Source organism: Hibiscus syriacus, unplaced genomic scaffold (genome assembly GCF_006381635.1).
Source record: "Hibiscus syriacus cultivar Baekdansim isolate YM2019G1 unplaced genomic scaffold, ASM638163v2 tig00013386_pilon, whole genome shotgun sequence".
Classification (NCBI taxonomy): Eukaryota; Viridiplantae; Streptophyta; class Magnoliopsida; order Malvales; family Malvaceae; genus Hibiscus; species Hibiscus syriacus.
The window spans coordinates 558,608-630,696 of record NW_024062302.1 but is presented as its reverse complement, the minus strand read 5'-3'; the positions used below and the strand labels follow the sequence as shown (position 1 = coordinate 630,696).

At 35.9% G+C, this 72,089-nt stretch overlaps 5 protein-coding genes and 1 pseudogene across 5 annotated transcripts; 2 read left to right on the top strand and 4 right to left on the bottom strand.

Moving 5' to 3' along the window:
• The first annotated feature begins 29,703 nt into the window (after window positions 1-29,703).
• Window positions 29,704-36,215, top strand: LOC120206226 (tubby-like F-box protein 3). Its single transcript, XM_039205944.1, has 7 exons — window positions 29,704-29,785; window positions 29,943-30,707; window positions 34,372-34,459; window positions 34,582-34,711; window positions 34,798-34,977; window positions 35,087-35,569; window positions 35,947-36,215. Exons 2-6 carry the CDS (start codon window positions 30,360-30,362, stop codon window positions 35,556-35,558), a joined length of 1,218 nt encoding a protein of 405 aa, XP_039061875.1. The 5' UTR covers window positions 29,704-29,785; window positions 29,943-30,359; the 3' UTR covers window positions 35,559-35,569; window positions 35,947-36,215.
• Window positions 36,216-36,407: 192 nt separating this feature from the next.
• LOC120206227 (putative polyketide hydroxylase) lies at window positions 36,408-37,110 on the bottom strand. The gene is made up of 2 exons (XM_039205945.1): window positions 36,723-37,110; window positions 36,408-36,636 (listed from the first exon to the last, which is right to left on the bottom strand). Exons 1-2 carry the CDS (start codon window positions 36,947-36,949, stop codon window positions 36,558-36,560), a joined length of 306 nt encoding a protein of 101 aa, XP_039061876.1. The 5' UTR covers window positions 36,950-37,110; the 3' UTR covers window positions 36,408-36,557.
• A 4,454-nt stretch (window positions 37,111-41,564) lies between these two features.
• Window positions 41,565-43,197, bottom strand: LOC120206225 (rRNA-processing protein FYV7-like). Its single transcript, XM_039205943.1, has 3 exons — window positions 42,891-43,197; window positions 42,682-42,794; window positions 41,565-41,996 (listed from the first exon to the last, which is right to left on the bottom strand). The coding sequence occupies exons 1-3, from the start codon at window positions 43,072-43,074 to the stop codon at window positions 41,682-41,684; spliced, it is 612 nt and encodes a 203-aa protein (XP_039061874.1). The 5' UTR covers window positions 43,075-43,197; the 3' UTR covers window positions 41,565-41,681.
• A 1,667-nt stretch (window positions 43,198-44,864) lies between these two features.
• LOC120206157 lies at window positions 44,865-50,003 on the top strand (annotated as a pseudogene).
• Window positions 50,004-50,156: 153 nt separating this feature from the next.
• LOC120206156 (membrane-anchored ubiquitin-fold protein 3-like) lies at window positions 50,157-56,315 on the bottom strand. The gene is made up of 3 exons (XM_039205883.1): window positions 56,129-56,315; window positions 50,773-50,943; window positions 50,157-50,521 (listed from the first exon to the last, which is right to left on the bottom strand). The coding sequence occupies exons 1-3, from the start codon at window positions 56,313-56,315 to the stop codon at window positions 50,466-50,468; spliced, it is 414 nt and encodes a 137-aa protein (XP_039061814.1). The 3' UTR covers window positions 50,157-50,465.
• Window positions 56,316-60,333: 4,018 nt separating this feature from the next.
• LOC120206173 (glutaredoxin-C13-like) lies at window positions 60,334-61,042 on the bottom strand. Its single transcript, XM_039205895.1, has one exon. It carries the CDS (start codon window positions 60,832-60,834, stop codon window positions 60,526-60,528), a length of 309 nt encoding a protein of 102 aa, XP_039061826.1. The 5' UTR covers window positions 60,835-61,042; the 3' UTR covers window positions 60,334-60,525.
• Between the last annotated feature and the right edge of the window lie 11,047 nt (window positions 61,043-72,089).

Here is a 72,089-nt window from a genome sequence, read left to right as displayed (position 1 = left end):
TTCTAACCCCATTTTTACTCACAAGCATTTCATTGAACATCAATGCTTCACCTGAGATGACCTGTATCTAACATTACACCTTGAATCGTTGATGGTCCTGATAGTCCCTTGATCGGGTCTTCTCTCAATGGACCCTTATTCAAGTCAACACCTCCACATAATTCAAATTTAGAATAGAATTTCCCATGCTTCCCCGACTGAAGAGTTACGCTAAAAATGAGAAGAGAGAAGCGAAAAAGGAAATTCGAGATCGAAAAGGAATTTTGAGATCGAAAAGGAATTTTGAGATCGAAAAGGAATTTTGAGATCGAAAAGGAATTTGGGGTTTAAAATGAAATTAAGGACTATGTTGTAAGTTTTAAAAGTTGGGGACCTAAATACAAGAGCTTGAAAAGTTCAGTGATCATATTGCGAATATACTAACGGTAATGTAACGGCGGGGACCATATTACAAACTGACTAAATGTTGGAGGACTGTATTGTAAGTTTTAAAAGTTGGGGGACCTAAATGAAAGCTTTAGAAAAGTTCAGTGACCATTACTATACTTTACCCTTAAAAATATTAGTTTAAATATATTTGATGTCTGAACCTATTAAGTAATTTTGGTGGTTAAATAAAATCTTGTTATTTCTAGAAATTTTAAGTTCGAACAGTTATATCTACAATATATATGCATTATCAATGATTAAAAATTTATAAACAAATATTATTTTATAATCATCACATATTATTAAAAAAATATTCGATTGTATTAACTTTCTATTAATCAAATTTGATAGTAAGTGGAACATTGATGTGATTCACCTAGAACAATGTAGATATGGAAACTACATTTTTCCTCAAGAAAAAAGAATGCATTTGTGGTTGAAAATACCGAGGTTTATAACATGGGTGAAAGATTAACATCTAAGAATCTTAGGAGTGCTCAAACGGTTAAAATTGACAGGAAATTATAAAAGTAGTTGATGTAATCTAACTATGGAAGTTTGATAGAGAAAGAGAGAAGTAAGAAAGAAGAGGATAAACGATGTTTACTAAAATCAACAGAATTCAGAATTTCTGGAAAATACAAGTATTATCATGGATCATGAATAGTAGATAGCCCCACTATATATAACACCGTATTTCGCCCTTATTATATAATGCATATATTATATAATATGTATATATTATTTACATTTTTTCTTCCTTCTTTTTACAGGCCTAGACATGGTCGTTTTCCTCTTCAGCAAGGACTCCCCACGGTCGCACGCTTCTCCTCCGCTTTTCACGCAACACACCACCATTCGCGGATCCTCCGACGCAAGGAAAGCAAACAAACAACCCAAATCTATTTGAGTTCTATTAGGAGTCTAACTCGACTAAAAATAGGGATTGTTTCAGATTATATATATGCACATATCAACCAAACAAATGGGGAGGACGGAGAAATTTCATACGAAACACACAAGAGAAAACAAAGCAAGTGAGTGAAGAGGGGTCGGTTTGGTTACCTTAGTGGTCTTCTCTTCATGTCGGGGAAGAGATCGTCGTTCGTTGGGGTAACCGGTCGGAGTTGAGTGTTGCCACCATAGCAGTGGTCGGCGTTTGAAAGGTCGTGGAGACTGTTGTATAGTGGTCGGCCATCCGTGTTGAAAGGAGAGAGTATATGATTGCTTAGGTGACTTGCGAAGATTCCAGATTTGAGCTTATTAAATGGCAATTTGGCAGCCTCCTCTTATCCAGAACATGCTAAGGTCTTTTACAAATTTAATAAGAAAAATTGCCTCTCAATATGTTTAATCTTTAATTTTCACCACGTTTTTATGAGGACCTCTGATTGGTATGATTGCTTTTAGAGAAAATCGCCTCAGTGACCAAAAATGCCTTATAATATACGATTTTAACCAACTTTTTTTGGATTTGCCAAAATGACCAACAAAATCGCAACGCGAAATAAAAATCGCAACGCGATCCCCAGAATCGCAAATCAGTTTCCAAAATCGCAACGCGATTCTTGAAAATTGCAATGCGATAGTACAAATTCGCATTGCGATTTTCAAGAATCGCAACGCGAATATGAAAATCGCAACGCGAACACATAAATCGCAACGCGTATCCGTAAACCGCAACGTGTATCCGTAAATAGCAACGCGTATCCGTAAATCGCAATGCGTATCCGTATATCGCAACGTGTATCCGTAAATCGCAACGATAATCCGTAAATCGCAACGAGAATCTGTAAATCGCAACGATAATCCGTAAATCGCAACGAGAATCTGTAAATCACAACACTGAAATTTTGGGTATATAACTACGCAACAGCAGCAAATCATAAACTAAATCCCTAAATCGCAACTCATTCCATCTCTATCTATCACTCTCTCCGGCGACATCCGTTCCTATATCCAACGACATCCTTCCCAATCCGGCAACAGGTTTTAGTTTCGCAGCTCGTCTGTTTAGTAAATTAATTTACAACCATGAAATCATCTAATGTTGATCATGTTTGGATAGATTTGTGTTTTGGAGGGTCATGGGATAATGTTCATGGTGTTTTACAATATATGCCTTTACCCATGAATCTTCAACTAAAATTGTCTTTAAAAAAGTTAACTTATGAAACTCTAATGCTACGTGTTTCAAATAAATTGAATTTAGAGCCCCTAAGTGGATTTAGGCTATCTTATCAGAGAAATGGTAAAGTTTATTTGTTAACCGACAATGAAGATGTTGAACGATTCATTGCTTACATTAGTGTTTCACAAGATGATGTTACATTGTATGTTGTTGAACCTAGAAGTAGTATTGTTGGGTCAGTAGCGGGTAGTAATCAACTAAGTTTTTCTCAAAACCCACAACCTTTCTCTAATCCAAATCCCAATCAACTTTCAGCACCAAATTCCGGTTTTCGTATTGACCAGTTAGACGATGATGAGCCAACAGAAAAAATTGTGAGTACTAGTCAGTATTCGAAATTTGGTCTTGGTCAATATCCGAACTTTGATATTGGTCAATACACGGATTTTGATGATGTTTTAGAAGAAGAAACAGACCCTGCGTGTAATGATTTTGATATTGGTCAATACCCGAATTTTGATGATGAAACAGCCGTTGCCGAAGAATGGATTGTTGATGATAATGAGGAGGAAGTTACGACTGTGAATGAACATGTTGAACATCCATTCTGTAATTCATATAATCCTGAAGAAGAAAAAGAAGAAGAAAAAGTCCCCGAAGAAAAGAAAATGCCACGGGCGTATAACTGGAATATGCCAGAATTACTTCAGATACCGGAAGAAGAGTTGGTAAAGAAAGCAGTTGATTGTTACACAAAAGTTATTCGTATCAAGAAAGATGATTGTTTTGATACAAAGGAAGACTTGAAGATAGCTTTGTATACGAAATGTGTGGAAGATGGCTATCAACTAAAAGTTAACAAATCAAGCAAAGATCGTTTCGAAACAAGGTGTATGATTGACAAAAACTGTACGTGGCGTATGATTGCAAAGAGAATAAAAGATTGCGAAATGTTTCAAGTTAGGACTTTTATTGATAAACATACATGTTCAAGAACCCAAGTTTTTCCTCACCATAGACAGGCAAACAAAAAGGTGTTGGGTGGTTTTCTGGCTGAGTTAATGTTTTTGAATGGCAGGGTATATCGGGGACATGAAATTATGACTGACATGAATGCTCGGTTCAAGATTAGTATATCATATTCTCAAGCTTGGAGAGCCAAATGTTATGCCTTGGAATTGTTGAGGGGGTCGCCAGAAGCATCGTTTGCCCAACTGCCGGCTTATTGTCACAATTTAAAGCTGAAAAATCCTGGGTCGGTAACTCATATCAAAATAGATAGAGATGGACACTTTGAGTTGCTGTTTATCGCCATTGGTGCTACGGTTAGTAAATCAATAATTTTGTTGACTCATTTTTGTTAGTTACATGCATTTCACATTTAAATGATTATATTTCTTGTGTATATTATTTTATAGATTCGTTCGTTTATTACTTGCATGCGCCCAGTTATTATAGTTGACGGAGCACATTTGAAAGGTCGATACCTTGGAGTAAACTTATTAGCAGTAGCCATGGATGCTAACAATAGGATATTGCCAATAGCTTACGGGGTTGGCAAATCTGAAACCTCTGATTCATGGACATGGTTTATGGGGCATCTTAGGGATTGCATAGGTCCTATTAGCAATCTGACAATCATATCTGATAGGGCAAACTCAATTGACAACGCTGTTAGAAGGTGTTTCCCAGATGCTTTTCATGGACTTTGCGGTGTTCATTTGTATAGAAATCTAAAATCAAGGTCTGCTGGTATAAAAAAGCACAAATGGACATACTGGAAGGCTGTAAAAGCTTATCGGGAAGTGGATTTCAATAAGCATAAATTGTTTAAGACGTGTTTTGCCTCAGTGTGCTCAAACACTAGAAGATGTCGGGTTTGAAAGATGGTCAAGAGTACATCAACTTGGAGCAAGATATGGTTTCATGACGTCTAATAGTGCAGAATCAATCAACGCTCTATGTCGTCATTCTCGGAAATTACCCATTACTATGTTAATGGAGTTTTTTCGAGCCTCTATTCAACAGTGGTACTACAAGAAAAGAAACCATGCAGGTATTATTTCTTTGAATTCGTAACTTATCATATTTATATATTTTACTAAGTATTGTTTATTTAAATTTACAGGAACATTGGAACATCGTGTTACACCATGGACTGAAAAAAAGATAACGAAACGTGTTGTGAAGTCAACATCATGGAGAGTTGAACCATGTTCAAACACTTTTGTTTCAAGTACTGGATAATAACTTAAATGGGCTAGTCGATCTAAATGCAAAGACGTGTAGTTGTATGAAATGGCAAACATCTGGTTATCCGTGTGACCATGTTATAAAAGTTGCTCTTCATTTAAACCAAGATGATTCAAGCGCATACGCTATGGATTGCTACACTACAGAAGTTTATCGACAGACTTATGCCGAGATTGTCTACCCTATTCCACATCCTTCTGAGTGGGACATACCAGATGACTTACAAACAGTTTTGCCACCAGCCATGGACAGAAGGCTACCTGGCCGACCAAAAAGTCACGATCGTATACCGTCTAAGGGTGAAGAGAAGAAGAGATCGACATGTAGTCGGTGCAAGGAAAGTGGTCATACAAGGTTGACATGTGGATCACCAGTGCCATCAAAATCATCTTTTCCTCTACCAAAATATGGATCCTCATCAAAATCCAAAGCTCATATGGTGTCAAGCAAAAGGCAATCATCTTTAAAATCCCAATCACAATTGGCTTCACCTTTTGGGACTGTTAACTTAGGTGATTTTTAAATGCAAACATTGTATTATGTGGATTTTATGTGTGAACTTTTAACATTTTCAGTTGAATTAATGACTCAGGCCAACCATTTTGACTTAACCAACTCTTGTTATTCAGTTGTTATCACTTATTAGGCATGCATTTGACTATCGCAACACGGAAATTACAATCGCAACGAGAGAATCGCAATGCGAAATGAAAATCCCAACATGAAAATCGCAATGCGGAAATGAAAATCGCAATGCGAAATGAAAATCGCAATGCGAAATGAAAATCGCAACGAGAGAATCGCAATGCGGAAATGAAAATCGCAATGCGAAATGAAAATCGCAACGATAGAATCGCAATGCGAAATGAAAATCGCAATGCGAAATGAAAATCGCAATGCGAAATGAAAATCGCAACGAGAGAATCGCAATGCGGAAATGAAAATCGCAATGCGAAATGAAAATCGCATTGCGATTCTCTCGTTGCGATTTTCATTTCCGCATTGCGATTTTCATTTCCGCATTGCGATTCTCTCGTTGCGATTTTCATTTCGCATTGTGATTTTCATTTCGCATTGCGATAGTCATTTTTGCCTTCAACATAATGCAGATTGAAATCAACAAAATCAACCATTACATTTCAATCAATTAAACAAGCACAAATAAGAATTATGTTCGCATCAATTACACAAATCAACTTTTACAAATCATCTTTTACAAATCAATTAAACAATAAAAAAATAAGCAATAATTCTTATTTCCAATCATCTACTATTGAATCAACTTTTACAAATCAATTAAACAATCAAAAAACAATCAATTAAACTATTGAATCAACTTTTGCAGCCATACATCATTTTCACGCAGTTCACTTCTGAGATTAACCTGCAGAAACCAAACATTTTCTCAAACAACACTTTCTACACATCTAAAACCTACAAACAGCAAATTATTGAATTCTAGGTACTTAACCAAACATTTTCAAACCAAAAGTCTATAAACTTACCAATTGTTTATGGACATTTTTATAACGCGGATGCAGGTAGGCAGCGTCTCGTATATATCGATTTAGCCATATAATGCCGAAACCACAAGCCTACTGCAGCTCTATCTCTATCGGTGGGAGGTAGATACTTGGTGCTTCCCGTTGTCAAACGCTCCAACGCCAAGCATACGAGAGGACCACAATCTCCTCTGGCTCCTCCCGTTTGTTGTGGCGCGGTCTCGTCTCTAATAACTGTAATATTGAGCTTCTTTGGCTTCTTGTTTCCAGAACGAGTCCAATAATTGATCGCATCCAAGAATTTAGCCAAATGAGAGCTCCATCCCTTAATAATATCTCTTAAATCAACCAATGATATGTAATTTATCATGCTGTCATACACTATTGTCTTAAGGGATGGGAGCTGAAGCTCGACGAGAATCCAATGTTTACGTTCCAAAACAGGGATAAACACCTGCAATCATAAGTAATAATTCATTCATTTGTGCACTTATTTCATAAAACATTTAAACTCAATCTAAAATAAATACTAACCTTATCGACCTCCCACCATGCAGGATAAAGTTTAGGTTGTCCATTACCCAAATCAAATGATTCATCTCGTGCATTCTTCAAGTGAACGGCGTTAAAAGACGTCGGCATAATTGTATATCGTATATTTTTATTTTTCTTAAGTTTTCTTATTATTAGAAGACGTGTCACCCACGCATCGATATGCTGTTTTACAAAAAAAGACATATATTAGTGACTTACATAAATTTAAAAAAAAATTAATCAAATTGAAATATAAGAAAAATATAAGACTTACCCCCCATCGAAATAGCCATTGTCTTCGACCCCTAATAATACGCCCCACCAAGACCGATCAAGCAACAAATAGATATCATCGGTGAGCTTGCATATGTCAGTGAAACACCCCTGGCTCCGCTCATGTAGATAAAAATCAACTGCGGTCTTAGCCCAAAGGGTGTTATCCAGAATTGTGTCCGGTAGTTGTTTCCTCTCCTCTTCAGATACCGGTATGGTACTGGCCGGTAACTCATACGAGAGCCAACTTGAATCCATCATGTCCGGCACGTCAGAGGGTTTCTCAAGAAGCCTACATATGACGCCATGTGAATCGGGCTCTTGAATGGTGGGAGGGACCTCTTCAATGATGACAGTGGCCTCTTGAACGGTGGGAGGGGACTCTCGAGGAATGATAGGGGGGCCTCTTCAACGATAGGAGTGGACTCTTGAGGGATGACAGGCGAGTCGGGCTTCTTCTTGCGGTGTCTTCACACTATTGGGGTGTACGGAGACTTAATAGCACGTGCACGCTGTCTGATGCGTGAACTCCGTCGTGCAAGCATAACCCGACGTAAAGCATCCACTCTATCGGGCCGCTAAATAATTAAATACAAAAATCAGTAAATAAACAGACATGATATTTAAACAGTGAAAACAAAGACAAATATGTTTCAAACTTGCATTGTATTCACCCAAGTCATTATTCTATCATAGTTCACAAAATGCATCAGATAACAAAGAAAAATATGTTTCAAACTAATACCCTGAAGTTAGTATTTGTCTTTGTTTTGTCTATTGGTTGAAGTAATGCAATCCATTCAAGTTTCAATTTGCAGAAGAAAATAGTTTACTTTCGCAACACGAAACTTAAAATCGCAACGCGAAATGAGAATCGCAACGAGAAACCAAAATCGCAACGCGAAATGAAAATCGCAACGACAGAATCTCAATGCGAAATGAAAATCGCAACGCGAAATTAAAATCGCAATGCGATTTTGGTTTCGCGTTGCGATTTTGTCGTTGCGATTTTTGTTTCGCGTTGCGATTCTGTCGTTGCGATTTTCATTTCGCGTTGCGATTCTCTCGTTGCGATTTTAAGTTTCGTGTTGCGAAAGTAAACTATTTCTTCTTCTGCAAATTGAAACTTGAATGGATTGCATTACTTCAACCAATAGACAAAACAAAGACAAATACTGACTTTAGGGTATTAGTTTAGCAGAATTGGTAGCAACCGAACAAATTTACTTTCAACCAAAAGACAAAACAAAGACAAATACTATTTCACAGTGTTAAAGAATACACAGTTTAGCAGAATTGGCAGCAACCGAACAAATTTACTTTCAACCAAAAGACAAAACAAAGACAAATACTATTTCACAGTGTTAAAGAATACACAGTTTAGCAGAATTGGCAGCAACCGAACAAATTTACTTTCAACCAAAAGACAAAACAAAGACAAATACTATTTCACAGTGTTAAAGAATACACAGTTTAGCAGAATTGGCAGCAACCGAATAAATTTACTAAGCAATCTAAGTGAAATGGCTAATCTAAGTGAAATTACGAGTAAATTTATCATTAAGTTAAATATGGAAAATCTTAAACTTACCTCGTTGCGTAGAGTATGAACCTCATTCTGCAACGATACTATCATCTCACGTAGAGCGGCAACCTCACCACGTAAAGTTGACACCTCCACACGCCATGCACCATCGTTATCGCGTAGAGTACCGATCTCCTCACGCAAGGCATTGACCTCATCACGTAACTCATCCCGTGGAGGTGGAGAACAAGGAGATAAATGTCGTGGCCTCTTTACCGGTCGCCTATCATGAGGTGATGGTGGAGAAGAGGCTCGATGATGTGACGGGATAGGTGATGGCTCTCGTTCTAGAGGTGTATAGTCGGGTCGATCGGGTGATGGCTCTGGGTGAGGTGATGGCTCTCGAATTGGAGGAAGTGGATGCTGCTCATCATCCGTGCCATCAAAAAAACTCTGACTAGCTTGCCACCAATCAGTGGCAAGCTCTTTCTCCGTGGGTGTCAGTCTTTGTAATGGAATGTTGGCCTCCTAACAATATAAAAACTCAAACAAAGTTAAACGTCTACTATTAATAACTTGTTTATATATTATATGAAAGTATTTGTGTTAACTTACATTATTTATTGTCGCATATGGTATTAAGTCTTCCCAATCCAACAGATTTTTCCTCTTCCAGGAAATAGCCCTGGGAATATCATTTGACGTTTTTATTGCATATGTACGCATGCTGGGGAAAGCCTCGAATATCCAAATCTACAAACAATATAATAACAAAATTAGTAATTGTTAAATAATTAATTATAATTTTAGAAACATTATATAGAAATTCTTACCTTAAAGGCCCAAACAAAGCCTGACAAAGTGTATTTCGACCCATCGCCACGCAAACTTTTGCGGTCATCAAAGGCAGTAGACAACTTAGTCCAGGTAGCTTTACATATATACGAACCCCACGGAAACAGATTCCATGCATTCAGGTCCTCTACCAATATTATTAGCTCCCGAGGAATAGGTTGTCTGGCCTCTCTGCCTAAAAAGCCGGCATACACAAGTAGTAGAAGGCATACTCGGACAACATCGACGTCATCCATCCGAGTGAAACCAGCTTTCTTATTAAACAATTTCTTCAGGTCGTCGACGTGTAGGTTCGGCTTCTCCATTTACTCATCCGGAAAAACCCGGGATAACCATGATGGGCGGGCGATATGACGAGTGTACCGGCCTACATCATCGTGTCCGAATCGTAGACCAGTGATTAAGCAGAACTCCTTCCGCCCAAAACAAGTATACGCTGGTGGAAAATGAAACCATATCTCTTCCTCACCACGTTGTATACTGTCGGGTAGATTTGATGTCATGGTCTGAAGCCACAAATGGGTCAAATTAGTATCTCCACCCGGATGCTGTACTCTCAGCCATGGCCCGAAGCAGGTTTCCTCAAACAATTGTCTTTGTGCAGGTGAAAGCTTCGAAGCAATTGTAGTGGCTAGGCTAACTTTATTCCTTAATGTCAATGAAGCCGAAAAAAATTTCTACAAAAACAATAAACATACCAAGTTAGATATACCAAAAACTACACTGTGAAGATATACCAAAAACAATAAAAATAAAAAGTAGTAGTTTATTCTTGAAACTAAAATTTGCAACACTGTTTTGTCTTTTGGTTGAAATGAAAATCGCAACGAGAGAATGACTGTCGCAACGAGAGAAATGAAAATCGCAACGAGAGAATCGCAACGCGAAATGAAAATCGCAACGAGAGAATCGCAATGCGAAATGAAAATCGCAATGCGATTTTGGTTTTGCGTTGCGATTCTCTCGTTGCGATTTTCATTTCGCGTTGCGATTCTCTCGTTGCGATTTTCATTTTTCTCGTTGCAGATAGTCATTTTCACGTTGCGATTTTCATTTATCTCGTTGCGACTCTTCTGCAAATTGAAACTTGAATGGATTGCATTACTTCAACCAAAAGACAGAACAAAGACAAAGACAAATACTAACTTGAAAATCGCAACGATAGAATAGCAACGCGAAATGAAAATCGCAACGAGAGAATCGTAACGCGAAATGAAATCTAAGTTAAATGGTTAATCTATTATTGAAATGACCAGTAAACTTATCATCAGTTTCAATATGAAAAACCTACAATAATGCAAAAATTTCAAAATAAAAATAATTAAAAAAACTAACCCTCGGAGGTTGATTTTCCATTTCTGAATATTGTGAGGGATTTCTGACCGTGAATGGTTGTGAGGGATTTCGCCGGAGATGGGGACGGAAATCTTCGGAGATGGGGACGGATTTCGCCGTAGAGAGTGAGAGATGGAGATGGGACTGAGTTGTGATTTTAGGTTTTAGGTTATGAGTTGCAATTACGGGATTTTGTCTTATTATTCGTTTTTGTAATTTGAAAATAAAATACGCGTAGCGATTATAATGGCGCTTTAAAAATCGCGTTGCGATTTACGGATACGCGTTGCGATTTTACGTATTGTCGTTGCGATTTACGGATACGCGTTGCGATATACGGATACGCATTGCGATTTACGGATACGCGTTGCGATTTACGGATACACGTTGCGATTTACGGATACGCGTTGCGATTTATGTGTTCGCGTTGCGATTTTCATATTCGCGTTGCGATTCTGGAAAATCGCAATGCGAATTTGTACTATCGCATTGCGATTGTCAAGAATCGCGTTGCGATTTTGGAAACTGATTTGCGATTCTGGGGATCGCGTTGCGATTTTTATTTCGCGTTGCGATTTTGTTGGTCATTTTGGCAAATCCAAAAAAAGTTGGTTAAAATCGTATATTATAAGGCATTTTTGGTCACTGAGGCGATTTTCTCTTGCTTTTATTCATTTTTTTATTTCATGTTTTTCTTAATAATATATTACTACTGATATTGAATTTTTATTACTAAATATGGAAATGTTTTATTTAGTCACTGCTTTATATATGATTTAATTATTCTCCCGATCTTTTGTTTTTGCAGCTCATTTTTGGTTCTGATTTAATCCATTAATTTTGATTCGTTTTAATTTGATCCTTTAAAATACTTATTTATTGATTTTTTATCTAACATATTTTACCCATTTTTTTTGGAAAAATTCCAACCAATCTAAGGTAAGTAATTTGAATCGGGTTTTTAAATTTCAATTTATTTTTTTAATTTTCGCAATTAAAGACAACCGACAAATTAATTGGTACCGAAAGGGCTGTTTAAGGGTGTTAATCATTCCTTTACTGTAACCGACTCCTGAACTCGACATAACTCTGGTAAAACGCAGATCAGGTAAGATGGTGTCCGACCCACCTAAATTCATTTTAAAATGCTGGTGGCGACTCTAACCCAATCAATCCAAGTCGAAGCCCAATTCCGGGCCCAACCGAAAGACGGTTCCGACCGCTTGGCGACCCTGCTGTGGACAGGTAAGTGAGTCAGGCCGAAATTAATCTGACTCATACATGAATTTCTAAACAGAAGAGACTATCTTTAGATTTCATTCCGCCAGTAGGATTAATCTTTATTTGCAGAAAGTTTTTTAAAATCTTTAATGCATGATAGAGAAAAATAACAAAGGGGGTTCAAGACGTAAATTCTGAATGACGTCTTGAAACCAAAGGTGGATTCGAGTTGAAAATCTGAAAAGGCGGCTCGAATATAAAAATTGTGCAACTGAGGCAATCGCACAAATTAATTGATAAGGCATCGCACAATTCGACCGTGACCATGAAAGGTGGGAGTCGGAGAACACTTCCAGTAAAGGAGCATATAAGCTACCCCATCAAACCTTTGAGCATCAAATAAAAAAATGTCAAACCTTTGACCAAACACAATAACTTGAGACTTTTTTTTTACTAATTTTCCAAAGATAGCTTTGATCTTGGCACTTGTCAAATAGCTATAATTTATTGAAGGATTAACAATGCAATTAATTCTTTGATGTCCAATGAACTCTAGTTTTATGATTCTTCTCAATTATAAAACCATGAAATGGGTAATATTTTCAAAACTTTTGATTAAACAGTTTTTTTGATTAAACATTTTTCGAAACTCTTTTAATTGATATTTTCAGAACTTTGAAAATAAAAGAGAAAGAAAAACATTTTTTCAAACAAGACAATCTCTCTAGAGTGGATCTTGATAAATGAAAAGTGGCTCTCAAACACAAAGCTCATGCTTAGAATCAATGCTGAAGCAAAAATGAGGAACAATAGAGGCATCTTTGAAAATTCAACACCATATGTTGGTGCATTTTTTGGAGATTCAACATCTAATATTGGGGCATCTTCAGGGATTCAAAATCCTGATGCGAACGAGCAGATCTTCCGAAGGCTTTTCCTCCACATGCAGGAACCAACAGACAAAAATGAGATTATGTCTGAGGAATAACACAATAACTAGTTCATTATGCATACATTTTAGAGCATCATATTTGTCATTTTTTCACATACATACTTTTTGCAGCTTTAGAGTCAAGTTTCAACTTCAATGTGAAAGATACCTGATTCAAAAGAGTTTGTAAAAAACTGATGGTAGTTGCTTAACTCAGCAACGAGGAGCTACACCTCAACTAATTTAACGTATTGAAAGATCGACAGATCTTATAATAAACTTCGCACGAGTTCGAGAGCTAATTCAGAACCGATCCAGTTCACATTTTCAAGTCAGATTTCAACTCCACAACGGAGGATATACGGCTGATAAAATTTGGCGAAAGGGACCATCATTCATTTACAGGAAATTTACAGTACAACTTAAGTCAAGAAAAGCTGTATGTCAACAAACAACTTTCCAATTTCATTCAGAGTCTATTTCAACTTCGCAACGAAGGAAATTGGACTCGAAATGACACAATTTGCTCAAGAGTAGATTTCACCTTCACGACGAAGGATATCTAGCTCGAAACCAAACTTCACAATAAAGGGGTCATACACGGTTTCAACTTCACAGCGAAGGGAATCATGTCCACCCGCAACATACAATACTTGGATTTCAACTTCACGGCGAATGATATTCAAGTCAAGGCTCAACTTCACGATGGAGGGGCTATCTACGATTTTCAACTCCACGATGGAGGATATCGTGTCATTTGAGGCTCAACTTCACGACGAATGGCCTTTTCAGTTTCAAAGCCAATTTTAACTTCACAGCGAAAGATATTGGACTCAAGACAACACAAGCTCAACTTCACAACGAAGGGGCGACTGGTTGTCAGCAAACAACTTTTCAGTTTCATTCAGAGTCAATTTCAACTTCATAGCGAAGGATATTGAACTTGAGACAACACAAGCTCAACTTCACTACGAAGGGGCGACTGGCTGTCAACAAACAATTTCCCAGTTCCAGAGCCAATTTCAACTTTACGGCGGAGGATATTGGACTCGGAGCAATACAACTTACATGGATTTCAACTTCACGACAAAGGATATCCAATTTCAAGGCTCAACTTCACAACGAAGGGGCCATCCATGGTTTCAACTTCACGACGAAGGGAATCGTGCTCACTATTGTCTCTCTTGAGACAATTTCCCTTGAAATAAATTTTGTCTCCCTTGAGACACCTTCTCTTGAAACATAAACATTGAAAACATTTTCCTTGAAATGAATTTTGTCTCTTTTGAGATAGTTTCCCTTGGAACAAATTTTGTCTCCCTTGAGACGATTTCTCTTGAAACATAAAACTTTGAAAACGTTTCCCTTGAAACACAAGAACAAATTTTGTCTCCATTGAGACGATTTCTCTTGAAACATAAAACTTTGAAAACGTTTCCCTTGAAACAAATTTTGTCTCTTTCGAGACAATTTCTCTTGAAGCATTATCTGAACTGTGTCATTCAGATCGAGGGCCTTTCAATCACATGTTGGAGTCAAAGAACTACTTTCCAGTCAAATCTTTATACCAAGGTCTTTAAATCAAGAAGAAGATCGAAGTGGACTACAGTTTGGCAATAAGAAGTCACATTCTGATTCTGAATTGTGGCTTCAATTCCATTTCAAGATGGACCCAACTTCACGACGAAAAATTTATCTGCAACATAGCAACACTGAAGTCTTCAGGACAAGTTCCACCTTCATGACAAAGTATCTTGGGCTAGAAGACAATCCAGGAGTTACTTTCTCTGAGTTCAATTTCAACTTCACGATGAAGAATTTCATGCTCAGAATTTTCTAGTTTCGACTCAACCTCACGACGAGGGAGTCATTTCATATTTTAGTCCAAATTAACAAACCAATTTCAATATCGGATTTCAACTCTACGACAGAGGACATTCGATATGGGCGAAATTGGTGTCTTTTAATCTTTGCTCTATTTTTGTTACACGATAATGAGCAAAGAGGGGCAGCTGTAGACACCGTATTTCTCCCTTATTATATAATATATAAATTATATAATATGTATATATATTTACATTTTTTTCTTCATTCTTTTTACAGGCCTAGACATGGGGCTCAGAATCATTACACCTAGCCCATTTACAAGACCAAGTGGCCCAGTAAATGAACATGTGAACCCATCCAGCGTCGTTTTCCTCTTCAGCAAGGACTCCCCACGGTCGCACGCTTCTCCTCCGCTTTTCACGCAACACACCACCATTCGCGGATCCTCCGGCGCAAGGAAAGCAAACAAACAACCCAAACCTGTTTGAGTTCTATTAGGAGTCTAACTTGACTAAAAATATAGATTGTTTCAGATTATATATATGCACATATCAACCAAACAAAGGGGGAGGACGGAGAAATTTCATACGAAACACACAAGAGGAAACAAAGCAAGTGAGTGAAGAGGGGTCGGTTTGGTTACCTTAGTGGTATTCTCTTCACGTCGGGGAAGAGATCGTCGTTCGTTGGGGGTAACCGGTCGGAGTTGAGTGTTGCCACCATAGAGGTGGTCGGCGTTTGAAAGGTCGTGGAGACTGTTGTAGATAGGGATGGCAACTCAACCCGAATCCGACCCGACCCGATCGGGTCGGATTTTTTTTTAAAAAATTCGGGTTCGGGTCGGGTCGGGTCGGGTTTTTTTTAAATGTACTGTTCGGGTCGGGTCGGGTTTAGGGTGAAAAAAATCCGACCCGACCCGACCCGAAAAATATATATAATTTTATCCTATATATTTAGGGATAATTACAATAATGTCCCTCCATATATAATTTTTTTCAATTAAGTCATTGTTTTCATTGAATAAATTTTTTTTATTATTATTTCGGGTCGGGTCAGGTCGGGTCGGGTTTCTAAGTCATATATTCGGGTCGGGTCGGGTCGGGTGAAACCTTAATTTCGTCGGGTCGGGTCACGGGTGAAAAACCATTTCTTCTCGGATCGAGTCGGGTGGCCCAAAAACCCGACCCAACCCGGCCCGACCCGGCCCGACCCGGCCCGACCCGACCCGAACCGACCCGGCCCGACCCGACTCTTTGCCATCCCTAGTTGTAGAGTGGTCGGCCATCCGTGTTGAAAGGAGAGAGTATATGATTGCTTGGGTGACTTGCGAAGATTCCAGATTTGAGCTTATTAAATGGCAATTTGGCAGCCTCCTCTTATCCAGAACATGCTAAGGTCTTTTACAAATTTAATAAGAAAAATTGCCTCTCAATATGTTTAATCTTTAATTTTCACCACATTTTTTTGAGGACCTCTGATTGGTATGATTCCTTTTATTCATTTTTTTATTTCATGTTTTTCTTAATAATATATTACTACTAATATTTAATTTTTATTACTAAATATGGAAATGTTTTATTTAGTCACTGCTTTATATATGATTTAATTATTCTCTCGATCTTTTGTTTTTGCAGCTCATTTTTGGTTCTGATTTAATCCATTAATTTTGATTCGTTTTAATTTGATCCTTTAAAATACTTATTTATTGATTTTTTATCTAACATATTTTACCCATTTTTTTTGGAAAAATTCCAACCAATCTAAGGTAAGTAATTTGAATCGGGTTTTTAAATTTCAATTTAATTTTTTAATTTTCGCAATTAAAGACAACCGACAAATTAATTGGTACCGAAAAGGCAGTTCAAGGGTGTTAATCATTCCTTTACCGTAACCGAACTCGACATAACTCTGGTAAAACGCAGATCAGGTAAGATGGTGTCCGACCCACCTAAATTCATTTTAAAATGTCGGTGGCGACTTTAACCCAATCAATCCAAGTCGAAGCCCAATTCCGGGCCCAACCGAAAGACGGTTCCAACACCAACCAAAACGGTTATAACAAACTAACTGTTACGTAATACTCTAATAAAAATTGCTATCGACTGAACTGAATAATCATTAATCAAATTAATCAAAATTTTTCTTTAATCGTTAACTGAATTAAACTTTTTTTAAAAATATTAACCGAACCGAATAAAGTTCGGTTATTTCGGTCAGTTAACCGAAATTAACCGATTTTTTATATTTTTTCTAAATAAATTAACTTTAATGTAATAGAACTAGTTTTTAAAATTTGGGTTAAAGTTTAATTAGGTATTAATAATTTTAACGAGTCTAGTGTGGTTAAAAAATAATTGGATCCTAATTCTTAATGAGTTTGAGCTTATAATATGTATTTAATATATATAATATATTTAATATTTAATAATTTCAGTTAATTCGATTAATTAATCGATTTTGAATCAAATTAACCGTTAACCGAATATAGAAAGATAACATTAATCGTTCCTCGACTGAACCAATTCAGTGGCTGAACGAATTAACCAAACTAATTTGATTTGGTCGATTAATTCGGTTAAAACCAAAAAATAAACACCCTTAATCAACAGCTTGTAGCGGCATTGTTGTTTGGTCCGTGGATCTATCACCAAGAAATCTAAACCCTGACCTTAAGGATTGTCAGAAGCCCAAAAGGCTACTTGGTAAGGATATTTTGTGAGGTGAGATATTACATTTATAAAGTAAGATTATAGTTTTAAATTATGATGTTTAATAGTAGAGTAAATTAAGTTGGGATGATCGTCTTCGTTTGTGCAATATTCAATCTGGATTACTCGATTAATAAATAGGATATTGATAATTATATAAAAAGAAAAACACTTGTAACTTGGACCCTCTCCTATAAAATTTTTATTTATCTGAAATAAATTAAATTATATTTTCATTTTATAATATAAAAATAAATATATTATATCTTAAATAGTGAAAGTAATTTAAAATTATTATATAAGAATTTTTATTTATTATTTTTATTTGAAAAATAATTATTTTAGAAATATTTATAAAAAGACATTGAGATTTTATTAAACAACATTAAAAATTGTTTTATTTTAAATATATAAAAGTTATATAAATTTATAATATTTTACCCATAAAATCATGAGAAATGATATAATCATTTTATTTTTTTCTAAACTAATCATTTTGATAAATTATATAAAAATACATTAAAGACACAAATAAATAAATTGTTAACAAAATTAAACTATAGTATATGAAATAAAGGGTAAAGTATAGTAATGGCCACTAAATTTTTTTAAAGCTTTCATTTAGGTCCCCCAACTTTTAAAACTTGCAATACAGTTCCCCATTATTTAGTCTGTTTGCAATACAGTACCCAACATTTAGTCAGTTTGCAATACAGTCCCCCAACATTTACCGGCCGTTTGACACTGTTACACTGCAGTTAGTACGTTTGCAATATAGTCACTGAACTTTTCAGGCGCTTGCATTTAGATCCCCCAACTTTTAAAACTTACAATACCTTAATTTCATTCTAAACCCCAAATTCCTTTTCGATCTCAAATTTCATTTTTCGCTTATCTCTTCTCATTTCTAACGTAACTTTTCAGTCGGGTTGCATGGGAAATTCTAATCTAACTTTGAATTATGTGGAGGTGTTGACTTGAATAATGGTCTATTGAGAGAAGACTCGACCAAGGGACTATCAGGACCATCAACGATTCAAGGTGTAATGTTAGATCCAGGTCATCTTAGGTGAAGCATAGATGTTCGATGAAATGCTTGTGAGAAAAAAATGGAGTTATAAATGCAGAGTTGACAAATACTACTAAGATGAACTAAGTATCATTGTTGAAAGTCACCAACAAAGCTGGAATTATTTTGTATAAATGGCATATAATAATTTATTCGTTTAATCCTTGTGGTTAATGATTTTCTAATAGATGATCAAATATAATAAAATCCCAAACAACGCATTCAACTCTCAGTTTCTTTCGTAACTCGAAAGGCATCATAACAGGGTCAAGTAGCTGCTCCAAATATACTACCTTGTCATGATGCCTTTCGAGTTGCATGCATGCAAAATTGTCTTCTAAAGCTATAATTCAATACAATTCAACTGTAAAATTTCCAAAACATGCAAAAAAAATCCAGTTCGTTCACGATATATCAGTCTCATAATCAACATGAACTTATTAAAAAGAATACGAGCTAACAGGAAGCCGAAAACCATAGGTCGGATTAATACAATTTCTAGTAAACTAGTATCAGTAGTCTTTCGGATTGAGCCTGACGATTTCACTATGTCGATACTCACAACCAATTCTTTTATTTAAAGAAAAAATAAACTAGAAGATAAAAAAACATTTAGCTTAGGACCTTCTTTCACTTTTATTCTGATGGAATGAATATCTTTCATAGTGAGTACTAAAAGTTTTGATTAAGAAAAAAGAAAGAAAATTAGATGGTTTTGGTTCAAAACTAACACTGAATATCCAGATCATTGACATGTAGTTCCAGAAACATATAAATTTCAACAAAAAACACACAATGTGAGCTGAAAATGGGAAAGTGCGAAAGAGGAAAAACTTACTTCAGAATAGCCCAAAATAGAAAATAAATACCTTTTTGCAAGTGAGGGAAGAGGTTAAGAAATAAATGCAATCGGTGTTGCGTTCCAGCAAATCTTCATCCATTTTTCTTTGCAAATAAAAAGCTGAAAGACAGAGCACTGCTTGGGTTTATAATTTTAAATGGCGGAAAATTGAAGAACAAAAACAAAACGAGAGTGTATGTGAAGGAAAAAGACTGAGAGGTGAATGTGTTGTTTGGGATTTCATTATATTTGATCATATGTTGGGAAATCTTTAACCACAATGATCAAACGAATAAATTATTATATGCCATTTATACAAAATAATTCTAGCTTTGTTGGTGACTTTCAGCAATGATATTTAGTTCATCTTAGTAGTATTTGTCAACTCTGCATTTCTAACACAAACATTTCATCGAACATCTCTGCTTCACCTGAGACGACCTGTATCTAACATTACATATTGAATCGTTGATGGTCCCGATAGTCCCTTGGTCGAGTATTCTCTCAATGGACCCTTATTCAAGTAAACACCTCAACATAATTCAAAGTTATATTAGAATTTTCCATGCATCCCCGACTGAAAAGTTACACTGGAAATGAGAAGAGAGAAGCGAAAAAGGAAATTCGAGATCGAAAAGGAATTTAGGTTTTATAATGAAATTGAATAATGTGTTGCAAGTTTTTAAAGTTTGAGGACCTAAATGCAAGCGCATGAAAAGTTCAGTGACCATATTATAAACGTACTAACGGCAGTGTAACGACGTCAAACGGCCGGTTACGTCGAAGACCATATTATAAACGGACTAAATGTTGGGGGGACTATATTGCAAACGAACTCAATGTTGTGGGAATGTATTGCAAGTTTTAAAAGTTGGGGGACCTACATGAAAGCTTTAGAAAAGTACAGTGACCATTACTATACTTTACCCTTAAATAAAATACGACCTTAAACAAAGTTACATAATAAACTATTTTCAACATATAAAATTTGGTAACAAACAAGGATAGGTAAAATGAAAATATTCGAATAACGATAGAAAGAGGGTTTGATCCTCCAACCTTGTGGCCAACTGAGCCATTCCAGCAATTGACATGAACATGCATTTAGGGGGTGCTTGGTTCAAGTAATCTGGGTTACCAGGTGAATGAAATGTCATTCCCCCATTTGGTTGACAAACATTCCCATTCCCCGATAATCGTTTATTCCCAACAATGGTATTTTGGGGGTATATTACCAAGAATGTGATTACCCATTCCCTTAGGTATTGTTGGATTACCGACGTTTTGGACTAAAATGCCTTTATTTTTTTTCAAAAATATCATTCTTCTGTCATTGAATTTTAAAAATTCTACGAAGGTTAAATTACAAATTTATCCTTAAACTATTTTAGATTTACAAAAGAAGTCTATAATTAGAATTTTATATGAAGTTCAGGGGTTAAAATAAAATTTTACCCTTTCATTAAACCTTTTTGTCTTTTCAATTTTGTAAAAAAAAAATCATATAATTTTTTTGAATTTAAATTTTTTAAAGAAAATATATAAATTAATTATAGTAATATTATAGTAGAACTCAAATTGTTAAAAACAAATATATAATAAGGACAAATTGATAAAATATACATTCCAATAATCTTTTATTCATTTAACCAAAGATTGTAATCTTACATTCCTGTTAAACGAACCAAACACAAAATAAACATTCATAGTAATCTTATTCCTGTCGGTAATCATATTCTCACTGATAATCTTACATTCCGTGAACCATACACACCCTTACAGTTAAATGATTATGACAAAGGATTATGCTTTATTCCAATAAATCAATTTCATATAAAGATCTATATAAACGCATCAATTTTATTATTATGAAATTAATAATAAGGTAGCCTAACATAAATTATTAATAAACATTCGGTACAAAATAGTATCTCACATAGTTTTATTAATTTTTAATAAAATGTAATTTCAATTTTTTCATATTTCATATTAATAAAAATTATTTCAATGTTTGGTTAAATAATTATTTTAGTTTATATATTTTGAAATATTTTTATTTTAAAACTTTTTTATTTTGGATCAACATTACCCATAATTGAATAAAAAAGTTAGTAATTAATGTTCATCGTCAATGTGATACTGTCACGTGTACATAGGTGATAGTGTGTTATATAACAAGTATTTGAAATGATGTAACATATTTATCACATCAACTATATAAGTATTAGTTAAGTAACAATTTTCATCTAATCAAGAGTTATTTTGGTTCAAAATAAAGTGTTTTAAAATAAAATTAGGAACCAAAATCACTATTTAATTATTTACTAGTCTGAGATGATTACAATGTAATATTTATTCGAAAAATTATCAACCATTTGATAATTAACTCATTTGATAATGAACTCTCAAATATTCATGTAGACGACATATTCAAACTTAAGACCTTAACCGATAGCAACTATCTATTTAATCACTGAAATTATTTATTTAATTAATTCGTATAGAGTCAGTATCTAATTAAATATTAGGGCTGAATTTTATCATTATACTAAAAATTCTACCTTTTAAAATCAAATAAAGTTTTTCTTATTCGGAAATACAAATCAGTGAGGTTCATAATTGGACAAGCGCAGATGGGACCCTGGGGTGGCTTTTTTACCGCACTGACACCGTTTATTTTTATTTTTACTTTTCTAACACCGTTCGACCAATATTTCTAAAACTATCACCCTTTCTGCTGAGTTGGCAAAGGCGCGTCCCCGGGGGCGCGCTTTACCCGTGTTTTCGCTGAGTTGGATGCCACGTGTGAAAGGCGCGTCCCCGGGGACGCGCCTTTGCCATATCAGCAGACACGTGTGGAAGGCGCATCCCCGGGGACGCGCCTTCCATTAAATTTCATTAATGCCCCCATCCGTTTTTCCTAACTACCCCTCCTCCTCCCCTATATAAACCCCCTCAACCCTCACTCATTCTTCACACCAAAATCATCTTCTCCTCTCTTATATAACTCAAATTCTCCAACTATTTGAGTTTAAATTTGTTATTAGTGGTAAGAAATTTATTTTTATGTTAGTATTTTTTAAATAGTTATTGTTTTTTATATTAATATATTTATGTAAATATTATTTTATTATTAAAATAATATTTATATAATTATTATTTATTTAGAATTATTAATTTTTTTGCTAATTATATTGTTTTGTCTACAGTTATAATGGAAAACGAAATGCTGTTGCGATTGGATAATGATCATATCTCCAGACATTTTAGCGATATGGTAATATTTTTATAATTAATGTTAATATTTAAATTTATTTTTATTTTAAAGTTATTATGAATTTATATTAATTTTTACTTTTTATAATATATATTATTTAGGATGCTGATCGTATTTTAGAAACTTTTATTAAAAATCCACGTATACCAACACCGGAACGTATTTTGCCATATTTGGCTTCTGCTGGGTTCGGGTATATTGCAACAATTATAGGCGGTTGCAAACTCGAACCTGTCCTAATTTATGCACTGATTGAGAGGTGGAGGCCCGAGACACACACTTTTCACCTTCCATGTGGAGAGGCAACAATTACGTTGGAGGATGTCTCTATGCATCTGGGGCTTCCCGTCGACGGAAATATGATGTGTGGTATGGCGGATGGTGATTGGCAATCAATGTGCATTGATTATCTTGGAGCTGCTCCGCCAGAGTTTAATGGAGGTAGAATAGCTTTATCTTGGTTGAAAGCTAATTTTGAGGTTTTAAATGAAAATGCTTCAGAGGATCAAGCAAAGGCATGTGCTCGGGCATATATTCTACGAATAATTGGAGGAATATTGATGCCCGACAAATCTCGCAACCAGGTGCATTGTATGTGGTTGCGGCATCTGATCGATTTTGATGAAGCTGGAAGATATAGTTGGGGTGCTGCAGTTTTGGCATTTCTCTTTAGAGAAATGTGTCGGGCGACGAATTATAAGAAAACTGCTATCGGTGGATGTCTTCTGCTTCTACAATCATGGGCGTGGTTCCGCATGCCTTTCTTATGCCCGATCGTGAATGAACCATACGTATTCCCCTTATTGTTGAGGTAATTTTCGAACTAAATTTTGATTTAAATATTTTCAATTAAATAGGGTGATATTTAGTTTATATTATATTTCATAGGTGGTCGATGAAAAGAAAGGACCATAAAAGTATACCTACTGTTTTAGAGGAAATTCGTTTACTTATTGATACGAAAGCTGGGTCTGAGGTATGTTTTTAAATTTGTTTAATTATTAATATTTTAATTTAAAATGTTAGATATAATTAGAATATTTTATTTATTTGAATTGTATATTTATATTTCAGTTTCAGTGGATACCTTATGCGAGCGATGAAGTGAAAGCTTGCATCCCACCCCACCTTAGAGGGTCATTAGAGGTATGGATATCGGTTATACCTCTTATATGTTATGCTATTATTGAGTGGCATCCAGTTGATCGCGTGCTCCGTCAGTATGGTTGTACGCAATATTCCTGGAGCTCCTAGAAATTTAGACGACGTGCATAACATAGATAGACGGGGAAAGAAAGATGTTAACTGGGTGGTGAGACACAGAGATTGGATTGCGCTTTGGGAGAACCGATATACACTGTTGGCCCCTCGACAATATTACGCTGAAACTGGTCATATGGTTACGGATAACTATATGGACTGGTTTAATGAAAATGGGAAGCCGTTTCTACTTTCGGCGGAAGCACGAGGGGTTAACATTCCTAGGCGCCGAGAAAGACGTCAACCGTCTCAATATCATCGTCCCCCGACGCGTGGACGGAGAGAAGGCGCTACCGGTTCTGCATCAGTTCCACCACAACATCCTTATTCGTCGATGCCGCAGGGGTACATGCCCAGCCCTCCACTTCATATGCCAAGCCCACCAGTTTATATGCCATCTCCGCAGGGTTACATTCCGAGCCCGCAGGGTTACATTCCTAGCCCGCCAGGTTACATGCCTAGCCCGCCAGGTTACATGCCTAGCCCGCAGGGTTTTATACCATATGGAGGTGCATATATGACTATGTTTAATGATCCAGCATATGCTTCATATGCATCTTATTTGGCTGGTGGTGCTTCTCCGCAGACACCTCAATCTTCATCTGGATCACATACATCGATGCCAATGTTTCCACAGTTTCCACAGTTCCCGGGGAGCGGTGGGATTGTTACTAGCACTCCTCCAGGGTCGTTATTTTATACAGGCCCTTCAGCCCCTTCAGCGTCATCTGCACCAAATGAAGAAAATGCTGCTGATGATGATAGTGAAGATGAGGAGACTGAAGAACAAGTTCCACGAAGAAATCCTCCACGAAATAGGCAACCACCGCCATGTGGAACTCATTCGAGACGACGACATCGGTGATCCAGTTATATTTAATGTTATTTAAATAATTAAATTTCAGAATTTTATGTAATTTGGTTATGTTATTTAAATGTTTCATGGTTGTTACATACATATTTTTTTTATGTTATTTTTTATTCACATTTAACATTAAATGTTTGATAAATTTTTTTTAAAATACAAATTATATTATTCGAAATTTAAAATAAAAATAAAAATAATATTATTCAAATTTAAATTTAAAATATAAATTATAGTATTCGAAATTTAACATTAAATTTCAACTTAATATTCCAATTGTATTCGAAATTAAAAGTTATATTCCAATTATAGTTCACAATACTTAAATTGAAATTAAAGGACTCCATACATATGATTTTATCATTAACATATATATTAAAACGTATACATTAAAATCAACTTATGTTGAGTTCATCGATCGACGTAATCAACCAAGAGGGGGGTGAATTGGCAATTTATTCAATGTCACATTTCAATGCTCATTCCATACAATTTCAATGTCACAATCAACTTATCACTTCACATTTATTCAATTTATCAATAACATTTTATCTAATTTATTCAAACTTCACATAACGTTTTAATTTAAGTTATTCTTAACTTGTTGAACATTCAAAAGAAGTTAAATTTAAGTTATTCCCCGAGGGACATGAGTGACATAATAGGGCAATGATAATATTCTCTGACGAAATAATGGAAGGCGCGTCCCCGGGAACGCGCCTTCACGTGAATAGTGAAATAATAGGTACTGATATATCTAGTGACCCCGAGGGACATGAATGACATAATAGGGCAATGATAATATTCTCTGACGAAATAATGGAAGGCGCGCCCCCGGGAACGCGCCTTCACGTGAATAGTGAAATAGTAGGTACTGATATATCTAGTGTCCCCGAGGGACATGAATGACATAATAGGGCAATGATAATATTCTCTGACGAAATAATGGAAGGCGCGCCCCCGGGAACGCGCCTTCACGTGAATAGTGAAATAGTAGGTACTGATATATCTAGTGTCCCCGAGGGACATGAATGACATAATAGGGCAATGATAATATTCTCTGACGAAATAATGGAAGGCGCGCCCCCGGGAACGCGCCTTCACGTGAATAGTGAAATAGTAGGTACTGATATATCTAGTGTCCCCGAGGTACATGAATGACATAATAGGGCAATGATAATATTCTCTGACGAAATAATGGAAGGCGCGCCCCCGGGAACGCGCCTTCACGTGAATAGTGAACCGATTATAGAAACTATTATATGCAACGTATTATAAACTTTCAAAACAAACTTCAGTTCACAATCTTTCAAATTCTCAAATTCCCAAACTCTAAATTCTCAAATTCTCTGAAAATGAGTCGTCTTTCTGCTGTTGTTTTGTATGATGGAGAAATTAAGGAAGCTGAAGAGGGGGTTGTTTTTGAGTCAGATCATTATATCCCCTTAACCTTGAAGAGAAACATCACAATTGAGGAGTTAATCACAAAAATTTCGTTAAAGATTCGTGTAGCAGGCCAGAGAAGACTATCTTCACTTCAATACAGATTTCCTACTGAACTTTTTCCGCTCACGTATACATCATTTCAGCTTTCAAACGATGATGATGTTTCTATGATGGTTGATGCTCATATGGGGAGTTCACAATCTCTTATTGAAATGTATGCCACTTTTATTGAGGTTCGTGTAACTCGTGGTCTCTCATATTCCTCTCACTTTGGCATTGCATATCAAACTGATCAAGTTGATAGCCCGACACAACTTATCTGTAATGATTTCACATCATTAATGGCGGATCCAACGCCATATACCATGCCATCAAGTTCAATAGGAAGGCATTCATCTGCAACTGCTTATGATCTCAACCCACGTGGCTTCACCAATAATCCATATGGCAACATCTCTTCTACTTCAAGGGGCAGACATTCATCTGCCAATGTTTTCGACTTACATATGGAAATGCCAACGAGACGACAGTCTATTCACATCCCACATGATACAATGGCCTCAAGTTCAAGGGGAGGACACGCAAGCGGGAACTTATTTGACCTCAACATTGGATTATCGGAGGAACCCTCATCTCCACCAGAAGAACCTCTTCGGGAGCCAGGTGCAGATGGTGCTGAAACGGGATTATTCGTTGAACCTGACTCACCACAGTTTAACGTACATTCTGATGATGACGAGGATGACGTTTCGATAAATACAACACCAGCCGAACTTCCTGCACATATGTATGAGGCTGATTATGATGCAATGTATGAGCCTGAATTTCCAGATCTTCCTGATGTTGGAAACTATGGACTTCAATCATCAGTCAATGACGGTAATTTACATATTGGAATGGAGTTCGCATCGAAGGAGGAAGCAATGATGGCAATAAAGAGTTACAATATTCGTAACTCAGTTCAGTCCCGAGTTGATCGATCTAACACGGAGAAATATGTCTGCTACTGCGTCCAACGTCACAACGGATGTCAATGGATGGTCCGTGTATCAAAGAGGAAGAGGAAGAACAACTTATGGGAACTAACCAGATACAACGGTCCTCATACATGTTGTGCAACAGGTATAAACCAGGATCATCCCAACTTGGACTCCAACATTATTTGTCAAGCAATCATGCCCATTGTGAAGCAAAGCTCTCATATAGCTGTTGCAGTGTTGATTTCTGCTATACAGTCCCAATATGGGTACACTGTCTCATATAAAAAAGCGTGGTTGGCAAAACAGAATGCCATTTGCAAACTTCATGGCGAATGGGATTCCTCTTACAACGAGCTGCCCAGTTGGTTTCATGTTGTGCAAAGACTTAATCCCGGGACAATTGTTGAGTTCGAAACTCAACATCATTACGTGAATGATCGAATGGTTCACGATCGCTGCCAATTTTACCGAGTCTTTTGGACTTACCCTCAGTGTATTAATGCAGTCAAGTACTGTAAACCAATTGTCCAAATTGATGGTACTTTCTTGTATGGGAAATACAAGCAAGTTTTATTATTGGCTGTGGTCCAAGATGGAAACCGCAATATTCTTCCTGTTGCGTTTGCCCTCGTTCAAGGAGAAGACACTGAGTCTTGGGCTTTTTTCCTTAAAAATTTACGTTTACATGTTGTCACCAGGGAACGAGTATGCATTATTTCAGACCGAGGAGCCGGGATAAAAGCAGCAATGGACTCTTTGGGTACAATGTATAGACCTCCACATGTTCAACATCGTTATTGTGTCCGTCATATTGCTGCAAACTATTACGGAAAATACAAGAAGAACGATGAACGTCAGTTAGTCGTGCGGATGGGTATGTTACTTTTTCCCAATTTTTCTATCAATTTCTTATTACTTATTTATACTTCATATTAACTATTACATATTCCTAATGACTTAGGTTACGAACTCTTACCTCAAAGGTTTGAGTCGATGCTACAAGAGCTGTTTGGCAAAAATAAGAAGGGGTGCGAGTACATTATGGACATCAGCAAAGAAATGTGGACAAATGCATATGACGGGGGGTATCGCTATGGTCATATGACAACAAACTTGGCTGAAGCAATAAATTCAACCTTAAAGGGGGCGCGTCATTTACCAGTCACGGCGTTGGTCAAAACGACTTATTTTCGTTTGGGTCAACTCTTTGCAAAACTCGGTGGACAAGCTCTTACTTGGATGCAAAACGGACATATTTACCACCCAAGACTAGTAGCCGATTTACAGAAAAAAATGGCTACATCAAATGGGATATTAGTTACAAATTTTTCTCGCACCCGTGAATTGTTTCGTGTAACCGAAATGCCACGTCCGCTGCAAGGGATTGAAGCTAACTCTTTCAGAGTTAATCTGCAAGAGAGGTGGTGCGATTGTGGTTTCTTTCAAGCACTCAAATATCCATGCTCTCATGTCATTGCTGCTTGCTCACATTCGCATTTGGACTACAAAAATTATGTTGATCCCGTATACCAACTTTCACAAGTTTTCAAGGTATATGAATTTGAGTTTCCGCCCATAGGAAACGAAAGAGACCCAAATGAGATTCAAACTTGGCTTACAATTGTCCCAGATCCATTGCTATTGAGGGACTCAGGTCGTCCAAAATCTACTAGAATACATTGTGATATGGATATTCGGGAGAAGTCAACAGAACAAAAACGATGTGGGCATTGTAGAAACATCGGGCACAATAGAAAAAAATGTTCAGCTCTGTTATCATCATATAACCGTTAACTCTTATGTAATTAAAGTTTTTAAATGAATGTTTTTATTTCTAATAATTTAATGTTATTGCATTTATATAATTTGTCAATGTATGTACACCTAAATAATTTTTTTAACTTTTAAATACATAAATATATTTAATATATTTATTTAATATAATATTTAATATTATTAGTTATAATTTTACATTATAATCGAAACATTTTACATAATATAATCGAAACATTTTACATAATATATTATTAATTTATAATAATAATAAAAATAAACTATTTATTATAAAACAAAATACGTGTCTGCTGAGTTGGCAAAGGCGCGTCCCCGGGGACGCGCCTTTCACACGTGGCATCCAACTCAGCGAAAAACCGGGTAAAGCGCGCCCCCGGGGACGCGCCTTTGCCAACTCAGCAGAAAGGGTGCTAGTTTTAGAAATATTGATCGAACGATGTTAGAAAAATAAAAATAAAAACAAACGGTGTCAGTGGGATAAAATCACCCCCTGGGGGTGGGGCAGGCACTCGATCACAGTTCCACAATAACCTAAAAAAAAAGGGGCGCACCAAACCCAACCAACTTTGGCAACTTAGCCCTAACCTTTCCCCCTTCCTGCACCTGCAGGCTTCTCACTGCCCAAGGCCGCCGACCTTAGATTCCATCGACCCCAAAACCTGGTTCGACCCCATGATCCTGATCCTTGTTGACCCGGTTGTTTTTCCATATGCTTTGATCTTTGTTAAGGTTCGATGTTTCCACAATTGTCTTGTTTCTTATTATTTGGTAGCTTGATGGGCCTTGGTTGGACTTAGGATAAGAAGAGAGATCTACAGGTGTCGGTTTGAATATCGTTTCCTTTTAGGCTTGTTGATTTTTTTTCCACGGCTGCCATTTTGTTTAGATTTATTGGCTGAAGGGTAAATTTGGTGCCAAGTGTTGTTTCTTTATGATATTTTTGTTTGCCAGTTATGGTGATCTACATTCTTCTGGAGGAGAACTTGATTAGGAGCGAAACCGTCACTTCGGTGTTTGGAGTCGGCTTTCAATCTTATTAGACTTCTCGTTCTGGATCATGTTGTTTAGTGCTCATAGCTTATTTGTGTATGAATTTTGAGAGATTAGCTGTCAATTTCAAATCATTAGTGTTTAGTCGGTTATGTTTCTGCGTTTTTGAGCTTTGATTTTGGAGATGTTAGGTTGTATCGTGGAGAGATTTCGGAATTGAATGTTTTTAGGTACGTTGTTTAGCCATTGGAAATTTTAGAGGTGAAGTGTATTGTTAAGTTATCATTGGATTTTAGAGGATTAGGAGGCATAGATGTCGTTTAAGAGCATTATCCATGACATGAAGGGAGAGTTGGGGAGTATATCGAGAAAAGGGTTTGATGGGAAGTTTGGGTATGGCATGAGATCGAGGTCACACAGGGTAGTTCAGGATAGCTCAGTTCCAGTTGATGTGTTTGGGCAGAGCTGTTGGGCAAATATGCCGCCTGAGCTTTTGAGGGATGTGTTGATGAGAATAGAGGCATCGGAGAGTACTTGGCCTCCACGGAAGAATGTGGTTGTTTGTGCTGGTGTATGTAGGAATTGGAGAGAGATTATGAAGGAAATTGTGAAACCCCCAGAAATTTCTTGCAAGTTGACATTCCCAATCTCATTGAAGCAGGTACTAGGTGCATACCTGTCTTTTATTCTTTTCTGTTAAGTGAATTTTATTTTTTATTTGATTGAATTGCTTTTCACTTGGTTATTTATTGAGCTTAAAGTAATTCTATTATGCTCTACCTTTGAATCCTTTTTTTTTACTAATCAACTGCAATGGATTCCAAGTCAAGATTATCAGGAATTGTGAACTGTTCTCAACCAACGCAACTTCACCTCGTTAGGATAAAGTGTTATAGCTAAAGAATGTGCCAGAGTGTTCCCATCCCTCATAAGGGAAGACCAGGATATTGAATTAAGGTTACAGGTCAAATAGATAGTTTCTTCGTCTAGGTGTCATGCTATGATGATCTGGTACCTCTTTCCTTAAGCTCCATTTAAGATGATTACATTATAAATTCCTACATCCTGGGAAAAATTATTCATTCTTTTATAGCCATAACTCAAACTCAAATACGTTAAAAATAGTTTTTTCCTAACCATAGTATCTATGATCCGACCATCTGAAAATCTCATAAAATGGCTCCCAGGCCTGCCAAGTGCCACCAAGTTGTTCTTGGTTTGTGCAGCATTTACGTTTACTCAAAAAACACCAATAGGTGATGAATGCACCTGGTGGGATGACTGTTCTAGTATGTCTTCTTTTTTCCTTTTTCTTTTCAAGTTTGATTTAAGTTAGGACAATTCCCTAGCATTTAAAAAATTTGTCGCAGTCCCTTTCTCTGGTTATACTCTCCTTACAATTGTGCTTTCATTTTTTTTGATAGAAGTTGGAGGTCTCATTAAAAACTCCCTTCGTATTCGTTCACATACTAAAGGTATGTAAACGAACATTGGAAGGAAGAAAAGAGTACCTCAAATTTTATTGATAAAATACCCGATACAAAAGACACCACGGAATATCCTCTCATGGTGATGTACACCATTACAACAAACACCTTAACCTCATATGACCTCATCCAAAGCCACAGTCTAATCACCTTACTTCTAATTACACCACCAGCAGTAGGAATAAAACAGCGCAACAGAACATAATACAAATTAAAAGCAACACCTACAACCATATAGATTGAAACGACCATAATTGAAGAGACAAGATCTAATGATACTCGTCTTCTTCAGGAGCCCAAGATTTTGGTTTGAATGAAGGTTCTATCTCATGCACCATGACCTTGAAGAAGTTGTCACCAACCTTCAATACCACCATCGCATCAATTCTCGCATCAGCCTTTGCGAGGACTTGAATTTTTGCTCGCTCAAAGGATGATGGAGACTGACAACTTTCGTCGATAGCTAGTAATAAACCCCACTTATAAGCAATGTTCTTGAAAGTATCCCAATTCCATGCGTGAAAAAGAACACCCTCGCAAACTAACCATACTCGACGACACTCCATTACCAAACTCTCTGACCAAGCTTCGACTATGGAGAACCACTCTGCGAGAATCTTTGATTTATCGTTCTTCACGCTTCTCAATGAAGCATTATCTTCGAAAATCATTAAAATCGCATTACCAACAGCTCTCATTAAGGTGAAGCCAGTGAGGCCCTTCGCTTGCATTTGTCTGGTGAGATGACCAATTTTGACAAAGTTCTTGTACCACCCCACTAGACAATTGCTCAACACCTGAAGTTTTTCTTCATCTATAACACCTTCAACTTTATAATGATTCTTCCTTAAAACATCTTCCATACCATACTTGCGAATAACACATGTCGAGGACTTTCTCCAAAAGGACTGTCGAGGTTTGAATTTAGCGAAATAAACACCAATTTTGCTTCCGTCGATATGAGAACCATTCATTTTTGAGATCGCTCTCCTTGCTTTATCGATAGTTGCGAAGCGAATGAAACCAAAGCGAACTCCTTTTGAATTTATTTTATTTGGAATAAAAGCATCAAGAACCCGACCATGAGTGCGAAATAAAGATCCAAACCTCTTCCAGTGAATGTTCTCTGGTAAGTTATCAATAAATAACGTGTAACATCCAGTCTTATCATTACTGCACCCCTTTGAGGTGGACTCCAACAACATCCTCTCATATTTTTCCCCGCCACAATCCTACACTGCTTCTCTTTGGCCTTCTCCACTATCTTCAAAGTCGGCACCTGTTGCTCCACTCTCTGTTTATGAAGCTCTGATTCCGTAACCTTCGGCACAAAAATCTCCACTCAATTCGCCTTCTTATCTGGAATTTTCAAACTTTTTCCAGCCTCTTTATCCCCACTATTGGACTGACGGCCAACCTTAGCCCCGAGAGCTACAGCTTTAACCCTCATCTCTTCTTCTTCCTCACGTTTTTTGGTCACCTTTTTCTCCATCACATGGACATCATAACTTGATGGACGAACTTCTTTAGCAACGGAAGAAGAATCTGCTATCTCCCTCCCAGCTGCAAGCTTGTCATCGACAAATTTCTTTAAGGTTTCTTCATTTTGCACAGCTTCTCTTGCTTCCCTTAGTTTAGCTGAAGACTCTTTAACGAGCTGCTCAATATCAAGCCTTGTCTTATGCAATTTGTCACGTAATTCAGCGGTTTCTTTAAGTGAACCGAGGGAATTAACAAGGCGATCAAATGCCACAATAGCAGTTCGTATCTTGTAAATCCCCGCCTCCATAGACTGCGAAGCCGAAGCATGTTCTGCAGCTAGCCTTGGCTTTTGTCGGGAGGACTTGTTATGGTGAGGGGTAGCAAGACCCACTTCAAGTTTCCGGGAACTCATTTCTTTTGTGTTGCTTTATCGTTGAAGAAAAGCAAAGGAAGAAAGGGTGATGAACAGAACCAAAACTGCAGCTAAAGATCAGCGGCGAACATGGCTGACTTGATTGCTTTGTGGAGAGACGACAGACGCAAGGAGATGGAGAAAGTAAAGATAATGACTATACTGCTATTGTAGATCGTGCCGTCGTCGGAGAAAAAGAAAGAAGCGTCGCTAACAGCTAAAAGTCGAAGGGCCACGTCCAAGATCCACTGAGTTGTAGGCTCTCCCTGGTGAAACGAAGCCTAGATCCTTGTTGCTGGCGTCGAGTCGAAAAAACCTGGAAGTTTTGGTGTTCAACGGCCACCAGACGTGACGGCCAGCGCGGCGTCTGACGGGCACGGCGTCTGACGGAGGCGGCGGGTGGCTGATGACGGCGGCGGACAACGGGTGTAAGTCGGAGGAGAGAAAAAATTTCAAAAACGCCTGGGGGAATTTGAAATTTGAAAATGCGGGTTAGAGAGAAGCTGGAGCTTCTCTCACTGACACGTGACACCCAATCTCACAATTGTGCTTTCATAATAAATGGTGGGTATATAATATGAAAAATGAGGGGCAATTACTACCTTCCGCTGATTTGTTAGTTGAGATGTGTCTTGCATTCTAGGATCGCCTTGTCATACACTTTGGGAAGTTTAGAACCTAAAGTTAGAAATATGTTGATGCTGTTTATCATGCTGCATCACAACAGTTTTTTTTTTTCATAAGTGACCGATTAATAAATTTTGAATTCTAAAGGAAGAAATTATCCTGAGATGAATTGTGAACTTGACTGTATAATTGCTTTAAAGGCACCTATCTAAGATAATAGAGAATAGACTAGAAGCAGTTTTCATTATTCATTATCCATGATAAGTGAAAAGTTTGGATATTTATATGTTCACAGTATTTGTTATTTGCTTTTGCAGCCTGGTCCAAGGAACTCCCTTCTTCAGTGTTACATAAAGCGTAACCGTAGCAACCAAACATATTATCTTTACCTTTGTTTGAATCAAGGTCAGCTGCTTTTATTTATTTTTCTTTCTTTTGAGGTGATTGGTTAGTGCCTTGTATCTCTTTTGGTATCTTTTCTTAGTTGTGTATATAAAACTGTTTTGCGTTATGCATTTACTTGGCAGCTTCAAATGATGATGGAAAGTTCCTCCTCGCTGCAAGGAAGTGCCGCCGTCCTACCTGCACAGATTATATCATCTCATTAAATGGCAATGATGTGTTGAAAGGAAGCAGTACCTACATTGGAAAGTTGAGGTACTGTCCGGTGGTTTATGATTTTGCTGATACATCATATGTTAGTAATTTCAGAAATCTAAACTTACCTTGATTTGCTTTAACAGATCAAACTTTTTACGGACCAAATTCACAGTATATGATGCACAGCCTCCAAATGCTGGAGCCAAGGTTACTAAAAGTTCCTCCACCATGCTAATTAATATGACGCAAGTTTCTCCACGTGTCCCAGCTGGCAACTATCCTGTAGCTCACATCTCTTATGAGTTGAATGTCTTGGGTTCTAGGTAAGGAGCAATTAGAAAGTTACTCTCTCTCTCTCTTTGCCTTGGGGTGGTCATCGTTTATCACCTAGTTTTGGCATGCTTACTGAAATTAATATATTCTGTACTATAGAGGACCACGGAGAATGCAGTGTGTCATGGATGCCATCCCAGCCTCTTCTATTGAGCCCGGAGGTGTTGCTCCCACACAGACTGAATTCCTACACAGTAATCTGGATACTTTCCCATCACTGCTGTTCTTTAGATCAAAATCAACCCGTTCAGAGAGTTTCCGATCCGAACCTTTGTCTGAGCAGAAAGATGAAATGCTGGTATTGAGGAACAAGTCACCCAGGTGGCACGGACAACTCCAGTGCTGGTGCCTGAACTTTAATGGACGGGTGACAGTTGCTTCAGTCAAAAATTTTCAACTGGCTGCATCTCCATTAAATGGAGTTGGTGGGCAGGAGCATGAGAATGTCATACTGCAGTTTGGGAAAGTGGGGAAGGATGTATTCACTATGGATTATCAGTATCCAATCTCAGCTTTTCAGGCATTTGTTATCTGCCTTAGTAGCTTTGACACTAAGATTGCTTGTGAGTGATATGCGAACAGGTATGAATTTAACTTACCTAACTTTTGACAATTTTGAATATCAATATAAGCATATAATTTTTATCAATGCCATTTTTGTGTTCTGGATTGTGGCAAATAATTAAACCTGCTTTGCTGGCCGTTGGTATTGCAAATTTCAACTTTGTTGTAACAGATTATCAAGTAGTTGGTTTACTCCATTTTTAGCCTAGAATTCCAGGGTACTCGTAGAATCTGTCGAATGGTCATACCAAAAAAGAAAAAAAATCTGCCCTGTAACTTGGTCACTTGTAGTGACTTGCCAATCTTGTCAATACAATTCCAATCGGCATGTTAATCTTAACCCTAATTTTATTTATGGATCCTGAGAAGCTTAAGCTCCTGGTTTTGAACTGCAGGTATTGTTAGACGCAAAATAGTTTGGTCTTGCTATGGACTTGGCATGTTCTGCTATGAAGTTTCTTGCTACTTCAATGCTTTCCGGTTTCAATATGAGCAGTTAGGATTTAACTTCTTTTTTCATTTTAGTTATTTTCTGTACATATAACTGTTTGTATTGAGAGCGAGGCATGACCAATCGACCACCATGTTGGTTGTGTGCTTTGTTAACATGACTGTTTCTTTGATTGTTGAGCAAAAAGAAGCAGGAAAACTGTGAATGGTTTTGGTATTTGTTAAGGAGTTCCCTTGTTGGAGATTTTTTATCCATTTTTTATGTGCACTTACTCATTTCTCAAATTGTGCCTTTTAAATGTTCATCTTATGTTCCTTTTTAACAGTTTGAAAAACTGTTGATATCCACTTTTAAAGTTCTGGGTGAATGTGGGAATACTAGGGTGGGTATTAAGAAAGAAAAAAAAAACAAGGAAATTCCAACCAGTCTATAACATCATTTATGAACGCTGACAAAAGTTTACAGGGAAATAGGCGAAATTAGTAGGGAAAACAAACAACAATAAGAAGCAGTTGCTAGATAGTAAAGTTTAGCAGGGCAGCAGGCAGCAGATTATTAGAAAGGGGGAGGGCCATAGCCACGGAGTCCGCCGAAGCAGTCTTGTAGTAGCCAACAACAACAGAGGCAGTAGAAGCTTCAAGTCCAGACAATGTAAAAGCTCAATCAAAACGCATTTAACTATACATGGGAGCAGAATTAACAATGAGATTGATTGCTTACCATGAAGATATCATGTTGCACAAACCATCAGCAAAGCCGCCAAAGAAACCACCAGGCCAAACACCAAGACCTCCAAATCCAGGTCCCCAAGGACCTCCAGGACCGGGACCAAAGCCTCCAGGTCCTCCTGGCCCTTCAAATCCAGGGCCCCAAGGACCTCCTGGACCCCCAGGCCCAAAGCCGCCTCCGGGACCTCCTGGTCCTCCTCCCGGTCCACCAGGTCCCATTGCTATCCAGAAGCTCGGTCTTCAATCAGTGTTCACCACTAGGAAAGCGTTGCTGAAGAGATAATCGGAGTCTTGAAACGGAGCTATTGTGGGAAAACTTAGACAAGTTGGAAGGGCCGATCCTTTCAAGCTATTGGCGAATGAATGAATGTTTTGGAAGTAGCTTGGACGCAAGATGTAGTTATTAAGTGTTGGGTGTCTCTTACAAGTCAAAACCAAGAAGCCTACCAGTCTCATCTTTCAACTACTCTTCTTTTACAGGCCGTTTTCATCTACCATTCAACGTTACCCCTTAACAAGCGTCGAGAACCCATCGGTTGTTAAATTGAGGATTAATGTCACCAATGTTGTTTATATATTGTCATTTTTTTTATTAATTTGATGTTGTCTCCAGTCATTTCTTCATGAAATTATCGATCGAGACAGTTTGATCTTCAAAACCTATTCTTTTTTATTGAAGGAAAATCAAAGAGAGAAATCATATACTATACAACATATTGATGTTAGAGTCTGGTTCTTCCTAATAAGATTATCCGATGGTGAAAGGTAGTTTTGTTTGAGACACGTTTTCAATTTCAAAATAGCAACAGTAAGTTAAATACTTTTAATTTGAGAAAACAACGTGTGTGGCGGATGCAATTGTAATTCGGGATGGATAAATGATATTTTGAAATCTAAAATTCATTCGGTTAATTATTCGTTCATTTTTTTTTACATAAACAACTAATTTTATTCAAAATATTAAATACATAATTATTGAAACAAAACTAACAATTTAAAATCACATAAGGACCATACAAGGAAAGATTAAAAATATAACCAATAAACTCGAACAAAGATACATACACAGATCTGATTGCATCAGCAAATGAACCACAAAAGGGGATTAAGCTATTGAAAGACCATCGATAAACCACAAATCAGACTCGAACGACGCAAAAAGCTATCCAGAAACGTAAATCGAGTATCCACATCCAATTTGAGAGTCCAAAGTATAAAAGATCAACAATATATCATATAAGCACTATCTTGATCAGTCGTAGTCATGTCAAATCAACCCTTAAAAAAATGAAAACGACAGAAAAAATACCAAAAGCCAAAAGAAAATGTACCATAAAGACATATAAAAACGTGCCATATAAACAGGCTTATTGAAAATAATATATATATATATATACGATATAAAGAAAAGAAAAAGACAATAAAGAATATCGATTGTCGGCAATTAACATTAAAATTGATGTCACCGTCAATTAACAAAGACCAAAAAAAAAGAAATGAGTGACACATTAACGAGAGAGAACTAGATTTTTTTCCTTTCAAGAGACTGAAATATGCTTCAACATTACTACTTCTCTCTAGTTAATTATTCATTTTAATGATGATTTTTACCTTAAAATTTTATTTATACTTATCTTATACAAAAACTTTATATTATCAGTAAACTCGCCTTAATTCAATATATATATATATACCTTAAAAATATTTTTATGTCCCATTAAAACCAATCTATTTCTTTATCATATACACAATAAATGCATAATAAAACAAACAAAGGGAATTGGTTGAGTAAATGTGGATCCACAACATTTTTATTATTTGGTTGCTTGAGGTATGACAGTTGGGTAATTGCATATGGTCCAACATTCGGTGGCAATGGCATCATATATCAATTGGCTTGGATTGTTGTAACACATTATCCAATTAATGCCTCTTTAAATTCATTGTGAAATTAATGAATTGATGTACAAATTATACATAAAATTAAGCGTTATATCACAAATAATCGAATACACAAATGATTTTAAATAATGCAACAAATGTAGGCAAACCACTATATTACTGCAATTTCTAAGTGCCACGTGTATAGCAGCATGGATTTCGGTCTACCATCAATGCTTACAAAGTAATAGCTTCTTTTAATAGAAAGTGATAGCTAAATACTAAAAGGTAAATTACATTGTTCACCCTTAAATTTAATTTGTATTTATGTTTGATTACTCAAATTAAAAATAATAATAATTTAATAATTACATTTTTTGAATTACTATGGGGTGTTATTTTGTTGAGTTCATTGACTATTAAAAATTACAAACTGGTCACCCTAACTATTCACACGTCGTCAAATTTTTAACGAAAAAAACGAGTTCGGAACATATAAATACTTGAGTGGTTATTTTATAACTTTTAACAGTAGAATGACTCAACAAAGAAACATCCTATAATTGAGAGATTATTTTGTAACTTTCGATGATCGAGAGACTCATCAAATATCATCCTATAATCGAGGGACCATTCACATACTTTACCCTTGGCTTTAATTGTTTTAGACAAAATCACTATCAAATTTTCACCAAAATATGTGGATATTGATTTTGTTTTTCACTCTTTAGATCAGGGGTGTTTTATGCTTATCCTTCTATTGGTTTAAGCTGAACCTTGTTAAAGATTGGTTAGAGTTGTTTATTATTACAACATAAGCTGGTCAATTTGTCAAATAATTGGCCTAATGTTAAGTTCCGTTATTAAGGTTATAGTCAACTCCTTAAATTCAACCTTTTGTTATATGATTTTCATGCTGCAATGTTTCTAATTGAATAAACTATTAATTCTTTTTAAATCTTGTATAGTACTAAAGTTTGATTACTGATTTTTCATGATTTTAAATTTACAATTTTATTTTATATCATAATAAAAAAATTAAATTAAATTATGTCGTATATCTTTTAAATCCTCTTCATAAGATTGACCTGTGTATATTAAATCTCGAAGAGAGCATCTATGGAGAAAGGATCTCAACATTTAACACCTTTGAAGAAGTTATGACCTTTTGGACACGAATGTGATCTAACATACTTATATCAACTAACTATATCTTTTGAATATGTAAATCTACCAATAATCATAATAATTATACACTCGTATCTAGGGATGGTAAATGGGTACAATTTCGTGATTCCATACCGCATTCGCTCCAATTGGGATGGGGATGGGTACAAGTTTAGTGGGTACTAAGCGATTGCGGATGTAAAAAGTCATACTCACCATGTGTAGTGGGTAGGTGATGGATTTGAGACCTTACCCGCCTCGCATCCGCCCGCTCATTAATTATTCACTGTATAAATTTTAGACCATTATGGATTAAGGTATAATTTCAAATACTTATTTATAAATCTTCAAATTTTATAATATATGATTTATAATTTAACCAAATGTTAGGGTATAAATTTTTTAAAGCCAATTTTCAATCTTTAGAATCAATTTTGCTTTATCAGACTAGTGATTGTCGCCTCAGTTTGTGTTTTTCTTTCTGCCATAGTCTTCTTTTACTTCCCCCATTCTTTCTAAAGTAAATTTAAATTACATCACATTCCTTTAAAGAAAACAAAAGATATACCTTTTTTTTCCCTTTCTAAATCTGCATATATTTTTCATCGTAATTATGGATTTGTCGATGTGTTTGTTCGTGTATTGGATTTCCTTTATGTTCTAACTAAATTAGATTATTGGGTTTCACAAAATATCTTTACTTGGAGGACATAGAGAATGACGATTGTAGTACTAGAGTAACGGATGTGACAAATATCGCCATAAATTTGAGAATGTTGTGCCAAAGAACAAAAATATATATGTTTGTCATTTATGTTTCTATAATTTAATTATGTCTTTTATTACAATGTATTAAGACTTTAAGAGGAACAATCGTTGTTCTTTTCCGATCAAAAGACTTAGATTTTTTGTTTCGTGCGTGCATTTTTAACTAAAAGAAAATGATATATTCCTTTCCGGATGAAGTGCTGGAGCACTTCTTCACATTCATCCATTCCGACAAAGATAGAAACGCGGTATCGGCGGTGTGTAAATCGTGGTACGAAATCGAACGTTGGCGTTGGAGGAAGGTGTTTATCAGGAACTGTTATGCCGTGAGGCCTAGGATGGTAATTAAGCGGTTCCCGGAAGTTAGATCCATTGAGCTGACAGGGAAGCCACGCTTCGGGGCCTTCAATCTGGTGCCAGACGGTTGGGGTGGCTACGTTCTTCCGTGGTTCGTCAATATGGATGGCGCCTATCCTTGGCTTGAAGAGATTCGGCTTAAAAGGATGGTAGTTACGGATGAAAGCTTGGAGCTTATAGCTAAGTCGTTTAAGAATTTCAAAGTGATGGTGCTTTTTTTCTTGCGAAGGGTTTTCAACCCATGGACTTGCTGCCATTGCTGCTGGTTGCAAGTGACTTTCATGAACTCTTTTTGTTACTTTTTTTTTAATTTCATTTGGTTTTGCAGCTGTTTGTAATAGTTTTGCATTTGTTTGTAATAGTTTTGCATTTAACCACATTATACACTGATTCATCAAATTCATATTAGTCAAATGGTAAAAACTATAAAAATTAGAAGCAAGAATAAGCGATAAAAGAACAAGATATGAGAGAATAAACTTTCTAGGGCATGTTTCATATGCTTGTATAAAACCAATATTTATAAGACTATTGTCGTAAGAAAAGGTAAAGGAACTTTGAAGATGAAAAGTGACGGGATTCACCATAATCGACATTCACTTTACCAGTGGGCCGCTAAAGAAACTAACATCATGGTATTCAGCAGTATAAAGAAACTCCCGTTTTGGGTACTCAAAACTACATTGGAAAATTGCACTGCACTGCTTCACATGTTCTCTATACCAGCTACAGTAAGCACTAATGAAGGACAAAACAACAAATAACGCGTTTTACATCACTAATTTGTATTACCCGAGGCACCACTAGGTGAACCCTGTATAGAGTGCAAGAGATGCTGGATTCTATATTTCATTATAGGCTGACCATGTCTTGTCTTTTTGAACATCTCCTTCCTTTCTACCTTCCTCTGGGCTTCAGCTTTCTCTCTCTGTTCCTTCTTTGCTTGAATAGCTGCCTCCCTCTCTATCCTTGCCTTTTCTTTCTCCTCCCACTGCTTCTCATACACTTTTTTCAAACTGTGAGAACTATTCCTCCTCTTCTTCGAATTTTTCATTTTGTTTGTCCTACTGCCATTGCTGTCTTCATTCTCATCCTGTAACAATCCTTGCATTATCAGGGACTTGGTCTGTGACTCTGTTCTAAAGTATGTATTAAATAATATGTCTACTTGCATGCAAGGAATATCGATATAGAATTTGGATTACAGTAAAAGCAGATGCATGTAGTCTATCCTGCCTCCCTCTGCTAAACATAAAGGATTTCATAGAATATGAATTAAATTTCGAAAGAATCATATTCAAGAAGCAATCTAAGATTTTCGAACGCAATATCACAAATCTATATTCCATCTAGCGAAGCCCCAAATAAACCGTAAAATACTTAACCACTCATCTAATGAAACTTCTTAGTGCATGGTGCTGCCAATAACACAGGTATTATTGTCCTCCTTGGGTGCCGCTTAAAGAGCAAAACACCCTCAAGATTCTATTCACACCCTGAAAAGAGCTAAAGGCAACTTTTAATGCACAAAACAGGTTCCCTTAGCTCTCCTCAGAAGGTGAGTCACTCTTCGGCAGTACAAAAGAGGTCGATAACTTTGCGCCATATCAGCAGAATGCTCAAATGGAACTCCATTTATAACTACAGCTTAAAACGAATTTCACAGTTTAACATATTAGGCCCCAACCCATGCTAGAGCTACTAAGTTCCTCGAATAATATAAAGAAAAAAAGAAGAAACTTAAGTTAACCACGATTTCAAAATAGATGAAAACAAACCTCTGGGGTTTTTGGAGCTGAAGAAAGATCTTTCGTCCCCTGATTTTGTTGCTTTAATGACTTCTTATACCTGTTTACATACTTAGCATTTTTATAGAACTCCCTTTTCTTCTCTGAGAAAAAAATGGTAAATAAACAAGGAGATAAACTCAACAACAATGAAAAAGAATAAAAACCCAAAAAACAAACAAAAAGATGGAAATTTATACTTATTAACGCGGGATTGTAGTTATTGTTGGTGGATTTGGCATTAGCAAACGCTTGAAGCGAGAGACCAGTTCCAGTTCCTCCCAATCGATTCATGTTCTTTTTCTTCTTCATAGCCATCGGTTTTGGGCCGCTCATCGTACTTCGGTTCCTGTTTTCATTTTCGCTCGGATTCCGATTCTTCATTGCCGCAAAAAGGAAAAAAAATGTCTAACACCAAGAATTGCAGAAATTTTTATTTTGTCAATGTATTATTGAACGTTGAATGAAAACCCTAATTCCTTTCTTCGTCTTCACAGAGTGAAACGTTTAGGGCACGAAAATCTTCTGAGACAAATGATGCCCACAAATGGTCTGCAATCTTATCTTTAGGCCGACGCCCATGTTGTTTATGGGCCATTGTTCTTCAAGGCCCAAACAGATACATTTTAATCGGGACATAAGAAAATATTGATTTTTTTTAAAAGAAAGTATTAATTTGTTGTTGTAAAGCTATTTGGATATAACAAAATAATTTAAATGATGTTAAGAGTTTGAGTTCATTTAATTTGAAAAGTAAATGATAAATTATAGACAATAAATGAGAGAGGATTAAATTTCAAATTTATGAAGAGTATAGGAGCTTCGAGCCTATAATTTTAGCCAATTTAAAAAGATTAAATCATTATTTGATTATTTTAAAATGTTAAAGCTCGTACAAGGATAGATAGGGAGGTATTATAACATTAAAATCCCCATTAATTATTTTTTTGAGAAATAACCCGTGTCAGATTAGTTAAAAAAATAACCTCAAACTGTTCATGTTGAATATCTCGCGTTCTGCAAAAAAACGAGATCAGACCTCGTGTTTCATGAAAAGCGAGTTTCATACATTTATTATTATCTTTATCCAATATTAAACGACTTTATCTAAAAAATTTATGGGTATCGCGCCTTATAAAACGCTAGATCCATTAAATGTGTTTTACAAGACGCGAGATAATCCTACGTGGACTGTTTAGAGGGATTTTTTTAACTAATCTAAGTGAAGATTATTTCTCAAAAAAAATTAATGAGATTTTTAATATAATAACGCTGATGAGGGATGGAGTAGGAATTTATGTCAGGAGCATAAACTTAAGTGATTATATTAGAAATTTTAAGGGGTGCAAAACTATAAAATTTTAGGGGTGTGAAGTTAGATAATCAATAAAAAAATATAAAAAAACTTCAAATATAAGAAAGTTTCAAATTTCCAGGAGTGCGACTGCAAACCAACACCTTCTTTCATCCCTGGTTCTAATATTAAAGTAAAGAGTGTGTATTTAATACTCCAACTATGCTTATACCTATTTTTTTTAAATGATTAATTGGTGAGATTCTAACCTTAATACTCAACCAAGTGAGCCAGCCCACGTCCAACCTTTCTTTTGAGTGTAATGATCATAGGCAGAAAAGCAAATCATAATCGGCATTAAAGGTAGTTTTAGATGTCCTTTTTCAATAATTTCCAAGATCAGATTACTAAAACGGGCAGTAATGATCTCTTTTATGATCAACTCATCAAACGAACTAAGTAGGTGTCTCATTAGTTACTCTCAACCAAGCCATATAGCCAGTCACTGTTTCTCTCATCGGATACCGCATTGCATGTAATACACATAGTACATGTAGGGTTGGGGTTGTGCAGGCTGCTGGATCGATACCCTGGGGCAATTTAAGCAATAATATTCGACTTTGGGCACCGGCTTTGCCCTTGCCCTTCCTGCTGGTTTTACGTACACATCTTCCTCCACTCTAAATACACTATTTCACTGACCTCCTTTAATGCCGCCAGCCAGTTTCCTTCAATGCATCCTCAACTTCCTCCTTTATTCCAACCTCCACTCCATTAACTATCCCCATAATTCACTCTTTTTTAAAACCCTTTTCGTCAACTCTTTCTGTACCTCAGTCACCCTTCTCCATTAGCTCAAGTTTTCTTTCTAGAGATTAACATGGATGGAGTCGGGATCAGCTTGAAGGTGGTAGAGAGTTCAAGGAGAATTAGGTACTACGATGGCTTATTAAGGGTTCTGGTGTTAACTCTGACGTTGGTAGCAGCCATTTTAACTGGTGTGGACAAGGAGACCAAGCTTATTCCTATAACTATCGCAGAAACCTTACCCACTGTGCACGTCACCGTCACTGCTAAGTGGCACTACATGTCTGCCTTTGAGTGATTTTTTTTTTAGTTTATGTTCCATCCATCATGATTCTGTATGTATGTATGTAATGTCCTTCTCACGTAGATACCACCTATTATGATATTTTTTTCCTGATAAAAAAGTAACTTCCCTATTTCTAGTAGTCAAGTTAAAAAGTAGGTAGGTGTTTCCAAGGTAGATTATAGTTTAGATCTTATTTTTAGTCTTAGATCTTAATCATAGTTTAGATCTTATTTTTAGTCTTAGATCTTAATCAGTGGCCAGAAATATTTTTTGTAATACCCCAAATTTTGATTAGTGACTAAAATATAAGTTTTAAAAGTTTAGTGGCTAAAGTATAAACTTTGAAAAGTGTAGGGACTTAAATTTTAATTTTTAAAAGTTATATATTTTAGCCGAACAGTTTGGAAAAAATATTTTAGTGGAAATCATATTTTCGGTACAAGATTTGTGTTAAAGGCTATAAAGCGGAAAAGTTCGGTATCTAAATCGGATAATCAGATCGAATTAGAATTTCACGAAAATGTGAAGGATGCTAGATAAAGGTCAAATATTTTTATATATTTTAGAAAAGTGAAATTTAATATGGATCAATGAAATTAAGGTCGATTTTCCATGTTAAGCCACAAATTTAGAATTAGGTGACTAAATTACAATTTTCAAAAAATTACAATGACAAACATGAAAAATCAGAATTTATGATATTTTTGTTATGGATATGATGAGGTAAGGGATGATGTCATAGAGTGGCAACGTTGTAGTTATGAAATTTCATTAAGGGTAATTTTAACTTTTGGGTTAATATGATTTTTAATTCCTTTTTAATGTTTGTTAAATAAGTGTAAAGGAGTTATAATTGTAGAAAATTCAGGGAAAGAAAGCCTTCATCCTCCCTGGTGTCGTGAGACTCCATGAATAAGGTGAGAAGCTTTGTTTTTAATTTTTAGTCCATTTTTACTATAATTTTAAGTTAGGTTATTAAGTATAAAATAACCTACATGAAATTCTCTTTCATTTGGTATAAAAATCTTCATATTTCATGCTCAAGTTGGTAAGATTTTGATGAATGGGAAGTGCGATTTTTATGATTAAAGATCGATTCTTGATATTAGAAGTGTTGTAAGAATTGATGAAGGACCTAAGGATGCAAATTAATGAAAACAATTTAGATTTTTGAATCTGGCAGTGAGTTTGAAAATTCACCAAAATTATAAAAATGATTTGGAGGTTATTTTTATATATTTGTGTTCTTATATGAATCCAGTTTTGTTTAAAACAAACAGAGATCAATTTCAAGGTATATACAAAAAGATATGAATTTTTAACCGAGGAAAGGTCAGAAAAACGGGCAGTAGATTCTGCACAAAACAGATTCTGTCCGTCAACTTTGAAAATTCATCATAAATTGTACAGAATGAACTAGAAGGAGTTATTTATATAGATAGATTTGTATTCGAGTCTAGTTTTCAAGGAAGAAACAGAATTAAATTATAGTGTGTATATCAATACAAAATACTGATTCTTTAAAGGTAGTGCGAGTTGTCTAAATATGGAAATTTTAGAATTTAAGTGGAAATGGATTGGAAGCTGAAGAGTAATGTTTAAATGTTTGGATATATTTTTGGATGCTTGATAGTGAATTTAAATGGAAAGAGACCATTTTGAATAAATTGGAAATGTTGAGAAGAATTCTAAAAGAATTCATTTTAATAGTTAGATGGTGGAATTCGAAAGGTTCCAAAACTTTGAGGACTTGTTTGCAAGTTCTTAAATAAAGAAGTATTATTTGAGTATTTTATTCAAGTGCTGGAATTTTAGTAATTAATGTATAATGAGCATAATGGTGAAGGACCATTATGAATTAAATGGAAAGGTTGAGGTGAATTCTAAAAAGAATTTATAATTTATGGCTTATTTGTGTAATTTAGCAAAGACGAAGAGTTAAAGATGAAAAAATATTTATGAATTTGGAAGAGTATTTTTGAGAAGTTGGAAATTATAATGGAAATGTGATTTAGTTGATATCGATTTAATCTCGATTTTTTTTAATATTTTCGAATGTTAAAATCAGCTTATGCTAGTACGATATTAATATGTAGTTCGAACATTTTGTGTTATAATTTGATATTATTATCAGACTACGATAAATCTAGAAATCCGAACGATCCGAAAGAAATGACAAAGCTCGTGACTAGGACTATTGTATAAAAGTTCTGTAGTGAAGCAAAGGTGAGTGCAATTTATTTATTTTATTATTTTGAAATAGGACGACTTGCGATAAGTCAACATCACCTTGTTTATTTCAAAGATATGAATTATGTTTTGATTATGAAATTATATCCATAATATTTTTAATAAGTTTTATGAATGATTTTGCGCATGAACTGCCCATGTCACATTTTACGAATGTGAATTAAATATATTTCTGATTCTGATATGATTTTTATCAAATGATTACGAAATGAACTAAAAAGCCCATTGTATGTTATATGGGGAGTCATAGGTACAATTGGCATGCAATGAAGTAGAGTGATTATCTATTCTAATTCTGATATACTGTGGTGTACCGGAGTGTACACTAGTATATGTATTCTGACCTGAATGCACTTTGTGTGCATATTGTTATTTCTGATGCGATAGCACTGTTTGTGCTTATCTATTCCAACTTTGATGATCTAAGATATGTATTGTGCACACTCGTCTGACTCACGTACCTTATATTCTCTTAAAATATACCTTGGGCTATAAAAATGAAATACAAAAGTTCTGAAAAGTGTCTGATTTCAAAAGAATATGGACTGATTATCCTGTCTGATCTGATTTATTATGATTTTGTGAAAATCATCAGATGATTCTTTTCAGGTTTCTGATAAAGTTCAACATAAGATATCCGGTTTGAAATTCTGAAAGTTTGTTTATTTTATTTTAAATAAATTTATACATATTTTGATACTTTATTTATTTGTTCTCATCATTAGTATTACTGTCTCACTAAGTTATACTTAGCACGTGATGATTTTCATGCGTAGGGTCTGATTGAGATACGGACGTTTTATGAGGAGCCTTCCAAGCGTCATGTGAAGATAATCTATAATACCAGTATCAATAAGACATCATTGAAGTTTCTTTTGACTAGTAGTGACATGCATAATTATGTCAGTAGTTTCTATTTATCGTATTTATTTTAAATAATTTGTAATAGTAAACTAGAACCATTTTAGTTTATTTTATTTAGTTTAGTTTTATCATCATCTACTCATGAAAATACTATATTATGTTATTATGTTTTTAAAAGATTTCACGAAAAGATATGGATTAGTAAAAATTATTGATTATCAAATGAATTTATTTTCCTATGACAAAGAAATAAATTATAGGTTGAGATATACTTTAAAATAGATTTTTAAAGTTAGAATAAGAGTGTTTTCAAAGGAAATAACTTTTTAGGCAAATTTCATTTCAGTAAATGTTTTAAAGTTGATGTGATATCCTTGATTTGTATATCGCGACATATACGAGTTAAGGGTGTTATATTTTTTTAAGATTAACACAAATAGAGTTTTAGGGTGAGCATAATCAATAAAATGGACAACCGACTAAAGGAAATTTGGATTTCAACCCATCCTAAATTAAACGTGGATCCAACACTGATCTTGACGATCTTATTTGAAACATAAAATGCCTGACTCAGCCGTATATCATTTTGTTAGGTACTTCCTGATATCGAACACGATAGCATTTTTCATACGCAGCAGCATCGCTGGTAGCATCGAGGGCAGTTCGGGCATCCAAAGGCAAGACAGGTATAGTTCTGGTGGTTCTGGACCAGTGACGGATCCAAAAATTTATGAATGGGGTCCAAAATTTTAATTTTCTTTTCTTAAAAATAATGGGGTGCAATTTTTTTTATTTTTTCCATTTTTCTTTAATATATTATATTAAATTTCACTTTTTTTCCTAAATAATGGGATGCACTTGACCTCTAAGGAGCTTAGTGCATCTGTCCCTGTTCTGGACATGACCATAATGGGGTTGCTCTTGTCTGCTAATGGGGCAGCAATTTCTGTTGGGGTCTTAGGCCAATACGGTAACTCGCATGTGCAGTGGAAGAAGGTTTGCAATATGTTCGGTGGATTCTGTCACCAAATGACTGCAGCTATAATTTTTTTCTTTGGTCGGATCATTGATTTTCTTTTGGCTGGTAGCACTGGCCATTCTCAAGGAGGTAAAAAGGGAGCCGTTGTTGGTATTAATGTTTAGTATCTATTTGTAGCATAAGCTAGTAGGAAAAGGAAGTTGGATCAGCCAAGTACATGCGTAATTTATTAAGGTTTGGATGGTGCTAAATTTGAAGCCAGCCTGGTCGGTGTACTTGATGAATCTCATTCTAGAAAGATCAAATTTTATTGCCAGTACTATTTGTGCTTTCCTTTTACTTTCTGCTCATTCTTTTTATACTTACATATAGGGATAGATGTAGGATTCTACGTTATAAACTTATAATATTTTAGGTGGCGAACTTATAAATTTTAGGAAGGTGAAATGAGATTATCAATTGAAAATACCTAGATTTTCAGGGGGCCATTAGCCCGCCAGCTCCCTTGATCCATCCCTACGTACAAGTCAAGATTGGCGATTGGATCACCCCACTTTACACAGGCAAGAACAACAAAACTAAAAAAACGAAACAAACTAACACCTACATATATGGTGTACAGTTTTGATACATACTCTTCAGGCAACACATTCGGTAGAAAACATATACACACTATTTCAAAATTTCAAAGGAAGAAACTGGTGTACTTTAACTGTTACACTATACAAGCCATTGACTAGGCAGTTTGATGTCTTTTTCTTCTCTTTTCTTATTTCAGTTAATACTTCATAATACAGATTAAAGATGTCTTCATAGATTCTACGAAGAAATAGTGAAGCAATACCTTTGAAAATGCTGGCATGGTTCCACAGCAAGTAGATGTAGTTGGTCTTGAAGACTATCATTCACACGATTAGTCCTAGTAGAATCTAGATGTTTACAAGTGAACTACATATGATAAAGCATACAATATTGATATTTTAGTTATATCATTCATGTGCAAAGCATTGTTAATTTGCCCAAATTAACATTATCTCTTTTCCAAATAGATTTCATTAGCCTCTATGGGGCAAACGTAGCTTACACAAAATTTGATTTTCAGATAGCCTAATTTTACCGCTAGGAGGATGGTTACAGAGAAACAGTGTACCTGAGTTCTATGGTTGAAGGCAGCCAATATTCAGATGAACTCCATTTCCACAAGCAAATCAGACAGAGACAAACTAGAGGTATAAGCGTGAAAAGCTAGATCATTTTCAGCTAGCAAGTTGAAAACTATAGAGGATGTTTATGGATTAAAGAATAATACATCCGCATGCATTCAGCTTCGGCAACTCCTCTTTGTTATTTGCTGCAGTGCACCAAAAAACAAGGACAATAGACCAGAAGAGAATAAGGGAGACAAAGCTATAAACTCATTCACCTCTTTAGTTAAGAAACTCCAGTGACTGAGTGTTTTCACTTTTCTCTAAAGATTACATATTAAATTGGGGGGGGGGGTTGTCCAAAGGTTTATATGAATTCAACAAGGATCTATATAAGATCTTGTGCGTGATGAAAATAAAGAAATGTTGTGCTTTCAAGAAAGAGAACTTGACGAACCTGTCTTGCGTTTTGATTTAGCAGGCTGCGCTAGCACGTGCATGGTGATAACATCATCGGGAAAGTCACCAACTTTTTTTGTGCAACAAGCGAGGGTTTTGTTGTTTCTCAGAACTTTACCAGCATGTATGAGTTTCAAATCGTTTATCGACTCTGGTGTCACCTTATTGCCTAATACACGAGGGTCGAGGGGAGGAGGATCATCCATGATATTTTAAGTTAAATTCCATTCAGAACTTTCACAAATTAACTTCCCATATACATGTATTTCATACATTTACATACATAAACACTGGCTAGACAAATACACATGTTCCTTGTTGAAATTCTAGATGGCTGCCATTCTAGATGGCAGCCGGTTGAATTCAAAAATAGGGGCTGTTGTGTTTTGTTGAATTTGGGCAAGGGTAAATCACACATTTAGTCATTGTACTTTAGGGTATTTTCAAAGATTAGTCCCTAAGTTTCAACTATAAATACCCTAGCTCATTTAGCTTCAAAATCATCCCAAAATCTTCCAGTTCTCTCTCAAGTGTGTTTTGTAAACACTTGTAATTTTTCTCTTCAGTAAAAGATCTGCAGCAGTCCGGAGACGTAAGCACAATTGGCTGAACTCCGTTATCAATTTTTCGGGTATTATTTTCCGCTTTTATTTCGTATTCTCACTAATCTGGCTATAGGGAAATTACTTGTTCTCGTTATATTTCCTAACAACTGGTATCATGAGCTTTTGGTTGTGAATTTTGCCAATTTTCTGCGGGGTTACTATTCACGTGAATAGTGAATTTCGTGAATAGTGAAATTTTGTCGGCGATACGAATTTGTCGACGGAGGTGTTCAAATACACGGCGGTTCGCAGAAATTGTCAAAAACGATTCAAAGAAACCAGATTCGAGTGGGAGCGATGGCTGCAGACGAAGGGAAGGTGAAAATTGAAAAGTTCGATGGTGCGGACTTTGGCTTTTGGAAGATGCAGATCGAAGATTTTCTGTACCAGAAAAATCTATATCAACCCCTCTCAGGAAAGCAACCAGAGGGCATGAAGGATGAAGATTGGGTTCTTCTCGACAGACAAGCCCTCGGAGTTATCCGACTGACGTTATCCCGCAATGTTGCTTTCAACATAGCAAAGGAAAAGACCACGGCGGGTCTTATGGCGGCTCTCTCCAGTATGTATGAGAAGCCATCGGCCTCAATCAAAGTTCATTTGATGAGGCGATTATTTAATTTGCGGATGACGGAAGGGGCATCGATGGCACAACACCTAAATGAACTCAACACAATCACAACCCAGTTGAGTTCAGTGGAAATTGAATTCGATGATGAAGTTCGAGCTTTAATTCTCTTATCATCTTTACCAGACAGTTGGAATGCTACTGTTACAGCAGTCAGCAGTTCGTCGGGAAACGGCAAATTAAAATTCGACGATGTTCGGGATCTGGTACTGAGCGAAGAAATTCGACGGAGAGAATCGGGTGAAGCATCAACCTCCTCAGCCTTGCACACGGAGTCCAGAGGGAGAACTTCAGAAAGGAATTCAAATCGTGGCAGATCGAAATCCAGAAGGGGAAAATCAAGAACAGGAAATAAAGATTTTACCTGTTATAATTGCGGCAAGAAGGGTCACTTTAAAAGAGACTGTCGAGCACTGAAGAAAGATACCAGCGCACAAGGATCTGCCAACATGACAGAGGAGACAGGTGATGCCATGATTCTAAGCGTCAACAGTCCGATTGAATCATGGATCTTGGATTCAGGGGCATCTTTCCACTCCACGTCATGCCAAGAAATCATGGAGAACTATGTCAGTGGTGATTTTGGAAAGGTTCATCTTGCTGATGATGAAACCTTGAAGATCGTCGGAAAAGGAGACATCCGACTAAAGCTGCCAAACCAGACCACCTGGAAGCTGACAGGAGTGAGACATATTCCTGGTCTCAAAAGAAATTTGATTTCTGTAGGACAGCTTGATGGAGAAGGATACAGTACAACCTTTTCAGGCTGTGAATGGAAGATTACCAAAGGAGCACTCGTCATTGCTCGTGGTAAGAAGACTGGTACTCTCTATGTAACCTCAAATTTAGAGAATATCATTGCAGTAGTAGATGCTGATGGAAAATCAAACCTATGGCACCAAAGGCTTGGCCATATGAGCGAGAAAGGAATGAAGATACTTCTGTCAAAAGGGAAGTTGCCGGATCTAAAGAATGTAGATGTCGGACTATGCGAGGATTGCATCTTTGGCAAACAAAAGAAAGTCAGTTTTGCAAAGATTGGCAAGACACCCAAGGCAGAAAGGTTAGAATTGGTTCATACTGATGTATGGGGACCATCCCAGTTCCATCTCTTGCAGGCTCACTATATTATGTCACCTTCATCGATGATTCAACAAGGAAGGTGTGGGTTTATTTTCTGAAGAAGAAATCAGAAGTCTTCGATATCTTCAGAAAATGGAAGGCCATGGTGGAAAATGAGACTGGTTTGAAAGTCAAGCGGTTAAGGTCTGACAATGGAGGAGAGTACAGAGACAGTAGATTCAGAGATTTCTGCGCAAACAATGGGATCAAGATGGAGACAACAGTTCCCAAGACACCGCAACATAATGGTGTAGCAGAGCGCATGAACAGAACTCTGAATGAACGTGCCAGAAGTATGAGGATACATGCCGGCTTGCCCAAATTTCTATGGGCTGAAGCAATCAACACTGCAGCTTACTTGATCAACCGTGGGCCCTCAGTTCCTTTGGATGGCAGAATACCAGAGGAAGTTTGGAGCAAGAAAGAAATAAACCTTTCACACTTAAGAGTGTTTGGTTGTATTTCTTATGTACACATAGACTCTGCTGAAAGAAGTAAGCTTGATGCTAAGTCCAACAAATGTGCCTTTGTTGGTTATGGCGGTGATGAGTTCGGTTACCGGTTTTGGGACTATGAAAATCGGAAGATCATCAGAAGCAGAGATGTCATTTTCAATGAGAATGTGATGTACAAAGACAGGTCAATTGTAGAATCAAGTAGTTCAAATACCAAAGCTGAAACAAAGGAATTTTCTGAGTTTGAGGAGATTCCTGGAAATGATGTTCAAATCAATCCTGGAGCAGTTCAAGAAGAACCAAGCACACCAGAACTGAGACGCTCCTCCAGAATTCCTAAACCAACCCAACGGTATTCTCCTTCTTTGCACTACTTGTTGCTAACTGACAATGGTGAACCAGAGTGCTATGATGAAGCAATGCAAGTGGAGGATTCAGTCAAGTGGGAGTCTTCCATGAAAGATGAGATGGACTCGCTTATGTCAAATCAGACATGGGAATTAGCTGAATTACCACAAGGCAAGAAAGCGCTCCATAACAAGTGGATTTACAGGATCAAATAAGAGCACGATGGGAGCAAACGCTACAAAGCAAGATTGGTAGTCAAAGGTTTTCATCAAAAAGAAGGTATTGACTACAATGAAATTTTCTCTCCAGTCGTAAAACTGTCTACAATCAGACTGGTGTTGAAAATTGTAGCTGCAGATAATTTACATCTTGAGCAGTTAGATGTAAAGACAGCTTTTCTTCATGGTGATTTGGAGGAAGAAATCTATATGAGGCAGCCAGAAGGCTTCATAGAGGCAGGCAAGAAAAACATGGTATGCAGGTTGAAGAAGAGCTTGTATGGTTTAAAACAAGCTCCTAGACAGTGGTACAAGAAGTTCGATAGTTTCATGGGTAGCAGTGGTTTTACCAGATGTCAAGCAGATCATTGTTGCTACATCAAGAGGTTCGACAATAGCTTCATTATTTTATTGTTGTACGTTGATGACATGCTCGTTGCAGGCTCAAACATGCAAGAGATCATAAACTTGAAGCAAAAATTATCGAAGCAATTTGCAATGAAAGATCTGGGCGCTGCAAAGCAGATTCTTGGGATGAGGATCAAGAGAGACACAAAGTCGGGGACTTTGATGTTATCACAGGCTGAGTACATCAACAAAGTACTCTCCAGATTCAACATGCAAGATTCTAAACCAGTAAGTACACCTTTAGGTGTTCATTTTAAACTCTCCAAAGAACAGTCACCAAAGACGGAGGAAGAACGTGCACACATGGTGAAGGTGCCATATGCCTCAGCAATTGGAAGTCTGATGTATGCCATGGTTTGTACCAGACCAGATATTGCTCAAGCAGTGGGAGCTGTTAGCAGGTACATGAATAATCCGGGCAAGGTACACTGGGAAGCAGTTAAATGGATCCTCAGATATCTACGGGGTACTACAAACAAAGAACTTTGTTTCAAAGGTGGAGATACGATACTGACAGGCTATGTAGATGCTGACTTAGCCGGAAATGTCGACATCAGAAGAAGCACTACAGGGTATGTTTATACTCTAGGAGGAACTGCAGTGAGTTGGGTTTCTCAACTACAGAAGATAGTTGCTCTCCACAACCGAAGCAGAATATGTCGCTGTTACGGAAGCCAGCAAGGAGATGGTTTGGCTCCAAAGTTTCTTGGAAGAGTTAGGCAAGAAACAAGAAAACAATGTCTTGTATTGCGACAGTCAAAGTGCTATCCATCTAGCGAAGAATCCATCTTTTCATTCCAGGACAAAGCATATACAATTGCGATATCATTTTATTCGGTCTCTTCTGGAAGATGGGATTTTGAAACTTGAAAAGATTAGTGGAGCTCAAAATCCGGCAGACATGTTGACAAAGACGGTGACAACGGACAAACTGAAGTTGTGTTCATCTTCAGTTGGCATGCTAGAATAAAAGACCAGAAATACTGCTGCATCGATCAAGGTGTGAAGACAGATTAAAATCAGTCTTCAAGTGGGAGATTGTTGAAATTCTAGATGGCTGCCATTCTAGATGGCAGCCGGTTGAATTCAAAAATAGGGGCTGTTGTGTTTTGTTGAATTTGGGCAAGGGTAAATCACACATTTAGTCATTGTACTTTAGGGTATTTTCAAAGATTAGTCCCTAAGTTTCAACTATAAATACCCTAGCTCATTTAGCTTCAAAATCATCCCAAAATCTTCCAGTTCTCTCTCAAGTGTGTTTTGTAAACACTTGTAATTTTTCTCTTCAGTAAAAGATCTGCAGCAGTCCGGAGACGTAAGCACAATTGGCTGAACTCCGTTATCAATTTTTCGGGTATTATTTTCCGCTTTTATTTCGTATTCTCACTAATCTGGCTATAGGGAAATTACTTGTTCTCGTTATATTTCCTAACATTCCTCAAATCAAAAAGATAGAAACAACATTAACAAACAAATCAAACAGATAAGCACCAAAGATCTTTAATCCAGTTACAGAGTTCAGGTAGGAGTAAAATCAGAGGAGGAAACAAGTAAAGAGATAGAATATAACCTTGGGGCCACTCAGCAACAATCTTTTCCTTGAGAGTTGAAACAGACATAGAGGGCTCGTAATTACCGCGTGCTATATCTTTCCTATCACACAAGCGGAATCTAAGCTCAATAAGCCCCTCTCCCTGGGCCACAGTAGAAGGTTTTGTTCTCCATTTCCTAGCTTGCAGGTCGAAGTGGAATGTCATAAAAAAATGATAGTTTTGTTGGAACTAATGGACAGAGTAATTATTATTTTATATAGGTGAAACAATAGCAATTACACACTCACTTAAAATTTGAACTGGAACATTCAGAGTTATACATTTTCAATCATATATGTGTTAAGCTAGACTACAAAAAATGAAGAACTTCAGAGTTCAGATTTCATTCTTTGAAGATTGTTTCAAATTTAGTGAGAAAAACGCATACATCAATTCAGATATATTTTAAACTAACCTCATATCCTCAGAGAAATTTGTCTAATAGCAATGCATATAAATCAACTTCCAGAACCTCGCCAACAAGAGAGATCGCCATATGATCTGATAACCGGTAAGGTTCCTCGTCAATATAGCTAACTCTCAACCAATGTTCCTTTAACAAAAATGCAGAACTCAACCTCAAGAACCGGTAGAATAATAACAACAAGAACTTAATATTCTAGTAAATATCTAATTAAGGCTCACGCAAAAGAATCTGAAAAGAAGCGTAATTAAATAAAATCTAATCTAGATTAATTTAGGTAAGATTTTCTGTTTCCCGTTCATTTTTTCTTACTTTTTTATGAATTTGAATACCTGATTTGGTACCCTCCATATACCGAAGCACAACATCATTTCCTGGATGATTATCTTGGATCGGCTGCCTACCAAAGAAAGATTATTTCGATTTGGCCTTGTTACCAATGATACCTGCACATTCTGCTCTGCAACAACAGAATCTCGGAACCATCTCTTTCTTGAATGTACGAAGACTGCTACCATTTGGAAATCATTACTACAGCTGTCTGGTATTAACATATCCTTTTCGACCTGGACTGATTTGTTGGAATGGGCATCCAATACCTGGAAAGGTAAATCACTTATCACTAGAGTATTGAAGCTCTCTTGGTGCACATTTAATTATATCATATGGAAGGAAAGAAATCGGAGGATCTTCAAAGGAAATTGCAGAACTGAAGAAGATATTATTAACACTATTAAGGAGATTGTTGGAGCTGTTCTAAGCAATAGAAATGTTAATAGATTAGATATGATTGATTCTGATCTTTGTGAACATTGGGGTATAAGTTAATTTTGTTGTAAATAGGATCCCCTTCTTGGTTTTGACTGTATTTTTGTAGCGGTTCGTTGCTATCTTGGGTAATAAATTTTAAATTATCCAACAAAAAAAATGATTTAGTGTGATTGTTTGGTTCTTGGAACAAGTTTATAAGATCTTCATTGAAGTTGCTTGTGGATTTTTATGGTTGCCTGATTAATTTGCAGATTGGTTAGGGATTGGTATATGATTTTGGGTGTAAATTTGGGGGTTAGGGTTTTTTTGCCTGATTAATTTTTATTTTATTAAATAGAAATCTTATTTGGCTGAGGTTTAATATTAAAATAAACCACGTCAACGAGCTGTTTGTGATATAACGGCGGAGTGACAAAAAAAGTTCAATGAGTAAATTGAAAATTTTGAAAGTATGGTGAATAAAATAGGAATTGCATGAAAGTTCAATTATCAAATTTGTAATTTACCCATTAAAAAGAAGTATAAATGGTAGAAGAAGAATAATTAGAAGTATAATTGTATAAAGAAACACTGAAGAATAGATAAAGATTATTGTTTTTTTTCATTGAAGAATAGATAAAGAAGTATAAATGATAGAAGTAGAAGAATAAGACGTATGATTTGGTTGAGTTAGAGTTTTTGCTCCGTCGTAGCTTTTCATGTCTCTTGTATAGCTTTGGACTTCATCTCTATAATGGACTCTGACATATATGCTCTCCCCTTAGAACTGAGAAGAAACATTAGAAAGAGAATAATATGCGCGCGATACATGTTGTAGACAAATAATTAGACATTTAACAATGCTTTTTACTCTTTAAGCATTATTAACAGTTGATTTGTATGTGTTTTGATCTTTGAGGTTAAAGATTTGGTAGTGGTTAAATTTCAAAAACAGTGGGGGCATAAGCATATATATATATATATGATTAAGACCGACTAGAAATGTAATCAAAGACAGCATATTCCATCCCCGACAGCATATTCCATCCCCCTCCCCACGACGGATATCAAATAATGTAACATTTGTAGCCCGTTAATAGTCACTCCAATACTATTCCGTTCATCATGTAAATTGTCTTTCCCCTAAGAAAAAACATGTCTAGTGCTAATTAAGATATGAGAACGTTAAATTCTTTTATTAATTTCAATCATAAAAAAATATTAGTCCATTTTATATTACTTTGTAATTAACCTATAACATTAAAAAAAATAAAAACGTTAACAATTTTTTTTATTAACTGCAACGGTTAAATTTATATTTTATCAAAAGTTTAAGAATCAATTTTGTATTTTATCTAAAGTTTAATAGCTAATTTGAAAAGTATCTCATTTTGTTAATGTATCATGCAGTGACGGATCTAGAAATTTAAGAATGGAAGTCCAAGATTTTAATTTTCTTTTCTAAAAAATAATGGGTATGCAAAATTTTTAATTTTTTCTTTTTCCCTTAACATATTAAGCTAAATTTATTCACTTTTCAAAAATAATGAGGATGCACTTAGCCCCTATGAGAGCTTAGTACATCCGCCACTGGTATCACGTCATCAAATGACCGATAATATAAGTGATCACAACATTACGTTTTTTTAAGTAAAAAACAAAAGACAAACAAAAACATTAAAAATATCATTTTAATAGTTTAGGAATGTTTATATTTTAAAATATTATCAATATTTGATGCATTCACATTGTATAATATTATGTATTGTTTATAAATAATCAAATGCCAATATATCACTAAAATGATTTTAACTTTAAAACTTTATAATTTAAATTGAATTTTAACATCACCAAATCCAAAGTCCAATCCATACAATTTGTTTACGTGACGGCCAGTTGTTCACTATTGCATAACCAAAGGGTAATATAAAGACATGGAATGTAATGCCTTTCTTTGCCCTAGATCAAAGTGGAAGAACCAAAAGTAACATTCAACCGAGAACCAAAAGAATCGATGTCAGGCTTTTCAACTCTCCAATAGGATGCGCATATATTGCAAGATTATATTTGATCACGAGGAATTTTAGCCATTATCACTTTACCACACATTTGAGAGACCTCGTAGTCGTGGACCATTAATTCAAAGATGCCCGACACATTATTTTTATCATCGATAGAAAAATATTAATTTTATAGTAAAGACGAAAAAGAGTATTTTACAATTTATAAACGACGACGTTGAACATTCTATTTGATATGTCTTTAAAAAAGGAATGACCATTTAATTGTATAATTTCATGTCGTACATCTCAGTTTATGAGGTAGGCATAATTAACAACCGTGACGATTGCCGGTAACAAGGCATCATAAAATTGAGTGAAAAAGAATTTCATACTTTGTGTTATGGAATTCGGGTTAATTTTCACCAATAACAGATTCACCTTCGAAACTATTATCTAGTGACTAGTGTGAAAACGATTGTACTAAAAATCACCCTAAGGTATATTCCCAGGAAAGAGGAGAGGTCACAATGGTCCCTCTTAAAACCCACTTTCCTTAGACAGAACTACCAATACAAGTAATTTTAATAGGACAATAATTAACAACAACTATACCCGACAATAGCTATTAAATAGAGATAAAAGAGAACACCAAAATATTTCACTAATAGAGGAAATATTACAAAGAGAGAAAGAATACAAATAGCCTTTAATATAGAAGAAGGTTTATATTTGTGGGATGATTAACTAAGAAGGAGGATGGCTTTATTTATAACAAAAGAATTTTCCCTCCTCCTTATACACAACCAATGTGGGACTTTGTCAAAAACCAACACTTTGAAGAGGCGGAGAATATTAATTACACATTGAAAAAAATAAATAAATCCTAAAGTTTATAAATAGTGGTTACATTATACAAACTATCAAACGTCTTTTCCAAAAAGAGAATAATAAGCCGCACAAACAAATTGTTTATATTTAATGACAAGAATGAAATAATTGCAAAAGATTATATAAAGTTGACTTCATTAATTTAAGAATAGAAACATATTACAAGCTAATCGAAAGCTATACGTACAAATCACATGAGAGACATTTAAAACTACACAATACACATTGCCGCTCCTCAAAGTGAGCACTTTGATTAATTTGAGCCAATTTTATTCACTTTTTCCCCTTCTAGTGTGAGAATCACAGGTCCTTAATTTAACATAGAGTGATATGGCTTGAGCAAAGGTATTAGTCCTCCACCTAGATGGAGGGACATGACTTCTTGGGTGGAACCAAGCAGCTTTCCACCGATGAAGACGGCCGGAACCGAGGGGCTACACCCCAAACTCAAGAGCGCCCTCTCCATTTCCCTCCCTTCGGGGTCTTCGTCGAGCTCATGGACCGTCGGGGTCACCCAAATCTCTTGGAATAGAATCTTGACCGCGTAGCACAGGCAACATGAGCTCTTGCTGAATAGCACTAACCCATTCTCTGAAGCCAACCTCATCACCTTGTCCATGTCAAAAAATCCTGGTAATTCAAAATGTTTGCTTAAAGAAAGTGTTTTTAGTTCGAGATTAAGGACTGTCGGACCGATTTCAAAAGTGCGGTGGATCCAATGGTGGTGGGAGGAGGTTGGACTAATGAGGAGGTGAAGTGGGGGAAAGAGATAAAAAGGTTCAAAGCTTGAGGTTGCTGGAAATTTAAGCTCCCATGGTAGAGTATTTATAGGGACATCGTAAAGTAGACTCCATATTTTGAACAAAAGAACATTCAAAAGAAAATATCAAATAATTTTAACAACAGAAGCTGTTCAAGTGTACATAAATTTGCCATTATTTCATAATACTTTCTCGTTTATTTCAATGAAGATGCAACAAAAGTAAAAATTTGTGAGGCTGGCTGGTCAATTTACATCAGATTCTCGCAATCGTCTCCTTTTTGAATCCCTTGTGCAGAAAGATAACCAAGGAGATCGCGAATGTGATGCATTTGCGCCCACTAACTTGTATGATTCTTCCCACATGTGAGCTCGCATGAATTTAGGCTCACTTTCACTTCATGCATGATATATATAGAGAGCCATCATGTGTGCGAGTGAGCCTAGCACACACGTGTGCAATGAAAACAGCTCCTCACTATTGATGTGGGACAGGATTCTCCATCCTTATTGCCATCAAATTTAGTTATATGAAACACCACAAATCGTTAAAGTGTTCTAATTAACACCTCACTTAATAATATAGTTTCTTAGAAATGTTATTGTCTGTTCTTGTGTTTTGAGACCTCTTGACTACACATGTTTACAGTGGCGGTTCTCCCATCAAAAACTACCATCACCCGTTTTACCTTCACATGTCTACTTTAACGTTGAAAATGTCCATAAATCTCAAAATGTGAAAAGCGGGAATGTGAGGATGGGCCACGAACCAAAGAAATAATTCCATCATTCTCTCACTTTGTGTTGGGAAATAAACCAAGTACAAGTAATTTCCCTATAACCAGATTAGTGAGAATGCAAAAAAAAAAGCGGAAAAATAATACCCGAAATTGATAACGGAGTTCAGCCAATTGTGCTTACGTCTCCGGACTGCTGCAGATCTTTTACTAAGAGAGAAAATTTATAGGTGTTTACAAAACACTCACTACTCACAAGAAAACTCTCTAGTATTGGGAGAAAGAAATTATTTTTGGGATGATTTTGAAGCTAAATGAGCTAGGGTATTTATAGTTGAAACTTAAGGACTTAATCTTGTAAATAACCTAAAACCTAGGGATTAATTGTGATTATCTCATTATCATTTTTCAACAAACATCTACCAAACTTTGAAAAACTATTTTTCAAAGAAACATTTACCAAACTTTGAAAACCATTTTCAAAGAAACATTTACCAAACTTTGAAAACCATTTTCAAAGAAACATTTACCAAACTTTGAAAACCATTTTTTCAAAGTTGGTTACCAAACTTGAAAACCATTTTAATACTTTCAACAATCTCCCACTTGAAGACTGACTTTAATCTGTCTTCACACCTCGATCAATGTAACAGCTTTTCTAGTCTTGTTACTCTAGCATGCCAACTGAAGTTGAACACAACTTCAGTTTGTCTGTAGTCACCGTCTTTGTCAACATATCTGCCGGATTTTGAGCTCCACTGATCTTTTCAAGTTTCAAAATCTCATCTTCCAGAAGAGACCGGATAAAATGATATCGTAATTGTATGTGCTTTGTCCTGGAATGAAAAGACGGATTATTTGCTAGATGTATAACACTTTGGTTGTCGCAATACAAGACATTGTTTTCTTGTTTCTTACCTAACTCTTCCAAGAAACTTTGGAGCCAAACCATCTCCTTGCTAGCTTCCGTAACAGCGACATATTCTGCTTCAGTTGTGGAGAGAGCAACTATCTTCTGTAGTTGAGAAACCCAACTCACTGCGGTTTCTCCTAGAGTATAGACATACCCTGTAGTGCTCCTTCTGATGTTAACATTTTTGGCTAAGTCAGCATCTACATAGTCTGTCAGTATCGTATCTCCACTTTTGAAACAAAGTACTTTGTTTGTGGTACCCCGCAGATATCTGAGGATCCATTTGACTGCTTCCCAGTGTACCTTGCCCGGATTATTCATGTACCTGCTAACAGCTCCCACTGCTTGAGCAATATCTGGTCTGGTACAAACCATGGCATACATCAGACTTCCAATCGCTGAGGCGTACGACACCTTCACCATGTGTGCACGTTCTTCCTCCGTCTTTGGTGACTGTTCTTTGGAGAGTCTGAAATGAACACCTAAAGGTGTACTTACTGGTTTAGCATCTTGCATGTTGAACCTGGAGAGTACTTTGTTGATGTACTCAGCCTGTGATAATATCAAAGTCCCTGACTTTGTGTCTCTCTTGATCCTCATCCCAAGAATCTGCTTTGCAGCGCCCAGATCCTTCATAGCAAACTGCTTTGACAATTTTTACTTCAAGTTTATAATCTCTTGCATGTCTGAGCCTGCAACGAGCATGTCATCAACGTACAACAATAAAATAATGAAGCTATTGTCGAACCTCTTGATGTAGCAACAATGATCTGCTTGGCATCTGGTAAAACCACTGCTACTCATGAAACTATCGAACTTCTTGTACCACTGTCTAGGAGCTTGTTTTAAACCATACAAGCTCTTCTTCAACCTGCATACCAGGTTTTTCTTGTCTGCCTCTATGAAGCCTTCTGGCTGTCTCATATAGATTTCTTCCTCCAAATCACCATGAAGGAAAGCTGCCTTTACATCTAACTGCTCATGATGTAAATTCTCTGCAGCTACAATTTTCAACACCAGTCTGATTGTAGACAGTTTCACGACTGGAGAGAAAATTTCATTGTAGTAAATACCTTCTTTTTGCTGAAAACCTTTGACAACCAATCTCGCTTTGTAGTGTTTGCTCCCATCGTGCTCTTCTTTGATCCTGTAAATCCACTTGCTGTGAAGCGCTTTCTTGCCTGGTGGTAATTCAGCTAATTCCCACGTCTGATTTGACAAAAGCGAGTCCATCTCATCTTTCATGGAAGACTCCCACTTGACTGAATCCTCCACTTGCATTGCTACATCATAGCACTCTGGTTCACCATTGTCAGTCAGCAACAAGTAGTGCAAAGAAGGAGAATACCGTTGGGTTGGTTTAGGAATTCTGGAGGAGCGTCTTAGTTCCGGTGTGCCTGGTTCTTCTTGAACTGCTTCAGGACTGATCTGAACATCATTTCCAGAAATCTCCTCAAACTCAGTAAATTCCTTTGTTTCAGCTTTGGTAATGGAGCTGCTTTATTCTACAGTTTACCTGTCTTTGTACATCACATTCTCATTGAAAATGACATCTCTGCTTCTAATGATCTTTCGATTTTCATAGTCCCAAAACCGGTAACCGAACTCATCACCGCCGTAACCAACAAAGGCACATTTGTTGGACTTAGCATCAAGTTTACTTCTTTCAGCAGAGTGTATGTGTACATAAGAAATACAACCAAACACTCTTAAGTGTGAAAGGTTTATTTCTTTCTTGCTCCAAACTTCCTCTGGTATTCTGCCATCAAAAGGAACTGAGGGCCCAAGGTTGATCATCTAAGCTGCAGTGTTAATAGCTTCAGCCCATAGAAATTTGGGCAATCCGGCATGTATCATCATGCTTCTGGCACGTTCATTCAGAGTTCTGTTCATGCGCTCTGCTACGCCATTCTGCTGCGGTGTCATGGGAACTGTTGTCTCCATCTTGATCCCCTTGTTTGCGCAAAAATATCTGAATCTCCTATTTATGTACTCTCCTCCATTGTCAGACCTCAACTGCTTGACTTTCATACCATTCTCATTTTCCACCATGGCCTTCCATTTTCTGAAGGTATCAAAGACTTCTGATTTTTTCTTCAGAAAATAAACCCACACCTTCCTTGTAGAATCATCGATTAAGGTGACATAATATAATGAGCCTGCAAGAGATGGATCTGGAGATGGTCCCCATACATCAGTATGAACTAACTCTAACTTTTCAGCCTTGGGTGTCTTACCAATCTTTGCAAAGATGACTTTCTTTTGTTTGCCAAAGATGCAATCCTCGCATAGTCCGACATCTACATTCTTTAGATCCGGCAGCTTCCCCTTTGACAAAAGTGTCTTCATCCCTTTCTCGTTCATATGGCCAAGCCTTTGGTGCCATAGGTTTGATTTTCCATCAGCATCTGCTACTGCAATGATATTCTCTAAATTTGAGGTTACATAGAGACTACCAGTCTTCTTACCACGAGCAATGACGAGTGCTCCTTTGGTAATCTTCCATTCACAACTTGAAAAGGTTGTACTGTATCCTTCTCCATCAAGCTGTCTGTAACATCCGCAATACCGGGTTAGTGACCAAATTGTAAAGTTTCAGAATTTGGTGACTAAAGTAGAAGAATGAAAGAATTCAATGATTATTTGAATATATATTGAAGGTTATTTGGTAATTATTAAAGGAAATTAAGGGTATTATGGTCATTTGACCAGAAAGATTTTTATAATTTTTTTTAAGGGTAATAAGCACGTATGAAGAAGAGTCCAGAGCATTCTTCAGTCTTCTTCTTCCTCCTCTCCACCGTGAAGCTTGGTATAAGGTAAGTGAGTCTTTAGTTGGTTAATTCTTTCGTTTTAAAGCTTGTTTTGATTCTTGGGATATTAAGAAAGATTAAGGAAAGCTTTAGGGGGCTTAAACCTCAAAGATTAACAAGTTATGAGAAATTAAGAAAAATGAGTTTTTAAGTGAATTTTTGATATGGAAGGAGTTAATAGATTGTGAAGTTGAATTTGACTTGTCAAGGATTAAATTAAGAGGTAGGAAGTGTTAGAATTGGAATTAGAGCACATTGGAAATTTGGTATGATTTTTGAATCTTATATGGAAGATAGAATTTTGAGGTTTAAGATGAAATAAATGAATATAGATTGGTTTAAGTATGTGTACTAGAGTTAAGGATGAAAAGGGGATGATATATGAAGTGTTTGAGAGGAAATGAAGTAATTTTCGGGTTGAAAATATGATTTCTGGGCAAGGGGAATCGGTACCCATTCAAGGGGAACCGATACCCCTTCAAACGAACAAGAATTTCCAGTATGTCATAGGGGAACCGATACCCCCATGGGGGGGAACCGATTCCCCCTAAAGGAAAATTGGGGATATGGATTTAATAAGTTCGTTTAAATTGATAGTATCCAATTACAAGGTGTAGGTATCTAATGATGGTCTCGAAATGTACATTTATGTAGATTCTACGCATAAAGAAATTCCGGAACGTTTGACAAGTAAGATCGATCAAGGGAAAGATAAGAGATTGGAATTGGCTAGTGAGGCCAGGTGAGTGCATATTAGTTAGTTGATGGTGCTAAATGGAAACAAGACTTGCGACAAGTCTATTTCCTATGTTAGAATGCATGAATATATGATTATACGTATATGAATGACATGAATTGTATGTATGCATGAATATATGTGTTGACATGCTTTTGAATGTAATGTTATGAGAAGTATGTGCTATATAAGGTATATATATATACATATGTGAAACTGAACTATGTGACTGCATGAGAAAGATATGAGCCATATGACATGATATAGGTGAACATGAGAAAGCAAAGTATGAGATATAAACTATGTGATCATAGTAAAATATAATTATATTTTTATATGATAAGTGAAATAAACTGGATAATATTGATCTATAGGATGAAGTGAAAATAGTACACCAACTAGGGGATTTGAACATAAATGATAAGATGAACGTATAAGATAAGCTAGATGGGAAAGATTCATAGGTTTAAATAAAACTATAACACATGGGTTGAATGATAGAAATTTGTGAAGTTATATGAGAAGATTATAAGAGCTATAAGAAATTGAATTAAGTAACAGATTAGATTATATATAGAAATAATAGAAGTGAGATATGTTTATAAGTCTGCCCTAGATGAATACGAAATATAAGAGTGCTATATGATTTATATTAGGATAATCTTGAGGATATATATATAGATAGATATGAAATGAAATGAAATGAGTTATATGAATACCCAATTATGTGATGAAATGGTGAATTACCTGAACATGTGAATATATATGTTTAAGAGAAGGCATACGATTAAGATATAAGCAATGTGACTATAAGTATATGTGCTTTAAGTGATATGACTTATAAGTATTTCTATTATAATGTTACATGATATGTTATGTATGTTAAAGGAATTATGTGATGGTATAAGAATTGATAGGAAATATATATAAAACAAGTATATGATACGAGACAAAACTTATGACTATAAGCTACGTGAAAGTGTTCTAGGTGTTTCGATATATTATATGAAGTATATGATCTTATGTGAACAAGATATGATAAGTATGTTTATATGAATAAAGGTGATTGGGTGAGAAATGATAGAAATTATATGAAAACATGACATATGTGACATGTGAATTATATGGAAATGATCTACGGGTAAGTGAACTACGTGACTATGTGATCATATGAAAAGAAGCTATGTGATACGTGATATGTGAAAGTGAATTACAAGTTTATGTGTATATTTGAAATGAAATAAATGATAACGCCCATGTTATGTGTCATGAGAGCTAGGGGTATAATTGGCATGCCAAGAGTCGAGGGTTTATTCGGTTCTTTAGGACATATGTATATCCTTTGGAACCTGTGTGAAGTCTTGAAAGACACATACTTGATCCATAGTATATGTATATGATTCTTAAGAAATTCTACGTGGTCCTTATGGACATCATTCTACGGGCACTACGGTGCAATTCTACGGGCACTACGGTGCAATTCTACGGGCACTTCGGTGCAATTCTACGGGGCACTTCGGTGCATTTATACGAGTTGTGGTGACAGCATAGTGCACAACCTCTATAGACTTACATATCGATAGTTCTCACATATATACATGGGCTAATCCAGAGATATGAACAAATATAAGTTAGTGGTATGATAAATGCTATAGAAATTATATGATGTTGTGTGTATAGTGTTTGATTGAAAAAGTATGTGATTATATGATAACATGTGAATGATGAATTATGTGTATGTATGAATTTACTGCGATTAATCTGATATGATTCTATACGATATGAAAAATGCCTGGAATTGCTATAACATGATAGAACAGAACATGCATGTATCAATATATGTTTTAAAGTGCATTATAAGTGGTTATGCCTCACTAAGTCTTCGACTTAGCGTGTGATTGTTTCACACGTAGGTTTCGAGAAGAGTAAGGAGTGATGCGGAGCAAGACAGGTCAGTTTTCCTTACCAAAAGATCAGATCAGAAATATTTGATAAAGTATGTTTTTGGTTATGTATAAAGTGTTGGCATGTAATAAGTCATTAAGTACGAGCACTCTGATAAAGTCTGTATTTTGTTTTAAATAAAGTTTTAAATTTCCCGGGATTTTTCTTAAGAGTCAAGGTTTGAAAAGTCAATGTGACACTTCGGACTCGTATCAGGGTCGGATACGGGTTGGGGGTGTTACATTTAATGGTATCAGAGCCAGGTTTAGCCGATTCTCGGCATAAACCGAAGTCCAAAAGGTCATAAAAGGTGTACATGCCAACATAGATTGAAAAATTTCTGATCTGATAGTGTAAGGAATACGTTGTCTTGCTAATAAAATAAGAATAGTTTAATACAGTAGAAATCCGATCGTGATAATTTCGAAGTAAGTGAAAGGTGATATTCCTGATGGTGATAGCTATTCACTTGCCCTGGCCAGGCAGGATGAAGAGCGGACACCTGAGGAAATGCCTAGTAAGATCAAAAGTTGATTTCAGAAAGCTGAAATCATATCTGAATGATGATAGAAAATTTTCATCGGTTGGAATCGGAAAAATGATGTAGAGTAGTTTTGCTATTATGTGAATAAGATAGAATATGGTGAACGGGTGTCACCATAAGAATGTTAAAAAGATCTAAAGACGTGATGATTACGTATAGAAGAACTCAAGGATAAGTGCATCAGTGACAAGCGTATAAGAGGTATATGTCAGAGCTTATGAGTTTGGAACGAAGTGATAATATTGCGCATAAACAAGAGTATGTTTATGATAAGGGTTTGCGGTTAAGATGGAAAGAGTTAGCATTGGCTAACTAGAGTATGCGATAAAAATGTACTGGAATTATAAGATTATAAGATATTGTCTGGATATGATAACCAGATCTGCAATGGATCTGGATACAGTTGCATATTTGGATCATAATAATGAGGTATAGTAAAGGAAAAGGAAGTAAGAATTGGTATCTTTAAATAAACTGAGGATTGATAAGAAGAGTTTGAGAATATGTATATCGATGATCAGATTATAAGACACAGGAAGTCAGAATGTTGAGTTTGAGCAAAAGAAATTTCAGGATGTATGAGAATAGAGGTGAAATTGATAAGTTGAGTAAGTGAATTTTTAAGATAATTTCGATTTGACAGGATGTATGTGTTTGGTTGATTAGGGTTTGTACCCTAGATTGAACATATATTATTGACTAGCTGTCAGAGTAAAAGGGATAGAATAATAGGATTGAAGGAAAAGATAAAGTTGAGTTAATTGATTATGATGTGAATTTGAATATGGTTGTATATTCTGAGCAGATAGCTATGATGTAGAAACTGAGATAAGTGTTTGCATGGAATCTTCAGGAAGAAAAATACAAGTATAAGAATGATAAAGAATGAAGTTATGTATAAGAAATGGGTTATTAAAGTAATGAGGATGCAATGAAGATTGGTACATAAAGATGAGTATAAGTAATAAGACAAGAGTATGTGAACATGAAAGGAATATATGATTAATGTATAAGGAATAAGGAATAAAGAAATGAAAGGGATTGATTTAAAGGATCATATACGATAAATATGGAAGTACAGAGGACAATTTTTGATATGGAAATAAGACCAGTGTGCAAGGTGATGTGAAAATATTGTTTGACTCCTTAAAGTATATGTTTAATCACATTGAAGAAAATTTAAAGTTGAGTTTTGGTCAAATGATGACGAAATACAAGTTTGGTATGGTTATAAGGTAATTAAAGATTGATAAAGAATTTGATTGATTAAGGATTTTGAGTGATAAGAACTGATGCTATTGGTTATAGGATAAGTAACATGATAAGGATGTATAAAGGAAAAAGGTAGTTGAAGAACTAAGAGAAAGAAGGATTAAGTAAAGAAGTAACATAAGAACATTAGAAGATATGTTCTTACTAAGTTGTTTAGTGAAAAATTCGAGGACGAATTTTTTTAAAAGGAGGGGAGATTTGTAACATCCGCAATACCGGGTTAGTGACCAAATTGTAAAGTTTCAGAATTTGGTGACTAAAGTAGAAGAATGAAAGAATTCAATGATTATTTGAATATATATTGAAGGTTATTTGGTAATTATTAAAGGAAATTAAGGGTATTATGGTCATTTGACCAGAAAGATTTTTATAATTTTTTTTAAGGGTAATAAGCACGTATGAAGAAGAGTCCAGAGCATTCTTCAGTCTTCTTCTTCCTCCTCTCCACCGTGAAGCTTGGTATAAGGTAAGTGAGTCTTTAGTTGGTTAATTCTTTCGTTTTAAAGCTTGTTTTGATTCTTGGGATATTAAGAAAGATTAAGGAAAGCTTTAGGGGGCTTAAACCTCAAAGATTAACAAGTTATGAGAAATTAAGAAAAATGAGTTTTTAAGTGAATTTTTGATATGGAAGGAGTTAATAGATTGTGAAGTTGAATTTGACTTGTCAAGGATTAAATTAAGAGGTAGGAAGTGTTAGAATTGGAATTAGAGCACATTGGAAATTTGGTATGATTTTTGAATCTTATATGGAAGATAGAATTTTGAGGTTTAAGATGAAATAAATGAATATAGATTGGTTTAAGTATGTGTACTAGAGTTAAGGATGAAAAGGGGATGATATATGAAGTGTTTGAGAGGAAATGAAGTAATTTTCGGGTTGAAAATATGATTTCTGGGCAAGGGGAATCGGTACCCATTCAAGGGGAACCGATACCCCTTCAAACGAACAAGAATTTCCAGTATGTCATAGGGGAACCGATACCCCCATGGGGGGGAACCGATTCCCCCTAAAGGAAAATTGGGGATATGGATTTAATAAGTTCGTTTAAATTGATAGTATCCAATTACAAGGTGTAGGTATCTAATGATGGTCTCGAAATGTACATTTATGTAGATTCTACGCATAAAGAAATTCCGGAACGTTTGACAAGTAAGATCGATCAAGGGAAAGATAAGAGATTGGAATTGGCTAGTGAGGCCAGGTGAGTGCATATTAGTTAGTTGATGGTGCTAAATGGAAACAAGACTTGCGACAAGTCTATTTCCTATGTTAGAATGCATGAATATATGATTATACGTATATGAATGACATGAATTGTATGTATGCATGAATATATGTGTTGACATGCTTTTGAATGTAATGTTATGAGAAGTATGTGCTATATAAGGTATATATATACATATGTGAAACTGAACTATGTGACTGCATGAGAAAGATATGAGCCATATGACATGATATAGGTGAACATGAGAAAGCAAAGTATGAGATATAAACTATGTGATCATAGTAAAATATAATTATATTTTTATATGATAAGTGAAATAAACTGGATAATATTGATCTATAGGATGAAGTGAAAATAGTACACCAACTAGGGGATTTGAACATAAATGATAAGATGAACGTATAAGATAAGCTAGATGGGAAAGATTCATAGGTTTAAATAAAACTATAACACATGGGTTGAATGATAGAAATTTGTGAAGTTATATGAGAAGATTATAAGAGCTATAAGAAATTGAATTAAGTAACAGATTAGATTATATATAGAAATAATAGAAGTGAGATATGTTTATAAGTCTGCCCTAGATGAATACGAAATATAAGAGTGCTATATGATTTATATTAGGATAATCTTGAGGATATATATATATAGATAGATATGAAATGAAATGAAATGAGTTATATGAATACCCAATTATGTGATGAAATGGTGAATTACCTGAACATGTGAATATATATGTTTAAGAGAAGGCATACGATTAAGATATAAGCAATGTGACTATAAGTATATGTGCTTTAAGTGATATGACTTATAAGTATTTCTATTATATGTTACATGATATGTTATGTATGTTAAAGGAATTATGTGATGGTATAAGAATTGATAGGAAATATATATGTGAAAACAAGTATATGATACGAGACAAAACT

Bases quoted from the DNA above. Each gene is read 5' to 3' on its own strand.
- LOC120206225 (XM_039205943.1), bottom strand. From the start codon at position 43,074: ATGAAGAATCGGAATCCGAGCGAAAATGAAAACAGGAACCGAAGTACG. The intron at 42,795-42,890 runs GTATAAATTTCC...TTTTTTTCTCAG, and splicing joins CTACAATCCCGCGTTAATAA to AGAAGAAAAGGGAGTTCTAT. The intron at 41,997-42,681 runs GTTTGTTTTCAT...GGATTGTTACAG, and splicing joins CAGCTCCAAAAACCCCAGAG to GATGAGAATGAAGACAGCAA.
- LOC120206173 (XM_039205895.1), bottom strand. From the start codon at position 60,834: ATGGACAAGGTGATGAGGTTGGCTTCAGAGAATGGGTTAGTGCTATTC.
- LOC120206226 (XM_039205944.1), top strand. From the start codon at position 30,360: ATGTCGTTTAAGAGCATTATCCATGACATGAAGGGAGAGTTGGGGAGT. The intron at 30,708-34,371 runs GTACTAGGTGCA...TTGCTTTTGCAG, and splicing joins TCCCAATCTCATTGAAGCAG to CCTGGTCCAAGGAACTCCCT. The intron at 34,712-34,797 runs GTACTGTCCGGT...TTGCTTTAACAG, and splicing joins ACCTACATTGGAAAGTTGAG to ATCAAACTTTTTACGGACCA.
- LOC120206227 (XM_039205945.1), bottom strand. From the start codon at position 36,949: ATGGGACCTGGTGGACCGGGAGGAGGACCAGGAGGTCCCGGAGGCGGC. The intron at 36,637-36,722 runs GTAAGCAATCAA...CTGGACTTGAAG, and splicing joins TGCAACATGATATCTTCATG to CTTCTACTGCCTCTGTTGTT.
- LOC120206156 (XM_039205883.1), bottom strand. From the start codon at position 56,315: ATGACATTCCACTTCGACCTGCAAGCTAGGAAATGGAGAACAAAACCT. The intron at 50,944-56,128 runs GTTATATTCTAT...CTCGTGTATTAG, and splicing joins TGTTGCTGAGTGGCCCCAAG to GCAATAAGGTGACACCAGAG. The intron at 50,522-50,772 runs GTTCGTCAAGTT...GGTGCACTGCAG, and splicing joins TAAATCAAAACGCAAGACAG to CAAATAACAAAGAGGAGTTG.